The sequence below is a fragment of the Paralichthys olivaceus genome, chromosome 2 (assembly GCF_024713975.1).
Source record: "Paralichthys olivaceus isolate ysfri-2021 chromosome 2, ASM2471397v2, whole genome shotgun sequence".
NCBI lineage: Eukaryota > Metazoa > Chordata > Actinopteri > Pleuronectiformes > Paralichthyidae > Paralichthys > Paralichthys olivaceus.
In genome coordinates this window covers 26,733,945-26,806,033 of record NC_091094.1, presented here as the reverse complement: position 1 = coordinate 26,806,033, position 72,089 = coordinate 26,733,945, and the positions used below count along the sequence as shown (strand labels likewise).

The following is a 72,089-nucleotide window of genomic DNA, read 5'->3' as shown; positions in this document are numbered from 1 at the left end:
AACGCACACAGGCCTCAACTAAAGCAGATTGTATGTATGCTCACATGTGCATTCTTGCACTGAGCATACACACACACACACACACACAAACACATCGACAAACACTACACACAAAGGAGAGTGCAGGAAGATAAGTGGGGCATGAAATCTCCTTGTGTGAAAAATGAATACATTAATATTTCAAAATAAAAGCAGGTCAGTGCGAAATTGTGCACTGTACTCTGTCAAATACTAATGAACAAATTACCATTATCAGTAAATGCAAACAGTTTGTCAGTGGAAATCAGTTATTCGTTCTGCTTGGCTTTTTCTGAACATCCCTCTGCATCACACACTTGATTATTGTCAGTGCATAATGTCTCTGCCTGTGCAACTGGAGGTTTTCTAAATGGAATTAAAGTATTGTTTCTGTGACTGACTTTCCACTGTTGAGTGCATCCAGTCAGTGAGGTTGCAGCTCTGTCATAGCTGTGGCCTTGTGCAGTTCTGGTTTCATAGCATCTGACACTGACTTTGGGACAAAACAGAAAGAAGTTGGGACGTTTTCAAACATCACTCTGGCATTTAAATCACAAAAAATACATATACTGTAGGAGACGGTGTACCTTTACAACCCAGGCACTGTGGTTGATTTACAGACTTTCTTTTCTTTGGAAGTTCCTCTGAAGAAACAAACTGGACTGCAGGTCTTTTCCAAGATTAGAAGGTGCCAAGAAAAGTTATGTGTAGACGCAGTGTTACTCACTAAAGTGCAGTGTCCACAAGGTCATGTTGAAGCCAGTTCCTTCCTCATAACTCAACACATCTGCAAAGCAACTTTTTCAATATTGTAAATCCTGCTTATCAGTGTTTTCTGTCTGCAAGTCTTCTTTCTTACCACATTGGTAAATTGCCTACTGCCCCAACTTTTAATCCCAAGAATAAGTGGCTTTGTGCACATATGCAGCCTACTAGAGCTCAAAAACTCTACAGGAAAGTGTCGAACTTTAGACACTATTATAACTTCCTCAACGTCTTTAAATATGTGACCTCCCACTGACTGCTTGTGTTAGCCAAGTGATGTTGCTGTAAATCCTTTACATCTGGCAATAATCAGCAATATGTGCAGCAGTGTTTTTTCTGAAGGAAAAATATGACATGATTACAACTTAACTTTCCACATTATGCCTGTATGTTCCCTTAATAAAGCCAATCACCTATGATGCCATTATAGGCACAGGAATAGTCTTTACACATGCACACACACACACTTCTGATCTTGTATAGCCATGCTAATGCCCTGAGTAAAGTGAGGGGGTTTATTATTGTTGCTTTTGAATGTTTTCAGTTACTTCCTGTTTTATTTTGTTACCCATGCGTCTTGTATCAGATTGTTTTATTTCCAGTCTTTGTCTTACTCACTAACCACTCCCTGCTGATTGTTTGCTCCACCCACGTTAGTTTCACTTGGGTCTGTTCAGCTGTGTATTTAAGGCTTGTGTTTTCATCTCATCAGTTCAAGTGTATACCCACAACTCCTGGTGTGATGATTTGTGTGTTAATACAAGCTTTGTTTTTTGACGTGCTTCTACTCTCTGTGTTTATTGAATACCTTTGCCTGATTGTGTTTGATGCTGATGCCATCACCAGATTGTTCGAACAATGGTGTTGACATTTAACTAAATAAATTAGACTTTAAGCCCAGGTCAAACTACACGATTTTAAGCCCGATTTGCTAGTAGCTGATGAGTTTTGCAAGTCATAGACTAAAGCCCCCAGGCACCCATTGCTATGTGGGACTTTTTCAACAACGCAATCAGAGTTCCAATGTGCTGGAAATCTAGTCGGAGTCGGTGACAACTCCAGCCAACAGAGTGCAGGATGGAGTGAAGGTAATGAAGGTACAGGTAGTGGTGAGATGCCCCCTGATTTTTTACGCTATATATAGCCTCTAAGCAATGACCATGCTTGTAAGGAGACAGAGTAACACAAACTCAGAGCAGGCTATATTTACTGCATCAGGCTCAGAGAAAGAAGAGAGAATGCCAGTCGGGTTAAATAAATCTCCGACAGGTTTCGACAAAGAAATCCCCCCGAGCCGCACTGTGTTCTTTACAACTGAAGCAGGAGGGGCAGTGGGATGTGGGACCCCGCCTACGCACCAACCCCCCCCACCCCTTTACATTGGCATGTAAGCACTTGTGTCAGCAAAAGTTAATTTACTTTGCTGGAGTATTAATATGTAAATGTGTTTTTTTCTGATAATACCACTCAGATGAGTCAGATGAATCTACCCAGACATAAGATTGAATGGTCTCACTCGATATATCACTGGTCAAACTATCTATCATTATCATCATCATCATCAGATACACATGGCATGTGATGGCAGCTTCCTTTGAAAGTACAAGGTGTCATGGCTATAACGCAGAGGCAGTTTGGGGAGGTCACCTCTTCATCACATTTTCCATGTCAGTCCACACCAGGCCTGATAGCTGGGGTGGCACGTTGTTTATGTCAGAGCTCTGGATTCCTCTGGGTGCGGAACGAGAGAGTGAGCAATAGAGCACAGAGAGAGAAACAGCATGTGATGGTCATGTGCTTGTGTTTGCTATGTACTGTATGTAAGAGTATGTGAGTATTTTGAATATTGACACCCATGTGTGTGTGTGTGTGTGTGTGTGTGTGTGTGTGTGTGTGTGTGTGTGTGTGTGTGTGTGTGTTATTATTACTTAGCTGCCACTAAGAGTGAGACACCTGAATGTGTCCAAGGTGAGATTCCTCTCTCGGGGGTGTAATGACTGATGGCTGACTCACCTGTCACACGATGGAATCAACTTTTTTTAGAGCTCAAGCAAGAACAGATGTATTCCTAGACATGCCTCTTATTTTGTAACTTGTAAGGTGAATAGAAGCAGAGTTGAAGGATTTCAGAGAGTGCTGAACACACACACACACACACACACACACACACACACACACACCAATGCTGCACACTGACACAAATATTGGACTAATAATATGGGGTATTGTGATACTTTTCTAGTGTGGGTATTCCCATCAGTCACACCAAGTGCACATCAGATATTAAACACTTGGTTTAGGGGCCTCATAGGACTCAGTTTACTCACTCTGAAGGCTGTGACTTCACCAGCTTGTGTCGCCCTTACAATGCTTTGATAGCTACTTAGCACCTATCATGGGATAGGTTGGCCTCAGATGGATCCACCCATTTAATCCTTTTTTGCTCACAAACGCAATGATGTTTTTTTTGGCCACATTTGAAGAAGGCAGTTGTAGTTGTGTCGCTGTGGTGCTACGCAGGATGCTCCCTCTGACTTTGGCCACAGTATTAAACTTCAACTAAACAAACTTGTGTGACAGAATGATGTATTAATGGATGTCTTGTATATATGACAACATATGTAATTCTGCTTATGGCCAATCAACCAGTTCATTTTAAGCATTTGAGTCATTGAGTGTGAAACTATTCTGTGGGGCAGTAACACATGGACTGATAGGAACATCCACCAAAGAAAAAAGGCCCAGGTTCCAAATCGGTTTTGAACTAATTGGCAAGCTATAGATAGCCAATTAGTTAGTCAACCTCTGCACTGAACAGCTCATAAATGTATCTGCAAGATGAGTCATTTAATATGCCAAAGATTTAGCCTTTTCAGTGTCAGGATCTTAACTATCTTGTCGTAGCCTGTAAGCTACAATCAGCAACAGTGATTCAATTCTTGCACACTGAAAGCACATATAGCCATCCACCAAATAAGTAGGTGTGATATACCTATATGAGTACTCTCATTCTTTCTTTGAATTCACTGTAAAAATCCACAATAAATTGAATCCAATTCAATTGTATTTGTATAGCACCAAATCAGACATCATTTCAAGGCCCTTTATATTGTACGGTTAAGACAAAATCATATAGAAACCCAACAGTTCCACAATGAGCAAACACTTGGTGGAAGAAAACCAAACACACTGGGAGAAACCTCCGGCAGAATCAGACTCAATGTGGACGACCATCTGCCTTGACCTGTGATAAATAATTTATTGACTTTAAATAGAGAGTTCTGTAATTTGAGTTGGACTTGAACAAAATGTCAGATTTAAACATTTTAATATGAACTGTTTAAGTTAAAGGGTCATTTTTGAGAAATATGACATAAGATGTAAATTCTTATTAATGTATGAAGAAATGTTAACAGGTATGAATTGACTTTGGTAAGTTCTAGATATCAGGTGTTGTTTGACATGTGTTCGTGACACACACGGTGATATGATGTGTGACTTTCACAATCCTGGGGCTCAAAATATGTTTGCAGCTCATATAAATGACCAAAATAGAGGTTGTCACGCTTTGTGTGTGTGTGTGTGTGTGTGTGTGTGTGTGTGTGTGTGAGAGAGAGAGAGAGAGAGAGAGTGTGTGTGAGTGTGTGAGTGACTTGTCATTGTTGTCGTTCCCTACACTTCACGCTCACAAGGGCATTGAGAGTGCAAAACAACCCCAACATGTGACATTAGGAAATCCAGGTCATTGAAATACAACAGAAGGAAAGAGTGGGGGAGAGTAGGAGAGAACGGTGGAGGAGGGAGAGAAAGAGGGACTCTCGTACAGCACATTTACTATATGCTACTTTACAAACGTGGGGGTTTTGTGCTGTGTGTGACCTCATGAGTGTAATGAAAACACAAAATCCTGTGTCTTCCTTCCAGGAAGACAAGCAAGACAGTTTTCACACACACACACACACACACACACACACACACACACACACACACACTCATTCTCCTCTCTTTCTCCATGGTACATGTGCGGTGCATGCTTAGGTATGTGAGTTACGGTGCTGCTGGGAAAGGGGACCCCCTTGCTTTAAACCAAGTGTGTGATAATGGGACACTGGTTATGTAAGAGAAAGGAAAGCAGTGTGTGTGTGTGTGTGGTGGGGTGGGGTGTTGGGGGCTCAGGGGGAACAAGTAGGGGTTTATTCACCGCAATGCATGAAGGAATGCCCATAAGTCCAAAGACATTAGATCTGGGTCCAGCCCAACAAGCAATCTTTCACACTCTTGCTTTTAATTACATTTAAATGTTTCTTTACACTGCACAACTCTACCCCGACCGAATCTACAGTTGTTAATAGAGATCCCTGCAGGTGGAGGCAACAGACTATCATTTTATTTTTAAAATGTGCATGGACACATTTCTGAGGAACACATTGACAGTTGCAACCAAACAATTTGTGCCTGACCATCTCCAGAGGTGGTTCGGCCAATCAAATCATAAACTGTCCACAATGTGTCTCAGGTGCATTTACATTTGTAATTTGATGTGGTCAATCCTTATCTGATTGCAGTCTGATCACCTAAAATGCATTTTAATATCTGCTGTGATGTATATTAAAGGTACAGTTTGTAGAATTTAGTGATATCTAGTGTTGAAGTTTCATGTTGCAGCTGAACACCTCTCACCTCACCCTCTCCTTCCAAACATGAAAAAGAAACTGTGGTAGCTTCAGTTGTTATAAAAACTCAAAAGGTGTTTAGTTTGTCCAGTCTGGGCTACTATAAAAAATCATGGCGGCCTCCGTAGAAAGGGTCTCCTCAATGTTAATATAAATATAAATATTAAATATAAAGGACCTTTTCTGGGGTAAAGAAAACTACAATTCATATAATTTAGATGAAATGAACTACTGAAAACATCATGAGAATTATTCTCCATGAAATTTCTGCCAATAGATCCTTTTCACCTAAATCTTTAAAAATGTAGGTCTCAAATTGTTTTAAAAACTAGCTTTGCTAATGTTTCATAAAGACGATGTTCACGTTTGTTAGGGCTCAAGGGTATGCACGAGACATTTTAGGGAGACACTGTGAATGTAAACACAAAAATTACCTTTAAATCAAATTAGATCTTGAAAAGCATCAGCTGGAATTATTTTGGAATCATTTTGTTACCTGTTATTTGTTAGTGCCGCCCATAATTTATGTTTACACAGACTACATACAGTTTGTCGACACCCCCTAAAAAAGAAACCTTTATTGTCAAACTGTATTTTACACACACACCTTGCTTAACCATGCTTAACACGAGGAGCACTGAGCACATATGGAGCAGTGACCAGCTGTACCTTCAGTCAGTGGGGTTAGGTGCTGCTTTTATAAAACCCATGGGGGTAGGCTATGTTGTTTCAGGTATTTGTGAGAACATGATCCAGGAACTCCAGTTTGAATAATGGGTCAATGAGTTTGAAAAGACAATAAAACACCCCACAGCTTCACTAATAACGCAACTTATTGCATACTGACTTGATCTCATGCCCCCCCTTACCCTGGGTGTCCCCCAGGGCTCAGTTCTTAGACCATTAGGCTACTGTTCACTATTCACATTCTACCTCTTGGACATCATTTGTCAACTCCTCAATATTCACAACCCTCTGTTTTGACTTCTATATCAAAATATCAACTAAACAGCCTTTTTCCATCTGAAGAACAGATCACACCCTCTCTCTCCCAAGCTGCTGCAGACACTCTCCCCTCCTATCCACCCTTTATCATGTCACGTCTTGAATTATACAATGCTCCTCTCCTTAGTGTACCCCCCGGGAATTGAATAGACTTCATGTACAGAATTAAGAGGAGTCCTCTGCCACGCATGGTTCATACCTTTCAACAACTACACTGGTGACAGGTTAAATACCACATTCATTTTAAAGTTCTCCTTTTGTACAAATCCCTCCATGGCTTGGTTCCTCTTTACTATTCTAGTTTCCTCCATTTCTACGCACCCACACAATCACTATGCACATCTGATGCATATCAACTCCTTACTCCGCAGCATGGCAGGGCCTTCAGTGTAGCTGGCCCTGACCTATAGGAAACTATCCCCAGGTTTTGTGCCATTGTTGCATCTTTAAATACTCACTGAAACCTGTTTCTATTGGTCTGTTCTTCATGAAGGGTACACCTCTTTGTTAATTTCTTTTAACAATGCATTTTTTTGGTTTTTCTATTTTTCTTTATGTATAATAAAGTGTGTGGTGTCATGTAAGGCAAGTAAATCAAATGAATGTGTAAATAAATCAAATAAGTTGTTATTATGACGATAGAGTCCAGCTGCTCATTTTAGAAAATGGATCTAACATGAATGGACACTTGCATGTGATTTGCCACACAATGTGTCATCAGATGTATTAGAGTAAAGTTCAGCTTATTTGAAAAATGAAACCTAAATAAAATTGCTGCCAATGTCTGTCATTTATCTTAAGACTGTAAAATTGAGAGGGACAAAATATTGTTTTTATTGTATTTATTCATGTTTAGAGTTTTCAAAAAGTGTGTGTGAAAAGTAGAATAATGTAATAAAATCAAATCAGTAAGAGTAGTTTGTCTAGAGGAGAAACTTGTGATTGCTGAACCCTAATTATGTAATTAAAGAGACACAATGATATTGTTTAGGCTGCTGTCATATGTTTTCCATTGTCTTGTGAAGATTTACTGTCTCAAAGGGCTCTTCTGTCGATATCCAGCTCTTGCACTGCATATAGCTCAAGTGCCCTTGGGAGCTGAGGTTAGAAGCAGAGAGGGGAATTATAGGTCTTTGGAGCCAGATCTTACGGCTCTATTCTTTCAGAGGAACAGCTCATTGTGCTTTTTAATCTGTCCAAGACTGACTGACTCTCAAGAATAACTCAGTGCCATCTTGACACAAAATGTGAAACCAAAGCTGGTGACAGTATCGGTGATAAGCCCTGCCTCCTCTGTGTTAACTGATGGGAGATGGACCAATCTAAGAAGTCCAAGTACATATTAAATGCATTTTTCTGAAAGATGATTTCTGTTATTTTAGGTAGTTTTTTAATTTTTCCAATAAGTTTGATGATAATTAGTTTTTGACGCTATAAAAACAGGGTGATACATCATGATTGACAGCTAAGTCTGGCTTGTCATATTGACTGGGCATCACTACCCCGGCCTCATCCCTCAGTCACTTCTGTGGCTACATATGTGCAAGATGGCGGCATTTATATCCAGGGTAACCTCATTTCTGGAAAGTGAAAGAGAAAGGAAAAAGGACATTCAATGTGGACTCATGGCGATTGTTCTGTTTAAGACATCTCTCTCTCTCTCTCTCTGTCTCTTTCTCTCTTAGCTTGGGTTCAAAGTTCAATCAGCTCACACTTCCTGCACAGTTTTTCTATTGTAGCACATGGTCGTCAATAGTGAAAAAACATACCACATACACAATAATGATTTAAGTGTTTTTCTACAACCATGAAAGCCACTGTATACCTGCCAACCAGATGCTATGGCTGAATCCATGATGGGTGGTGTACTCTGAACATCTGTCAGTGGAGGTTAGAGCACTGCTTTGTTCAGCCAGGAAGATTGTGTGTGTGTGTGTGTGTGTGTGTGTGTGTGTGTGTAGAGAATAGGTGAGCCCCCACCGTCCTAATACTAACCAGCTGTGGTCAGACAGTGTACTGTCTCATCACAACTATTCAAAGTGTAGTAGTGAGTTATGTATAGGTATTTATGGTGCATAATAAAATAGAACAGAGTAAATAAACTTAACCTGACAAATGAATAAGTCTTGTAAGAAACAGAGTCAGTGTTCACCACAGCCCACAGAAAATGAAAGGCTAACTCAATAAACAGTGATAGTAATTGTATTTGTATATATATCGCAATTTGTGTTATTGGGATATATGCTCCTGTTTTTTGTACTACGAACTAAAATGAGTGAACCGTAACTGTGTTGTATATGATCATTCTTACCTACAATGTGGCTTTAATCTCTTGTCATATTCATAGCTCCCGTAATCAAAAACATCAGTTAGCTCCATTGCAAACACTTGTGCTATGTCCTTGGCTCAAGTGCTCACTGTTGTGCTCACATCTGCAGAGGAAACGATGGCTCTGTTTATACCTGGTAATAACCCGCAAAGACCAAAGGCATCCTCCAAACCTAAGCACCGTGTAAAAACAACCTCCTAAAACCTGAGAGTTTTCTAAAAAACACTATGTTCTATAAAACCTTTATTTCTCTAAGACTGAAGCAGAAAGAAACATGAAATGAAAACCACCTGAGAGCTAAGACTACAACTGTTTACCTTTTCCTAGGCTGGAAACAACAAGCACATTCTTAAATTCATTTCTTTACTGTAGATTTTTTTATAATCTGTAATCCGTCATGTTGCTCCACTTGCTCAGGTTGTTAGCTGCCATTTGAACTGTGATTAACTGAACTGTGAACTAAAACTTCATCAGTTTTGAAGTAGAACTCTTTAGGTGCATCTCATGATGCCATACCTCCGCCTGCCATAGGGGCACTCTTTCAGGAAACATTAGTAATATTAGTGCATAGGGGTGTACAACATATGTGGTCACTAACTCTGACTCTAAAATTTGCATTGTGTTCTGTCTGAGCTTGTTTTTAATTTTATGGCTAATCTGATCCAAGACAATCCATCTGCTTTCACTTCAGTGTGATAAAAGTCCAAATATTCCCTTTTTCTGTTGCCTGATTGTACATATGAAGCAACTTTGAGGAGCTGGAAACATACAGTATAAACAAATGATTCTGTTTAGTTGATTCACCTTTCTTCCATTTTATCAGCACAAAACCTTGATACTGTCTTTTAGTCTTAAACATGAACAACAAGCAATTTGACACATAAAGATGGAGAGTGAACTTTATAAATGGTACACTCTAAAGAAAAGGTACACTGGCTCAACCTTAAAAAATCTCTTTTAAGCGGTTCCAACTTGGCCATTATTTAGTAAATCCCACAATAGCCTTATAGTTAGACGAACATAATTACTTCAGTGGGACAAATATGATATGATTTTTCCTGTGAAAGCTTAATTATTATGAGTGAACCTAATTTTCATGAAAAAGGTTTGAGAATATTAAGTGGTCAAATTGTATTTTTAATTATTCTACCTTTATTACCTTTATTTTTAGTAAAACAGACTAATTCCCTTTTATGATCAGACCATTTCTTTTACAACCAATGGAAACATCTTTTGAAACACTTAAAGACATTTGGGTAGCTGAGATTGAGGGTGTATATCAGCCCCATTAACCAAACAAAGGCTCTGAATGCCATCCTTTCATTTGTGATGTGGTGGCTGAGTCCGCTGTCTCAGCTTCCAGGGAAGCTACATAGCATGTGTCTCCTCTCTCATTCTGGAGGCTGGTTATACATCCACAGTCAGGCTGGATCTGTAAAAATGCTGCGGAAAGCACACACCCACATACACTGAACACAAAACTGTGGTTTGAGACATGAGACTGTAAAAGTTCACTGGGTGCAGATCCAGTCATGGCCAAGGTTAAGTTCAGTTTTCAGTCATTTCTGTTTTATTTAAAACTGAAAATCTGAATTATATTATGCTTTGTTGAGTGAAAGAGACAGAAACACTGACTGTTTCCGAAGAACACAAGAAACCGGCTGCCGAAGCTGAATCCTGATTCACTGTCCGTGTGCACAACTGACTTGAAGTGATTCACGATTAAGCATAATTGTACTTGTGTGTCCTCAAAAGCAATTTGGAAACATTCTTTACATAACTGTCAGCCCTCGATCACACTAAAAAGGTCTTTTGCATTTCAACTTCCTTTTTTATCCACATATTCTTCTTTAACATCAACCTATATATATATATATATATATATATATACATACACACTTCAGTTGTGATTGTACTTTGATTGCTTGTTTTTAATTACACATCTACATACTATTATCACAAGCGTCTGTCTGTATGTGAAACACATATCTCACAAACCATTTATCTTATTAGCTTCACACTTGGCATGTGTATTGTGAATTGCCTGAGTATAATGTCAGATTTGGTGCGATTTGGATACTAATTGTGATATTGATAAAAATGTATTAAATAGGTGACCAGTCTGTAGCATCACTGGGGGCGAGTTGAACATGTCTTCTTTACATCCTTTGATAAAATACAGCAGAGGACGGCAACTGGGTTAAACCTCTGCCAGATCATTTTGATAATTTCATTATTTTTATTTCACCATATTGGACTGACGCAGAAATTCACAGGTGCTGATCTCCGCCATGCCAGCAACATTCAATCAATCAATCAATCAAATTTCATTTGTATAGCCCATATTCACAAATCACAATCACATGTCTCATAGGATTCATAGAATCATTTTGTATTTAAAAATGTGTCTTGTAAAGGCACAACATTCATTGAGTTTTCAACTTTGGTCTGACCATTGCGATGATTGTTAAACAGACCTCTGAAATATGTCATAAAATATAATATGAAATATAATAAATCATTCAAACTTACATATAAGCCAAACGTGAACAGTAATGACAAACATGGATTACAAAATGCAGGTACAATGACCACAAAGTTTTTTTAATTCACCCTGCACCATAGACTGTTTTTAAGAAGCTCTGCATGTCCTGCACAAATACAAGTGTCACTATATTATAGAAGTGTTTGAGGAGGAATCACCAATGTCAAGGAATAATTCTGAACAGGCCAAGAGAACAGTCCATTTCAAACAGGCAGGTTTAGAACGGGTGCTGCATTCAGATTAAATACAAGACGAGTAAGTGTCTCTGACTTGGCTGTCAGAAAATCTTTGGATGTGTGTCACCGATTGATCAGACTGTAGGAACATCTACTATTGGTGTCAAAGGGGGAAGGCCATCGCTTACAAAAAGACATGAAACTGAAAGTTTGACAAAGAAATGAAAAGAAGCTTGATGGCAGCACATTCTCTGGTCAGATGAAACCAAAATAATTAGTTTGGATGAGATTGGGGGGGTCCAGCATGTTTGACCACCATAGTGACTACACAGGGCTAAACATGTGATGGAGGAGGATATCTAAGTTGTTAAAATAGAGCTTTGAGTTCAATGGCCAAATTCATTTATTCTGAAATCTGGAGCATTTTAGTCTGATATTGTGGCTCATTTCAGACTACTCCTCAGCAGTGCCCATCACCATTTACACTTTTAAAAAGCTACAGTATTCAGCTACAATCCATCACCTGTGCTTGGCCTCGCTGTGCGTCACTCATGAAACAGTCAATCCCAAGTCAGGCCCACAGACTGACACAAAAAATGCCCTGTTCTTGCTAGAACTCTAGAAAGAAGCTGACAGGATTTTGGGTTCTTACAGCCAGACAGATATATTTTTTATGGATGTCAAGACTTCTAATATATAATAAGTATCAAGTATGGGACCTTTAACCCAAATTAGATGCTTGCTCAACTAACTTGAAGTAACGCGAAAATAATTTAAGAAATTTCTCACCATATTCCTAAAAGCAATTTTATTTTGTCCCACTCTATTCTGGACACGTACAACAACCATCTGGTAGAAAGATGGAACTGCTGTTAAAACAGCATCACTGGGTTGAATCACTAGAAAATACTTGTGAAAAGTTTGACCGCTCTCTGCTTTACTCATCCTCAAGTAAGGCAGAGAGTGGTCACATACTCTGATGATGCAGACGATGCCCAAAATGAACTTTAGAATAAATGTATTTCAGGGAGCAAACTTTAAAGTTTACGAAAGGTTGAGAATTCTTGTAACATTACATCGCTTTTAAAATCTTAAAAACCTTGGACCAGCACAGTTCTACTTGATCCTTGTTCTCACTGTATCCGGTTATATTTTTATTTTCTTTGTGAAAAGTTTCCAAGGGTTTTGAATAGTGTTGGCCTACTTTATTTAAAAAGCTTCATATTTAACACATAAAATCGATTAAATGAAGAAAATGTTTTTTAATCACAGTATTACTTTATATACATATTGTAGATTGATGTTAATGGTTGTGTGTGTATAAATATTTAGCGTATTAACAAACTGATAAAATATAGACAGACGTGTAGAACCTGTGCCATAAGACTCAGTTCCTGTAAGTGTGTACAGTAATCAGTGAGCGAGTGTGTGTGTGTGTGTGTGTGTGTGTGTGTGTCTCTTTGTAATATTTGGGTCAAAACTTCCACAAACAGAGACACCTGATACCTGCTTGATGATTGTTTTGTGTTTTCAATGTGACAAGGATTGACCTTGGACTCATATAATATATTTACAGTAAAGTTAAGGATTCATGAATCTGTGTAACTGTTTCAAAACCCAAATATGTTAATTCATCCTAATTCTCTTCCCACCTACTAAATCAAACTAGACAGCAGTCAGAGAGAGCCCACCACATTCAAAGCAACACAACGGTCTCATAGAAACCATAAAGTTATTTCATCTACATCTGGCGGTCTGACTGGCCTGGATCATGATTTCAGAGAATACCTCACTCCTGTCTGGGTATTTGAGCTTTGTACAGTGATGAAGAAAAAAGACATAACTGAGTCGCTGCAGTTCCACCCATAGGTCAAATACTGTCAAGTCTGATCACTGTGATTTGATATGAGCATCTCATATTGTAGATTTGGTTCCAATTGCATTGTGGAGTCAAGACAAATGACATACTAGAGCAATACCCATTCTAATCTGGTTTGGAATGGGATATTCTGTCGTTAATGTTCCTGTTTGAGTCCATCTCAAGCAGTTCCACAATATAATGTCATTTTTTATTGTTTATGTGTTGGACATTGTGTATAAAGGTGAACAGTGTGAAGTTAGAAAACTTTGTGTTCATCCTACCTGGTTTTCAGGTCATATTAAGCAACACTGCTAATTGTTAAAAACCCAACAATATGTTCAAATTTTTTTGAAGTCACGCGGCCCAGCAGGCCCTCAGGGTGATCTGTGTTGAACAGTCTGTGTTTCCCTGGCTTCCAGGTGCTACATCTTTAAATGTCCCTGCAGACTAATCAGCCACTGACAAGAAAGAAGTTCTTTTTCTTTAAGGTTCACATCAGGACTTGGACCACATTGGTAACAATGTTTGTGTTTTCCTCTCTGGGCCCCAGACTGACTCCCTGGAGAAAGCCACAGGTCATGTGAGGGAGAAATGCACCAGTGAAAGTGAGTGCAAGGACAATCTCCAGATAATACGCAGCTTTGAGGCAAAGTGCACGGACGGATGGAATAAGAATGAAACACCACATACAACTGAAATGTGTTGGTTCAGTACCTTGTAAGTCTTGTTTGAGGAGTGTGTCTCTAATTTATGAGTCTCTAACTTGTCTAACCTGTTTTCTTCTGCACTTTCACCATGTCCACTCTGTGTTTGTATGCATCCACAAAAGGGTGCACAATTGGAGGAGAATCTGGTCCAGATATTCAAGCATTACAAACCACATGTTATCTGCATAAAGGAAATCAGGAGGAGAAAAGTGCTGCAAGCCATTCAATTCTGCTGCGTTCCTCCACGTCCCAGGCCCAGGGAGAACCCTGAGAGAAGAATCTTTTTTCCTGACAGGGAGGTTTTTGCTCAGCTCGTTATTTGTAGCAGCGAATTAAAACTGTACCAGAGACCTTTTCAATCTCCCACTAGACATTATACAGACATGCTGTGGTTTCAAGACTATAAAGTAGAGGGAGGGTGAGGAAGTAAGGCAAACATCCCACATGTTTTATGCAAAGTTCTCCCTCTCTACTTAACTGGAGAGGAAAGCTTTGTAATGGAATGGTATTTCAGGAATATCCAGAAGCAGTTGGATGAACACTAGTGTCTAAATATGACCTTTGCACACATACACACACACACACACACACACACACACACACACACACACACACACACACACACACACACACACACACATGTGCATGTAAACACTCACAAACACATCACAAATGTCTTGAGACTTCTACAAAAGGACTTTCAGAGGTATCATAGTAACATAATTCCTGGATGTAGACTGGACCCGATCCGTTCACAGCACGGTATGCAAGTACTAGTGTTTTGAAACAGATGCGGGCAGCCAGTGGTAACCAGTGAAGGGAGCGGAGGATCGGAGTAGTGTGAGTGAATTTAGGTAAGTTAAAGACCAGTCGAGCTGCTGCATTCTGGATGAGCTGCAGCGGTCGGATAGCACTAGCAGGTAGACCAGCCAGGAGGGAGTTGCAGTAGCCTGGGTGTGAGATGACCAGAGCCTGGACCAGAGGCTCTTTTCTGGATTTCCTATGTATTGTGTAAGATTATTACTAACTTTATTGTACTGTGTTGTATGACCACTGTAATTTTATCTTGTCCCATTTCAGGTCTTGATGTTTTAGCCATGAAGAAAAATCATGGTTTGTTAGAACTTGGATCTCATAGTTTCAGGCTATTATTTAAATATATATATATATATATATATATATATATATATATATATATATATATATATTCCAATTTTTCCTTAGCAATGTAAATATTAATGTCTACTTTTATGGATTTATGTCATGAACTTACTAAGAACAATGTATTTATTATAAGATACATTCGTTCAAGCCTTTACTCCAAAAATCTGAGCCTTCAGGTTAAAACAAGAGACCAAGTGGAAATTGGTGTTTTTCCTTCAATGTGTTTCTTCAAACTTGGCAGAACTCTTCCACTTGCACTCAAAGATAAGCTGATCAGAATGTAGCCTATTGTAGACTCTGTGGGTTTGTCTCAGTTCACCAACTCATAGCGGATGACGTTAGACAGCAGATAAACATGGTTCTTCAAAAAGAAACCATAATATCCACACACAAAAGAGGGAATTTTTTTCTGTGGTCTTCTTTCTTTCATGTTGGCTTGACTCTGTTATAGGATATGTGTTCTGAGATCGTCCTTCCTGTCCAAACTTTGATATGGAAACACATATTCAGGTAAAAACAAGAGGATTATCTGAAAACAACAGATGAAACATTTTGGTGTGAGGTAAAACATCATCTCAGTCCAGTTATTCAGTCGACTGCAGATTACAGACCAAGAGGGCAAAAGAAGCCAGAGCTTTGATTTAAGATAGTTCTACTTAGTAATTTTATGCCTCATTGATAATTACAATGCTGCCTTGGCTGCACATTATTAGCTGTTGAACCACTAATCTTTTTTTCTTTCCTGGGTTTTTATATAGAAACAACTACAAAACACATCTTAAGTTTCAGCTTGATAAAACCAAATCATTCAGCTATATATTTTAGATGACTGCTTTGTTAATGATTAGTGTGACGACCCTCTCAAAGTGTAGTCTCCTGCTCCCCCATGGCGTCCACAGCATTTGGTTTCTGTTTGATTTGTTTTCTACATTTTGATTTCCTGTTCAATTCTTTAGCTAATTTATTCAATTTCCCTACTTTGTACAGCCTTGAGCCGGGTTGTGACATGAGGATACACATTTGAGTTGAGATTTTACATCGGACAGGAGGTTCAGTCATTAATAATTACAGCACGTGGTGAGGAAACCATGTCAATCTTCTATGAATCTGTGAATCATTTGTGTCTTTTGCATACATTCAGGCTGTGGGCTAAAGGACGGAACAGTGTCTCACTATCATTAAGTGACGAGATGGGCCGGGGGGGCATCTCTTTACATCGTGATGTGGATTTGTCATTTTGACATCAAATTCTTGTGAGCAGTATGCCTAAAAAGGCCTTTTACATGAAACTATACACACAATGTGCACACTACTATATATACTGCATCAAGTCAGGATCCCATGAAATTTACACACTTTAATTCAATTGATTAAATGTACTCTACCTCTTATTTCCTGTTTTATGTTGACTAATACAGGGCCTGTTCTAAACCTGCCTGTGTGGAAAAGGCTGTTTGCTTGTCCAGCGTTAATACTCCAGAGCTGCTTTAGAATTATTCCTTGTGATAGGATGAACAGTTCATGAAATATGCATCACACAGACAGATTTTTGTGGAAGTAGTGGGTAGATATTTGTATCAGTTCACACTTAGAGCTGTCCACTTGTGACCACATCACAAGAGACAGAGAAGGTCTGAAGAGGTCCTCTGTGCTCCCAGTCTTCCTTCTACTGCTGTTCTGCTCCCTGCAGTTTGGTTGTGTCTCTGCTCTGTCTTTCTTACGTTTCAGTTTGGATCTTCTATTTGTGTTCATGTCTTCTACCTGCCAACCTGAGCATCTTTAAGCCTTTTAAATCATATTTTCTACACTGCACTCACCTGCCTTTGCCGCATGTCTAGATTTTGGGTCCTGAAATCCTTGAATACATACCAATGGTGTTTTTTTTCCTCACTGTTTCTTGAAGGGCCTATATGCCCTGCGCACAGTGCTTCTTACCACTTGATGTGTGTAGTGTTTCATGGAAAGCCAAGTGAGAGCCTGAAGCTGAGAGATGGTCAATACTGAGCAGGGTTTTCTCCATCACATGGAAACAGCCAGTCCTTTCTTCACCTCTGTAAAGTTAGGGAAAGTTTGAAGTTGCTGCTCTGTTTTCTCTGCTTTTAATTAGATAGTGGCATTAGCTAATGCCATTAGTTAAGCTAGCTTTGTGACCGTCAGTGGTCTTTTCGGTCACCGGGCAACAGCAAACCGATGCTTTGGAGTGGAGTTAAAAAGAAGTGAGTGTACCAGACCTCTGCAGCCTGCTCCTCATCTCAAGGCTGGATTAAGTGCTTCAAGCATGTGGAGCCCAAACCTCTGAACAGAAGTGTCACTGACAAAGTTGCATTGCCGGTAATGAAGGTGACAGATTGGACAAGGAAGAAAATGCATGGAATTAAAAAGATGACATATTGTAGTTCTGTCGCATTGATTTTGGTCTAACTTTTTCAACATGTGTCTGCTAAATTAGAGAAGGAATGCTTTTCTCTTTCAGAGCTTTCCCTGCAGAAGTTTACTGTAAAGCCAACCATACAATGTATGAGTGAAGCCGGCGTTTTCCCTTCATCCTCTCACACAGTTGAGTCCCAAGTCGATTCCTCAAATTCTGTGCTTTTTTTTCCCAACTGCGCCTGTGCCAAGTGGCCAACACAGAGCCCCCTGGATGAGAGATGAAACATTTCACTTTATCACATGAAGAGGGTTTTCAGAGATGTGGAAATATGGTCCCATCACTCTCCACAGATTGTGTTACGGCTCTAATGGAGCTCAAAGAAAATCAGCGTTTAACCCTTTACATTGTTGGCAAAGTTTTTCCTCCCAGTAATGGTTATCAGCAGTCTGTGGATAAAAAGAATGCTCCCTGCTGATTTATAATATACTGCATATACCTGCTGTATACATATAGACAGACCTGTGGTTTTCCCCAAGATAAACTTAACAGTGACCTATTTGTTTTAAATGTACAGATGCCATTTCAGGAAACAGGTGGAGGTTTGTTATGCAACTCCAAGATCAGCCTGATGTTTGTCTGAGCCTGAGCGGTGGGCTCTTCCCCGCTACCACTGATATCAAACCCTGTGGTTTGTCCTCCACCTGACTGGGCTCTCTATCCCCTTCAGAGAACCACTCTGCTGTTTCCCTTTATTCACAGACCTGCAACTGGGGACAACTTACCCAACATGACCCGTGGCCACGATGAATCGTTGCTTTAAAAGCTGCGACTAAACTGGGTTTATGTTGGTCTGCGGTGACGCTGCACTGGAGACTGGACAGACCAGCTTGTCTGTTTGGTAAAAAACAGTGTGTGTATGGTCTGCTGCATGTATGGAATAGTGCGTCACCTTGTGTGTTTCACCATGGAAACCTTGTGATGTCATGTTGTGGCACCAGACCTTTGTGACTTAGATTGAGCTACGTTCACACAGCAAGCCTTAGTACTCAAATCAGATTTTTTTGATGTAGCAGTTCATATTATCTTTTCAAATGTGGCCAGTGTCAGACTCTAATGTGAACTGGTCATAGCCCGGATGTGATCCACATGTGCAGAAGAACAGGTCGGAACACGCAGCACGCTGTGTACGGAAGAATGCAAGGAGAAGAAGTCGGTAATAAACATGGAGGCCACAGATGTGAACGTTTATGGTTTAATTTTTCTCTTGATATGCTTTTCAAACACAAACCGGTTACGATACGACCCCTCAAGTTTTGCTCGTACAGACGTTTTACCCCAAGTACTGATGAGGTTTCAAACCTCACTGTCCCTCCACTTACTACCGTCACAGCTGTCTTCCATGTTTGTTTTCGCCTCCAGCCGGCCCCTTCTCCTGCGCAAAAGTATGAGGAATGTTGATCTAGAGTGACGTAAAAGTCGCATTGAATTCTAATGCAGGTCTCATGCCTTTTCAGACTCAGGTCACTTTTCAAAATGTTTTATCTGTATCTGATTTAGAACCACATAGGAAAGTGGCCCAAATCTGATTTGATTCCATGTGATTTGTGCTGTTCACACTGTCATTAAACAATCTGATCACATCGGGGGAAAAATCAGATTCAGGCCAGTTGGGCCTGCTGTGTGAACCCAGTGTTAGTTTCCACTTTACACAATTTTAAGGGTAACAGCTTTTATTTAAGTTAAATAAATTCCAGGGTTGCTCACTTGCCATTTCTTTCCTCACCTCTCTTTCCAGTCTTTGTTCTTGTCTTGTAGTTTCTAATATTCAGCAGAAACTATTTGCTTTCACTCTTTTATGAAACATAACTCATCAACCAGTAATCCAATGCTTTATAGGTTTGTTTTTCCAGGTGCCCCCACTAGACCAGCCAGTTCACGACAATTTAAGAGATTAAATCTTCTCTTGAAAAGCTTTTGAGCATTTATTATTTTCTCTCTTTCTTTTTGTGCTCTCTTGTAATTATTGAAGGTGTAAATTGAGAAGGGCCTGTGATCTTCTAAAGTTGAGGTCATGTTTGATCTATTTTACACTGTCAAAGCCTTTTGGCTGCTCTGGTGTTCATTGTTCATTTTACTCTTTGTGCACCAACCTGGGTGATATATTCTACAGCATATGTCACATTTTCTGAGACTGTTTCACAGTAAGAGTCACCTTGTTTTTGGCAGATTGGATGCCTTCAACTCTTTGTGATGGAAATGATCCAGTGCAAACCATAATAATGAATAAAATGCTGTAATTGTGCTATACATTAAAAAAATAAAATGCTGTTTACATTTTGCTAATTAAACGTAAAACATATTGATCTAAAATACTGCTAAACATGTTCAAAATATTTCTTCAACACCCCATAAGTTATTCCAACTATGTAAGTTTTGTATTGTTTTTGAGATATAACCAATTGTCTCTGTTCTTCTACCACCTTGAAACTTTTGTGAAAAATATTTACATATATATAAATATATTAAATCTTCTTTAGACCTTTAGTCTTTAGACCTTAATGGAAGTACAATCTCCACTTCTAGTAAATACAGTGACCTGTTGTTACTTCTGAAATGCTGACCAGCATCAGTGTAATATATTTTCTCTGTGGAGTGACAAGATCAACATTATGTGCAGAGCTCACACTCAATTTACATTTGATATTAACTTGTCTACAAGAGGATGACAAACATGACAACAAACTGTGCTATGCTACATAATCTACATAAATCCTCGAATCAGACCAAATGGTCATGAGTTGGCAGAGGCCAACATCACATATGGCAGAGGCCAACATCACATATGTTTGTGATACATGCATGTATCACAAACATATGTGATACATGCATGTTGGTGCACCACACGTGTGTGTGTGTGTGTGTGAGGATATTTTGACTGATCCTGATTTTTCCAATGCGTTAAGACTTGGTTTTAGGGTTAACGTTAACATAATGTTTGGGTTAAGTATTTAGTTTGAATGGTTAAGGTTAGGGTAAGTACAAGTGTATGTGTGTGTGTGTGTGTGTGTGTGTGTACAATAGGGAAGTGGAAGGACACAGCATTAGTGATAGTTCTGGAGTTTGGTGAACTACTCACAGCACAGATTGTTACTTTGGAATTCATTGTACTGCGGCTGCTGCTTGTGAGCGATTACCGGCCTGACTGAAATGAACATTGGCCGCTGGCTCCAGCTCGGCTCAAGGACCGCTGACATCTGAGTGCTGGCTGGTTTAAACATTCACATAAAGCTCCCACTGTACTGAAAATGCATGAGTCATTATCCCAAACGCAGCTGACACATTTAACATAGGAGATGGTCAACAGATACAGCAGATCTGTGGTACTAAAATCCACACATAAGCATGCCTGCTCACAGCACTGCATAATCAGATTACACAATCCTATGAGTTTTCAAATCAATCTATGGATTATTTATGGATTATTGTGAGAGCTCCAAAGTTTGTAAAGGGAGATAAAAGCATAAATTGTGTTTTCTGACTGATGAATAATACTTTGTCTTGTTCAGGTCACATCCAGTTTTAAATCTTCAATGTGCGCTTACATGACAAAAATGCTTTGGGAGTGAAATCTACTATGGATAATTGAATTAACTGCTTTTTTTTTAGTTTTATGGTGTGTCTCGATTATATACTAAGTCAATGCAAAAATATGATGAGATGAGATGGGTTCTAACGCTCAAGTTGATATACTTAAACTTAAAACTGGCACCGACACGAGCTGAGAGAGAAACCAGTCACTGATCAGCCTCAGGTAGAGCTGTAAATGACAGTCATCCAGACACAGCTCTCGGAGGAGCCGGTGAAAGTCCCCGAGCTGTGTGCTCTTCTGGATGGGCTTGTTAACCCACACACGGCTACGCTGAATTCTCTGTCTTTTCAAAAACACCTACACCGCAGCAGTTGTAGTCACTTCAGCCATACTTGACATTAATCCAATTTGCATGATGTTGTCATGCAAGCAAACATGCTTGTCAAAATAACTGGTGACAGATCCTTTTAGGACTCCACGGTGCAAAATAAATGGAAAAAAGATTGAAACAGTTACGTGGTGTCATTATGTTGGGTCCAACAGTCATCAGTCATTTCTCAATCATTTGTCCAATGAGACAAGTTTTCCACAAAATAATACAATACGTGTGTATTGCAATGTTTTCTGCTTGCATCATTTAAATTCAGTACTTCTATAAGGTCTGAGCTCTCTGGTGTGTCCTCTGGAGGTATCCTAGGGTATTAAGTACATCTACTTTTACATTTGTGACACCACCTCTTGGGTAGAAAACCGGCTCTACATATATAGCCAGTGTAGTTTCAGCACTGGGCTTCTTATTAATTTACACACAGCATTGATAGAGATCAGAAAATACCAGATAGAAAAAAATTATGACGTTTCAAAGTCATAATTGGCATTTATCTTTGATCACTTAATTTGAATGAACAAGAAAACTGTATTGGTTACACTGTGAATATTAATATATGACACGTGCATGTATGTAGTGTGGATAAATGATCTTCTCTACTTTGTCTGATTTTGTTTTAGCTCAGACTGAATTTACTTAAATGCTGTTTCAAGGTTACTGGTAAAAGTGAACTGGATCTGTGTCAAAACAGGAGATTTAATCTTAGATCTGTATCAGAGTCCCCCGACATTTTCCTAGAACACAATAAATCTTAAATGTCACCTGCATAGTTTTCAGCTGTGGTGTCATATATAAATGGGTTTGCAGACTTTGAATTCTCCCAAATGACACACCAGACTGGGTGAGGCAGGTGGGTCAGTGTGCGTGGAGGGCAGGTCACTCATTGCGCAGCTCAGCTGTGTAAAATAGGAATCCAAGGCAGTGGACGCTGCTCAGTATTCACATCCACATGATGCAGCATACCTCCAGCACATGGCTGCCTGTAGTGAGGTGCCATAAATCCACCGCGCTGCTTTCATGTGAGCGCAGAGCTAAATTAACAACAAATGTCCCTCTTCTCCTGTGCCTCCTCAAGGTTCTGACAAAGTGCTTCCAGAGGAAGCCTGCGAAAGTGTTCCTGGAGCTCATATTATGTGCAGAGATGTTAATGAACTCCGGACTCTGCAGGTGGTTGAGGGTTTGAATCCCTGCCCAGCAACTAATGTAATGTTGTTGATTTATAGCCTGGCCGTGCAAACTTTCCTCAAACAATCACACAGGTAGTCCACAGCTTGCACAAGGTACTGTGTTCTTTCTCACTTCAAACCATATTCTTCATCATCCGAGAGCCATCATGAATCCACAAACAGACTGGACTCATGATACGTTACGTCTCAATAATAAACACGCGCTAAGAGTGCGGTGCAGTCCTAGTTCAGAAAACAAGCCCCAGGTGAGTTGGAAAAACATCTGGTCAGTTCTGGAGCGTGGAAATCGAGGTTGGTTTCATGGGCTCTGCCAAGAAAATAAGCAGAAAGAACACATCACAGCGAGGCTAGAATCAGAGTTTTTTTTAGACCAGTTTCCAGTCCAAAAACTGCTTTAAGCAAAGCCTCTGTCCACAGATATGTGCACTGAAATCATCCAGCAGCTGACCGCAGTCCAACGGTGTTATTTAAGGCTTCGCAAACTCACAGCTTCCAACCAGGAATGTGCTACATCATTTATTAAGCTGTTTTCTCACTGTGTGTGGACACCAACACAAGATGGATATTTGTGATAACATGATGGATGACACAGCGTTTGAATCACATAAAAGAACACACCAGTCCAGTCAGAATATACAGGGCCCCTATTTAAAGGGATACAGAGACGGGCATATATGGAGTCTCACATATAAAGATACAAACCAGGCTTGGCTAAGTTAAGCTTTGATTAGATGAAGGAAGATGGAATAAGATGAAATGAAATCAGCTGAGAAGATAAGACAATATATAAATCATCTAAATATCTTCAGGTGGTAATATACAATTTTAGAAATGTTGTTAAAATCCAACTCATACTGGATGAGTAAATCATCTGCAGTGTAAAGCCAAAGCCCACAATTTATGTGCTCACACTTCTTACGTGAATCCTGTGTGTGTGTGTGTGTGTGTGTGTGTGTCTAAATAGGCCCATTAGTTTTCTGTGGAATGTTTGTTTAGGCCACCAAAGAAACCAAGTTCAAATACTAACAAGACAGAGACATGCTGGAAAAAATGGATAAAGACAGAGGTGTTATGTATATGGACTCACATCTAACCAGGAAGACATGGGCAGTGTGGTTTGTTCACTTGGCCATTTTTCAATGTTTTGATGAGATATTGTTACATTTGTAGAAACACAATTGCTGAATGACGGTTCATATTTTTATACTTTATAAAAGAATACTTTTGAGTCTCTTTCAAACCTTCATAACAGCTTTTATAGCTTGGATGGCACATGCTGGTGAATGTGTGTATTTGCCCACTCACACAATGGCTTTTTTCAGTTTGTAAATAGAAACTAATAATTCGTACAGTAAATTTAGCCCCATGAACTGATGTAATAGTTTGAACCTTGCTGTCTGATGGATCCCTCTGATGGAACTTAAATCTCATTTCAGCGATGGCTCCAGTTTCAGTCTGTAGCAAAGTAAAATTTGAGGAAGTAATGATGTGACAGTATTTTCAACACGCTTCTTAAGCAGCGCAAAGGCCGAGTGTTTCATCAGGGGTTATCATGCAAGCCAGGAATGTCTGGCTGCTGTTTCTTCAACAGGCCTCTGGTGAGCCACGAATGGCTCAATGTCCCTTGCTCAGTCCCAGCAGACAGCGCACACATTCCCCTCCTGTAAGGAAACTCTCAACAGGTTTGTAGATTGCTCCTATGTGGGGGTCAGTTTGGATTCATGGCAGCTACAGTAGAGTAGCAATGCATGTTCAGTTGGTTCCACAATTTTAAAGGCCCTGAAATCTTAATCTTTTAATCTTAATACAATACATCAAATGCTAATATAAAGAAAAAAAAATTACTTGTAATTATGCTATTAGAATGATTAAATGATTCTTAAACAGCTTACTGTTAGGCTGTCACACTCACTTCATTAGGATCATGCACACATGAAACACGATACGTTTATCCGTAACTGCTGGATGTGTTTCCTCACCATTAACCATATGCACCAGCTTATTCATGCAAACATCTAATCATGCACCACCAGTGTAATTTTTAGAACCATGCAGATGCAGGTCACAAGCTTCAGCTGATTTTCCCATCGTACATCAGTATCAGTGACTTTGACTGAGGTGTGATGTTGGTGCCAGACGGGCCGGGAGAACGGTCAGAGTAGCTGGAGCTGCCAGATTGAAGCTGCGGTAACTTTAAAAACTCTATACAACACATCCAACCTTTTAGGTGGATGGTCTATACCAGCAGAGACCACGTCAGGTTCCACTCCTGTCAGCAAAGAACAGAAACGTGAGGCTGCAGTGACACAGACTCACCAACACTGGAAAGTTCAACAGTGAAAATGTTGCCTGGTCTGATGAATCTGGATTTCTGCTGAGGCTGCAGATGACAGAGTCACAATCTGGAGTCAACAGCATGAATCCATGGAGCCAACCTGCCCTGTGTTAACAGTCCCAGTGTTTGATGCTTCTGTTGGTCCCCGTCACATCACTCGGTCGAGGCAGATGAGTCTGGTTCTTGAGGTTTCCCTGAGTTAATGACGGAGTTTTTCTCTCCACAGTTGCCAAAGTATTTGCTCATTGTGGGAACTGTTGGGTTTCTCTATGATGTCTCAACAATATTCAATATTCATAATTAATGTTTGGCACTATACAAATACAATTGAATTGAATCACTACATCCACCTCCTTACTTATAAGATGTTGTGCCCCAGACTTACTCAAGAGTTTCTCCAGCCAGCCCCCTAGTAAATACTCCGGATGAGAACATGTAAGAACACAGCAGGAGCTCCTCCGCAGGATTCACAGTGAGCAAGTGGGCACGTTGATGACGTTTCTAACAGGCGACAGACGCAAAACTGAAAAATAGAAAAGAATATGAATGTTGCTTTTGGTGATAAGAGCAGATGGTGGTGTCAAGGTGCTGTTAACAAATACAAAACAAAATTAAACAAAATCCTGCTGCACCACCCCTCACCTGAACACTCCAGAGATTTCTGTGTTGTTGTGAAAGGCAAACTCTGGGTAAGTCCGGACCCAATTGTGTAGATATTCTCCAGAGTTCATGTCTGAAAACGGCTATGAAGGGGTTTGAGATGTCATGTAACTTTGGTCTGTAAATAATCTGTAATTTATAGTGTTTCTCTTTACAGTTCAATGTTGTTCACACAGTGCTGTTTGGAGCAATGTGGGGTTCAGTGCCCAAGAATACCAAGGCATGTGGAATGGAGGAGCTGAGGATCAAACCACAAACCTTCTGGTAAGTGCTCCACCTTCTCTATCTCCTTTGCTGCAGCAGACTTGAACTTGTTTCAAAAACTTTGGCTTTAACAGCATTGTAAAAAATAATCACAACATGGGGAGTTTCTAATCATACTGTTTTGTTATGATAGACAGATAGTAAAGTTCACGCTTACCAGATCTCCCTCTCACAAAAAAAGACGCTAACAACATATGTACAATGCTCAACTTCTTACTGCATCTTAGAGATATTTTGCATTCAGATGTTCATCACATACATTTTTCTTTATTACATTCTCTAATGGTTTGCCTTGGCTCAGTCTTCTAGCAATAAGTGAATGGTCCCTGGCATGACTATCCTTTCCCTCAAAAAAAAGAGCCAGAGCAGCCGACACTAGATGTTTGTGATTGATGCTGCACTCTAAGATAAGTACTATGTCTCATAGTCTTTGGGTAACCTTGCTTTCTCTGAATGTCTTTCAACAAACTTATAGCTTCACATTATGTAACAGCTGCTTTTCACTGGGTAAGTGTGTGGTAATATGTGGTCATCAGAGCGTCTGAATACAACACGTGTACAAATCATTTCTTTGGTCGTAACCTTCTGCATGGTATGACGGAGGAGATTTAGAGTGTGGAGGAGACGGACAGAAACCGTCCAGAGAGCAAACAGCTGGGACGGCTTTTCACTGTGACACAGTGGGAGCGCTGGAGAGGAAACACCTGCTCTGTAATGAAGGGGAGACTGAGGGTCAGCCGTGTAAATCCATGCTGCCATAAAGGTGGCGGACGCTTGTTTGATGTGTCTGAGCCTCACGCCCTCTGTAAGAAGTTTAAGCTAAATGTGGTAATGAGTGTGTGAAAGACAGAAATCTGTGGGCAGGGAATACGTAAAATGAAAAACTGAAGTACTCTGTTTGGTGTTTTGACATCTCTGTTATTATTTCATCTAGTCTACCTTCTAAGTCCACAAGCGTCTATCCGCCTCTATCTGGAACGTATATCTCACAAGCTGTTACACTTAACACACGTATTCTTAATGTCCAGAGAAAGTGCAGTGTAGATTTAGACACAGCATACTGTACATTCAACATAATAAAATGTGAATAAACAGGAAAATAGCATCTTTCAGTCAGTGGGGGCGGAGCTTGACAGCTATTCTGCAGACTGAGTTGAATATATATATATACTTCTACATCCAGATCCACCACCAATAATATCTGGCCTGCTTGCTCATTTTAATAATTGTATTAATTGTATTTCACAATATCAGACTAACTTGCATATGCAGGTAATCGAGGGTTAACTTAAAGGTGCAGTGTGTAAGATTTAGGTGAATGGGATCTATTGGCAGAAATTGAATAAAATGAATCCTACTGATGTTTTCACTATGTGTAATCATCTAAATTGTTGGGTTTTTTTACCCTAAAATGGGCCGTTTATATTTAAATACTTTATATTTGCATGGCGAGCAGATCCTCTCTATGGAGGCCGCCATGTTTTTTACAGTAGTCCAGACTGAACAAATTAAACACCTTTAGTTTTTATGACAACTGAAGGCTCCCACAGGTTCTCGGTCATGTTTGGAAGGAGAGGGTGAGGTGAAAATACACATTTTACCTGTGTGCATTCACATACAGAGCAAACTAATTCATTCTATATGTAGTTTGTTAAAGACTGTGTCAGGTTTGAAAGAGACCAGGCTGTTTGCAGATGGTGGTTGTGATGGAATTAAAAATCCTCAACCCATCCTCAACATCAGTACACCACTGTATAGATTTACAGGCTGGGATTCACAGTAGGCCGACACAGTGGCTGTGAATAACATCCAGACAGGGTGGGACCAGACTGAGGACAGGTCTACATCTTTAATGTCAACACCCAGAGACATTTTCGAGCTCTACTCCCGTCTCCGCTACTTTACTCTGTGCTCAGAGATCTCTCAGCCACCACAAGAGGGCAGAAGCTCTGCAAGAGAAATGTCAATGGCAGACAGTGGTCACAGACACTAGCAGGGACTTTTTTTAAAGGTGAAAAGCACACGCTATAACTCAAGGTCCACACCCTCAGCGTCTGTACTGTCACATCAGTATTCTGCACTCAGTTGTTTGTTTATGTGATTTTTTTACAGTCAAACCAAAGAAAATCTAAGGGAGCAGAAATATCCAACCTTGAAGACTCCCATGTGAATTCCACTCTTACACTGAGACTCTGTAACTGAAACCACAAGTAACAGCTACTATAGTAATGATGGCAAGTCTGGACAGTAAATAGTGGAGAAGAGTCACAAAGTCAGAATGTGACTCAGTAATTTCAGTAATATCTGTTTATCACATCTGCTAACATAGGTTAAGCTTGACCTTAACTTATTGGTTAGACCATGTAAAGTTGTAGCAGCAAAATCCCTGAGTGTATTAGAGTGTATAAAAATACTTCTTAAGAGATTAATATTATGTTAATTTTAAAAGTTACAATATGCTTATTGGTCTTTTTGTCAAGCAGATTTTAATAAGATTAAAATATTATATGAATATTAAATTGTTTTAATTTAATTTATTATTATGTATTTCATTAGGTATTATTTTTGTTATTATTTATTTACATCTACATCTTTTTAATCACAAATTGTTTCTAATTTATTGCCTATTTTATTTTAAACCCTCACATATGCCTCACTCTTATAATCTGATGCTAGGAAAAGTAAATTTCCCCAGCAGGGGATCAATACAGTTTATCTTATCTTATCTTAACCTAATACAACGTCTGTATGCTGAATATGAAGCAGTCAGACAGTAGAGGAAAGTATCAGCTCTAAAGCTGACTAACATGTATTTTGTTTGGATAATTCGTACAATAAGCATAAAGACTTCTCAGAGTCACTTTAGGTTTTCTTTATAAACCTTTTGGAAAGACTAAGGCTAACTGCTTCCAGGTTTTTTAATCATAGGCTAAATACCAGCTGGATATATTTAGCTTACACATATACAACTAAACCAGATTTAGCAGACGTTAAAGCTAAATTTACACATGATATCTTTTGACATGCAAATTCTTACAAACTACTATAACTAATAAATTAGTTTTTCTCCCTCAGCTGATTGTATCATATTTAGTACGGAATAAGAACAAGTGTCGTCTTTGAGTCCCTAATATTTGTCCAGCACCCAAAACACTGCACACTATATTTCCCATAATGCAACTAAAAAGCTTCTTACATTACATACTCCAATAACTCCACAAACCGTAATGACATCACCAGCAGTGTTTTCTCAGATATGTCAAAGCTTCATTAGAGCCACAAGACATCAAACACCTGTTTTCCCATCAGGCTGAACTGACCTTCATGTGTAAAATTGATGGCGTGCACCTTTAAGCTGCAGCTCACAGACACATTGGCTCAGCAGTTTTACTTTCGGAAGTTCCCACTTTCTCATCTCATTTCAGTAAAAGTTTTCAGGCCTTGTACCCCTTCAGCACTCAGCGCTGCCTCTGTTCCCCTTGGCTCTGTGAGTGGATGGGCTTACGTAAGCGGTTGGTCTGAACCCCTTGGCACTGTCCTGGATTTTTTATTAACTAGGCTGTATATTATTTTTATACCTCGTGGTGCTTTCAGTGACTGCCAGCCGTGCCAGTCCAGCAGCCAAGGTGAAAATGGCCGGCGTGGACCAGGTCTTAGACACAGAGTCATGCAATGCCAACATAAACATGCATTCTTTGTTGTTTAGCGCACACACATAGTGCATTGTACCAAAATAGTGCCTTCTTTTACTCATGGACAGTAACTCACTGCAGTATGATGTCCCCTTTGTTACTTAATTTTGCAGTTTAGCTGTGAGAGAGTTGTTCAAATGCAGCAATTAGCATCTGGCCAGGGTCTGTTCCGCTGGAGTGGAAGAGGATGTGAGTTGTGTTATTAGAGACAATTTCCTCTTTTGCCAAATTCAAATTAGACAGAATGTTGACTAAACTAAAGGGAAGCACAGCCTAATTATGCTTCTATTTATATCTGTTGACTTTTCCTGTAAAGCTGCTGCTAGTTCGTTACTCTCAAGATTGTGTGTGCAAGTGAAGTGTGAGAAGGAGAGAGAGAGAGAGAGAGAGAGTGTGTGTGTGTGTGTGTGTGTGTGTGTGTTCCTGTACCATTTTAAGAATAGACCCTACAGAATGATGATATTTTTGGAAAGCGAGGACAATTTGACCGATCCTGACTTTTCCAATGGGTTAAGACTTGGTTTTAGGGTTAACTTTAACATAAGGTTTATGTTAGGGTTAAGCAATGGTTAAGGTTGGTAAGTGCAAGAGCATGTGTGTTTGTGTGTGTGTGTGTGTGTGTGTGTGTGTGTGTGTGTGTGTAGAGGGGGCAGGTGATTTAAGTTTATTCCAGGAAAGCTGATGGAGAACACGCTCTGCACAGTGTGTATTTATAGCCAGTGACTGTCAGTGTGGTGCCTGAGTTCAGTGTGAAAATACACTCAGTCTGCAGGACACACAACAGAGACTCCACCAGAGAGCCAATCAGGACCCCCACACACACACACACATTCACACACACGCTCACAGTTATAATTATCATCTGTATGATGGATCTGTGGAGCTGCTGGCCGCACTGCAGTGTGCACAGCATTTTCTTCATTGCCATCATGTTGGGTACAAAGTCAACAGTGAGCAATAGTCTGGTTGTTATTATAATTTAAGGTATGTTCAAGTTGTAAAAACCTGATGACATTTCTACCCATGTCCTCAAAAGATTAGTAGACCACATATGATTTAGTCAAATAAGTTGACTATTTAATTTTAAACTTGTAAAGTTGCTTTCCTACTTGAAGGTGACCTGCCGTGATTTAATACTGCATTCCAAATATGTTTCGGGGACGTGCAAGAGATAGATTTTGTTTAAAAGAAAGCAAAGCAGAAGGGGGCTTTAAGTCCTTATGGATAGAGCTCCTGGATGCTATATTCCCTATATGCAGCCAAAAGGATTGTTTAATTACACACGTCCAGGCTAATAGACAGTCAAACCCTTCAAGCTCAGGCATCCATAATGAATTTGTCTCCCGTCTAAAACTCTGATCAGAACATCAGAGCTGACTCTTCAGAGGATACGGTGTTACAAATCAATCTTAAGATACATGGAACATAGTCATCAGCTGTTTGTTCTCTTGTCATGTGAATGTGAGTCTGGTAAAACTGTTTGATGAGACCTGCAGCAGTGAATGTGGCTCTGATTGTTCCTGCTACTTTCTCTACAATATTACAGACTCTATTATTCGTTGAGATAAAGTTGTTCTAGATTTATGTGGATCAATTCATCATATTAGACATAGTTGTATCCAAAATTCACTTTTTAACTAGTTCAGGGACAATAACACTCAGTTTTCAGTTTATTAGGAACACGGAGCTACAACTTGAGCAGTCTAGCACAAGTACAGCAGTTATTTAATGAATACTCATCAGTTGTAGTATTCTATTATAAGGACAGGTGTTTCCATTATTTTGACAACCCTGAATGACAGGAACACTTCCTGGTACAATACAGCTCAACAGCCACAAACCACATCCTCCAACATGATCAAGTAAAAGAGTTTAAATGAAAACGGAACAATATCAACTGGTTGATACAGGATCTGCAGCCTGTTTCATGTTTCATGGTAGAGTGCGACCTCTTGTGTATAAAAGCAAGAATTACAATAGCACAAGTATATATATATACAGAATACATCCACATAATACTGGTGGGTACAACAGCGAGTTTGTAGGTAATAAATATTCTCAATCTCAACCAAAATCATGATAGCAAACACACACGCACACACACACACACTCCGAGACCATCCAATCACTGTGTCAGCAGTGCTGGTCTGATAGTCAGGTCAGTGAGTGGATCATTGACTTGTGTGATAACTGAGGACACACAAACACAAGGAAACAGCAGCAGCTGAATCTTTTTCTTCTTGTCTAGATGATGTTTGATACTTGATCACCGCCTCAAAATGAAAGTTTTAAAAGCATCGGTGATGAAGAGCAGAGAGCAAATCACTAACAACCTACTGATCAACAAACCATCAATCAATCAATCCACATTATTTATATAGAACCTTTCAAACAAATCAAGTGCTTTACAAGCGATAATCAATGTTTAAAGAAAGGATTCATATGCACTACCACCAAAAATAGAGTATATTAAAAAATAATAGTAATATATCATAAAACCAGTGTAAAAAAAGTCATAAAAATGATAAGACACTACATGAAAGCCAGGCTGATAAGTTGGGTTTTTGATTTACTTTTAAAAATATCTATATGTTGAAAGCAGCATCACCAGATGTTTATTGTTCTGCGTTGGGGAACAGCTAAAAGACAAGAACCAAAGGAGAGGGGCCTTCCTGCATGATTCATCTCTGACGGTCAGGTACAGGAACAGGCAGCCAATGTAGGAACATTAAAACAGACGTGATGTGTGCTCTCTTTTTGGTCTTAGTCAGCACTACTCTTGCAGAATTTTGAATTAACTGTCACTGAGTTGTTGTGTTTTATGGTAGACCAGCTTTGCAGCAGTCCAACCTGATGGATATGAATGCGAACATTTCTCTCTCTGAGTTTCTCACTTTGGAAATGTTCTTCAGATGATACAATGTTTGTGTGGCACCTCCCACAGGAGCCTTTAAATTAAAATCAATCAATCAAATTTTATTTACATTCACAAATCACAATTTTTCTCAAAAGGGCTTTAACAAGGTGTGACATCCTCTGCCCTTAAACCTCAACAAGAGTAAGAACAAACTACCAAAAAACCCTTTTAACAGGGAAAAAATAACTTAGAAACCTCAGAGAGAACCACAAGTGAGGGATCCCTCTCCCAGGATGGACAGAAGTGCAGTAGATGCCATGTGTAATAGTGAATCTCAGAAAAATAGGTAATTACAGCATTGGCTAGAATAAATAGTTGTAGCATGAAGGAAGGTAAATGAATTGAGGGATTATTGTCAGTAATGGTCGAGTGTCTGAGCAGTTTCATATGACTCATCATAATCTTATAATATACCTGACAGGGTCCACTGTGGATTTTTCTTCACTGTATTGTGAAAAATGAGTCAGGGACAAAGAAACACCAACAAGTTCCTCTAAGACGTGTGTGCTTCTCAAGAACATACTGTGGCAATAAACTATCTACCTCGAAAAAGTGGTGTTTTATAAAACCACACATCTTGTATTCTCCTTCCTCCTAACACGTGGCTGTAACAAAATGTGGCCTGTGTTTTAAAAGCCTTTAATATTCCTCCTGGAACAATGGAGGAGAGGACTTAAAATGTCCGAGATGATGGTGAATTTCAGTCTGTTTTAAAGTTATGTGTCATTTTGTTTAGTCTTGTAGCTTTTAAATGTATTATTCATACATACTGTATTTAAAACATGTCAGAGGTTGCAGACCCTTTCCTCGTGATATCAGATATTCAGATCATTTTTTTAGAATTGTGCCATTTTCTGCCTCTTAAATGTGTGTTGTCTTGTCATTTATTTCACCATAACTGAATATTTAAATAGTCTTATCACATTGCCCCTGTATATTCATGTGGTGGGTGACAGTGGTATTTGTCTGTATCGGCTATTGTAACAATGTTCCCTCTTGGTCAGGTCTGCTTTGAGAAAGTGATTTCAATGTCTAAATAAAGAAAAATAAATCAATCCTATTCACTGAATTCTTTGGAAATGGCTAAAAATTGCAGTTAGTCAAAAGCGAGCAGACCTCATTAAAGTTGAAAGACAATGAAACTGTCAACTAGCACATAACAGTAAGTATAAACGCGTCAGTGTCATGACAATGCTAAAAATAATCAGAAGATCTGGTATCACAGGGAGATGGTTTGTGTGTGTGTGTGTTGCCGGGAAGTTTCAGCTAAAAACAGGTTGTGCAACAGTTGTCATGGACCAGGAAGTTTGGACACAGTTTTCCCATCAGGCTGAGTGTGTGGCTGTGAAATGACCTTCTTCTGTTTCTACACTTTATTTTACACATCTGAAAATTCTGAATCATTTCCTCAAACATTTTTTTTACACAGAACAATGTAATTTGACAGAATGCTGATAATAGAGAAAACGGAGACAGTGTTGGGTGATTGATACACATCTCTGGACTGCTTGAAACTAATGAGCAACCTCTTACAGTCAGTGTACAGAAGGATAGTAATCAGTCAGCAAACAGGAGAAACAGACCCTTTAAAGACTCTGGGTCAAGGAAAACCAACTTAGCATCTCACACCTTAGGCAACTTTATTTGTGAAACATTATTTCAGCAGAAAGGTAATTCAACGTGCATTACGGAAAATATAAAAGGAAACATTGTAAAAGTGATAAAAGAAAAGGCATAAAAACAGAGAAGAATCATTAAACAAATGAAATGAAATAACTGTAAAAGTTACTACGAGTGTGGGAAATGAGTCATGATTGTATTTAATAAAAGCCTGTGGCAAACACAAAGTCTTCAGCATTGATCCAAAAGAAGAAGCAGACCTGCTGTGTATTGTATTACTTCAACTAGAACAATGTATATTTTCAATCAACAAAGGTTTTTATTGTGTGCAGAGGTTGAACTGTGTCAGATTATCTGTGGGATCATAAAGTTACTGTGAGTCAACTTATCTCACTCTTATTCTCACTTCACTTGTCCTTTATCAGTCCCACATTAGGGAAATGTAATGTCATGTGACAGTATGTCATAAGCTAAGAAGACGAAATTGAGTCAAGTTAATAAGTTAAGGTTACATACAATTCTTAGAAATATAGGGACATCTAAAAATCATAAAGAAATATAAATGGAATAGAAAATAATATTTACAGTGCAACAAAATACACAGTGTGAAATGTATAATGTAATATAATATATAATATACATTTACAAGGCATTGAATTGCACAGGCAGAAATTAATATTGCACAGTTAAAAGTGTTAATATGGAATAATCAAAGTCTTTAAGCAGTAGGACTGGCGTCTTTCAAACTAATGGATAAATATATTTTACAAAAATGAAAAAAATTCAAATACATTTATAAAATACGATAAGGATATAATAGAAAGTCGAATCTTTTGTTGGAATGAGGGGTGTCAGTATCTTGCGGGCTGTAATGAAATAGTGATTTATCACTGTTGACATTTTCATGTGTGATTGCTCTCATTCAGGAACAGAGACAGCAGCTGATTGGTCGGCCCCTGCTGCCTCGCGGCCCGCCCTTACCAATCAGCCTGCTGCGTTTGCACATTACGTAATTGGGCCGCGTGCATGTGGGTGCAAATGAAAGAGCAACGGTGCGCGTCCACTGGCTCTTTTGAAGCGAGCACAGGAGCAGGAGGGTAAGGACACATGATGCTGCATCATTATTATTCATGTTGGTGTTGTTGTTATTAGTGCCGTTGTTGTTGTTGTTGTTGTTGTTGTTGTTGTTGTTGTTGTTGTTATCATTAGTTTTATTATCTGTTTGATATATGCATGTTTGCAAGGTGCATTGCTCGTGCATGTGATTGCAGTCTGCAGATTGCTCCTCTCACACACACTCACACACACACACACATTGTTGGTTTGCAGCTGCAGTGATTTTACCGTGACTGTTTGTCATGTATAATCAGTGAGAATGAACATGAGCAGGAGTGAACTCTAACTTCAGAGCAGGAGTTTGAGAGCTGTCAATGGGCTCTCGTGTGTTTCCTACGTGTCTCTGCGTCTGATTGGTCAACAACGGAGGCATGAGCAGCACCGAGAGATGTGACTGGTCAGAGCAGGTTGCTCCCGCCCCCTCACTGGCCAGGTTCAACAAACTGTCAGTCATGGTTCCTGAGCACTTTAACTTCACTCTGATTTATCAATACGCTGCATGGTGGCTGGAGGATGATATTAGTATGATTGTGTGAGTTTGTAATCATATTACAGAAGAGAGAACATGACAGAAACCATATATGTCCCTCCGCTGGCGTAAAGGTTTAAAACATATTCAGTTTAAATGCTGTCAGACTGTTGCACATGTGCATGCATCTAAGAATAATTACATCCATAAAATACTTTTTAGCCTCCTCTAATAAAATAGATCTGCAGTACTTAACATGCACAACTATACTCGCTTTATTATAGGTACACCTGGCTAAAACTATTACACCCATTTCTATCGATGGGACAGAAACACTCTGTATAGTGTGATATAGTTTATCATCACTTAAAACTGTATCTTCCATTTTGATATCTACATATTTGATTGAGTCATTCAAAGATCATTCCCTCAATCTTTGTCATTATTACTCTCGTGCTATAATCAGAATAGGAAACTTAAGTTAATAACAAAACAATACCTGAAATAAGGATCAATTAGTAATCAATAATGAAAACAATAATATGTTATATATAATTCATTACAGGCCTGTTGTATTAGACTGCATTAGTTTTAGCCAGGTGTACCTAATAAACTGACAGGTTTACTTCACACATGTGATGAAAGCAACACAGAGCTGCTCAGGCTGCTCTTTGGACCTGGTCACACAATGAAGACTTGGACATGGTTGCATAAAGTGTGACTGAGGATCGTCTCATGTAACTGCTCAGAGTTTCTGTCCACACACACCAAACTCATGGAGCTTCATGGGGAGACACGTGTGCAACATGTATCCTGTGTGCACATACTGAGCTGACAGGAGCACGAGATACATGTGGATACATGTCTGTCGACTGAACGAACATCATGATCTCTCAGAGCTTCAAGTGTAGTAATAGTGATAAGAAAGACAGCAACACATTGATACTGCTTACAAATGCAAATGAGTTTATTAACATTCATGCTCACAGAAGAAACTGAATATAAGAAGAATTTATTTTCATTCAAATAGAAAAATGCCTGCATCATGAAAATATATTTAAAATATATTAGTATACATGTATCTATACACATACATACACATTTACAGATACAACCATACACTTAAATGTACAACCATGCCTACATTTAAAAATATAAGAGAACCTCACATTTTTTATGTTTCTCTCATATGTCAACCTAATCTATAGACATATTTAATATTTAATTTCATAATATTGTCTGGTTAACTTGTTGTGTGTTAATGCTCCACAGTGAGGAGTGAGGATGAAGATTGCAGTGATTGGGCAGAGCCTGTTCGGCCAGGAGGTGTACAAGGAGCTGAGGAAGAATGGTCACACCATCGTAGGAGTGTTCACCATCCCTGACAAGGACGGCAAGGCTGACCCACTGGGTGAGAACCTCACTGACTGGGACCTCCAAAACTGCCTTTGCCTCTAAAACATGGCATAGACGATAAGAACATAAATGTCAATGTTTACTCCACTGAGTACAAATAAGCAGTATATTATATACAGCAGCATGTCGTGCTGTCAACAGCAACAAAACTCTAAATTTGTATTTTCAACGTTGTCAAAGAATAGAGAAGAGCTAGACAACTCCAACAAACGTATGCTCCGCAAAGCTTCATTTAAACTGCGGTAAGGGGTTATGACATTTCCATTGTGCCTGCATAAGCTCTGTATTTCTTGCACACTGCAGCTGTTGCATGACTCATAATTGTAACTGCATGTCGGGGCTGCAGCAACTACAGAGATGGTTCATGGGGACTGCAAGAACTGTGATTGGTCAACAAATTGGTAAAATAAAGAATAATGTGATAACAATATCCTATTTAAATTCAGAGGTTGTGGTGTAGCCTCTTGACGAAACCCATTTGTGGCACAGTTTAAGAGTTTGATCACATTATTTCTTCATAGCCACTGAGGCAGAGAAGGATGGTGTAGCTGTTTTCAAGTTCCCTCGCTGGCGTGTGAAGGGCCAGGCCATCCCAGAGGTGGTGGCTCAGTACAAGGCCACCGGCGCTGAGCTCAACGTCCTGCCCTTCTGCTCCCAGTTCATCCCTATGGAGGTCATCGACCACCCCAAACACGGCTCCATCATCTACCACCCCTCCCTGCTGCCTCTCCACAGGGGGGCCTCTGCTATCAACTGGTGAGTGTGACTCATGTTTATCAGGTTGGTGCTGGGGGTCATGGTGTGACGTGTTTTTTATCTGTCATCTCTGGCCACACAGGACCCTGATCCACGGGGACAAAAAGGGCGGGTTCACAGTGTTCTGGGCTGATGATGGACTGGATACCGGACCAATCCTGCTGCAGAGGGAGTGCGATGTTGAGCCCAATGACACTGTCAACACAATCTACAAGAGGTTCCTCTTTCCAGAGGGAGTCAAGGGCACAGTAAGTGTGGTGAGGGGACAAAGCATTGTGGGTAGAAAGAGCAAAAGCTAAGTTAATGTAGTGCTGAGGTTGTGGAGGTTGAGCTAGCTGCTTAAATGAAGTAGAAGATGTCAGCAGGGGCATCAGACACAGGGGTATGCAGAGAAAATTATAAATGCATCACCAGAAATTACACATTCACAACAACAAGTCCAAACTAAATCACAACTCAAATGTGAACACACAGCAAAGGTTTCAAGAGTCTTTCTTTGCAAACCAGTCTCTCTTCTGCCAGTTACATTTTAACAAGCTTCTGTTTTTCCAGCAAGGTTAAAGTCGGTCAGCTGATAAACACTATGCTGCAGCATATTTTATATTTTAAAAAGTGTCTTCTGTCTAAACTTTGCCGTCATCAACAGTTTAGTCTGCGTTCAGCCACTGAGCATGGACATCTTAACTTATTTAACATACTTTAAAAGTTGTATTAATCTTTTTCACACAGTAAAATGCAAAACACACTTGTGACTCATTGGGATATCTCATGAATATGGATGTGATATAGCTGACATATTAACCAACTGTTGCCTATTTACGCAGCCGGCATGCAGCAACATTAGCATTCATCTTGGATTATGTTTCTGGCTAATCAGATTAAGTCGGTCTCTTCAGAAGCCACATGCTCCACTATGTTCTTTAGCTGAGTGCACAGTGGCTTTGTCACAGGTTTTTTCACTGAGAGCAGCTGCCTCCTGTCAAATATGATATTGGGGAAAGCAGGTCAACTCAATCAGAACAATAAAGCTGTGGGGGAAAAAACAGTGAGCTGAAAGACACTAAAACACTGAGCTGAGGAGAACTGCTGAGTCATGTGATATTTTTACCTGACATCTTTAAAAACTGCTCATTTGATCCATTGTGGCCATTAAAATATTGAGTGCAGCTTCAAAATATAAAGATGCAAGAAGTACTTCAAAATAAATCACCACATAGGTCACTTGGCTGTGGCTGAGGGGTAGAGTTGCAGTTCGATCCCCAGTCTTACCATCTGCATGCCGAAGAGTGGGGAGATGCTGAACCCTGAATTGCCCCTCAAACAAAAAAGTGCTGCTGATAGATGCACTGTAATGTGTGTGAATGGCAAACTGTACTTTAAAGCACTTTGAGTGGTCATCAAGACTAGAAAAGTACTATATCAATACAAACCATTTACTTGTTCTTACAATAGGAGCGGCAGGCTATTTGGACCTTTTTCATCCTGGTAACAATAATTAACATGCGGTCATGTTTGTGCAACCATCACTGTTTGGTTAGGTTTAAGAAAAAAATGTGGTTTAGTTTGAAGTAAGTCATTAATAAAGGAAACAATGTTGACTGTTGTTATCGAAGAGGAAACAGACAACAATCTCAGTCCATGTCAAAGTCCTGTGTTTTGTTGACCCATCCATCCACACCAGCCTCCTCCTAATGTGGACTTTGTCCCTCTGTGTCTCTCGAGTATATTCTCAGACTCCCTCACCCTTCCTCCCATGCTGTTGTCATTTTATTAACCTACTGTTTCAAGCAATCACTGGTTTCCATTCGTTAACAGCCTTTCAATGTGCAATTCATTACGGTAAACATGAAGTCTGCAGTCATTTGATTTATTTGTTTATTGATTGAAGTTTGTTCAACTTACAACTTACTCAAGCTAACTCAATCAGCATCATTTGATGGATCCTCCTGCTCGTCTATGTCCAGATACCTGCAGACAGTTTCCCAACATGACAAACACTGTGAGGACAAAGTCCACGTGATTGTGTTCATGTTTTTACCACTCTGCTCTGGTTCCAGGTGGAGGCAGTGAGGCTGATCGCAGAGGGGAAGGCCCCGAGGGTCACGCAGCCACAGGAGGGAGCCACATACGAGTGCATCCAGAAGAAAGACAATGCTAAGGTAATATTCAAGGGCAGGTCACTTCAGTCCAGTTTGCAGAGAGTCTGTGTAATCCATCAATGGCTGTGGAGTCCTGTGTGCTGGTGATGTTTGAGCAGACAATCGTTGATGTAAGGGAAACAAAATAAGATCTGATGAATCCAACCTTTTTTTTTTCAGCATTTTTGGCTTTGTTTTGAGAGGGTGGTAAATGGTCTGTATTTTTTTTTTAGCTCTTTTCTATAGATCACCACTCAAAGCACTTTAGAGTAGTTTTCACATTCAACCATTCACACACATTCATACAGTCCATCTACATGTGCAGTATTTTCTGTATCATCGCTCACGTAAAGTTGCCTGGGTTCAGTATCTTGCCCACGGATGCTGAATGGGGGAGACTGGAATCAAACCTCTGACCTTCCGGATAGTGGACAAACCACTCCACCTACTGAGCCACAGCGGCCAATGATATGAGATAAGAGAGGGATGAGAGAGATGGAGGCAGTAAATGGTAGAACAGGGGATCTGCTGCTCAAAGCATACATGCCCTAACCATTGGGTCCCCATGAATAGAGACTTTTAAAGGAAAGGTGATGCTCTCTCACCTGATTATAGTTTTAAGCATTAAGCTTAAAAGGTTACATTTGACATACAATCCTTCTGAAGAACTCTAAGGTGACGTAGGGTCTTTATATGTAATTTAATATTTAAGTAAGGTGATACAGTTCTTTTTCTTCAATAACATTTTGGAATAATAATAATGATAGAGGTATAGGAAGGTAGATATACATGTATTCTGACATAAAGCATCTTATCATATATACATGGCATCCTAATGACCTGAAATAGTCAGAACCGTCTACTTATGACAGAGGGATGTCATTTTGGTAAGTTATATTTATGTTGAATGAGTCTCTTTCTCTTCTGGAAAGCCCCATGAGACAAATTGTGATTTGTTAATATGGGCTGTAGAAATAAAATTTGATTGATTCTTGATTGATGGCGTGTGATTGTCAAATACAGCTCCGTTTCACTGAGACCAGAATTTTGTAACACTCATTGAAACATGAGGAGCAATCTCTGTGGTCATTCAAATGTTGGTGCTTTACGTCGGACGAGAGGAAATCATAATAGTCTGTTTGTTGACAGATTGACTGGAACCAGACGGCTGAGGCTATCCACAACTGGATCAGAGGAAACGACAAAGTGCCTGGTGCCTGGGCAGAGGTGGATGGACAGGTAACAGTCTCACACTGACTCTACAACTAACACTACTGGAATCAAGTTTTTGGATGCCTGATTGTAACAGCAGTTATATTAACTATTCTCTTATCCTGGACCATAAATAAATGTTTAAACATGAAAAGACATAGACTAGACTAGAGGTATGAGAGTATTAGCTTGTCATGGTACAATGACAATTAACACACTTTGAGCTGCTCCAACAGTATGTAATGCATATCATATTTAGGACTGACTCTGTGGGCTGAGAAAACAATGGTTTAAGCTTTAATATCAAAAAGAAAACTTTTTTCCGAACATCTTCTCATATTCCTGGACAATCACCAACACAGAGAAAACAGCAGGAGATCCTCTGCAGGATACACAGTGGGCATTGATAATTATGATGCTACAGATGCAAAACTGAAAATAACAAAAATATTACAAATATTTAAAAAAGAAAAAGCGGAAGATGTCAAGAGAGCTATTGGTGATAAGGACCAGTGTTGCTGTAAACAAAATCACATGATCTCTGCAGCAGAATACATACATTGATACATTACATCCTGCCTCTGCCGGCTGCACCCCCCTCCACCTGAACACTCTGGAGGTTTCTGTTTTGCTGTGAACATGTTTGAGTGGAGAATCTCTTGCGGCGTTGTTCATGTGGGAAAGGCAAACTCCGGAAAAAGTCCAGGCCCAATTCTGCGGACATCCTCTGGAGTTTATATCTGAAAATGGCTTTAGTTGCATTTGAGAACACAGCACCTGCTGAGTTCTGTTAAACATTGTCTCCTCTAAACTTGTGCTGTCCTGTGTCTCTGTTGCAGAAAGTGACCTTCTACGGCTCCTCTTTGATGGATACGGACGCCAAAGTGAACGGTCAGTCCCTGGAGATTCCCGGAGCCAGCCAACCTGGCGTCGTAACCAAAGCAGGCCTGGTGCTGTTTGGCAACGATGGCAAGGCAGTAAGTCAGCTTCTTAAACTTGTTTGCACATGCACGAGAGCTGCGTGAAACAGCAGAATGTTGTTTTTATCCCATGAATCTCTGGAGGGCTCAGGCACACAGTCTTACAGCACTTTTGTTACATGTATGCTCTCTATTCAAAAAGAGTATCTGATTTAATGAACATAAGATTATTTTGGGTGCAAATATAAGATGGCACTTTGAAGTACACCGGAATATTAGGGCCACTCAAAGGGGAAATAATATCAGAAAATTTGATAATGTCATAATATTGGAGTAAAAAGAGGTTGTAATATTAGAAGAGGATTAAGTTGTAAATTATGGTTTGTTAAACAAAGAATGGATTTATATTTGTAAGTCTAAAAGAAATGGTTTTTATTCTAAAGAAAGAACCACAGAGACTCAGTGTTTACATCTATTAATCAGTTCTTTTCAAAGGGATTTCATAGTTTCTTGAGAAACATGGTTTGATTCTAGATTTTGGATTGAAATTCCTGTGAGCACGACCGTTGCTGCATTGTTATTATCATAATATGACTTTTTCACCGTTGAATTACATTTAATTACCATTGTAATATTATGACTTTATTTTGTAAATGTACACCTTTTCTCTCATAATATTACAATTTAATTCTCGTAAATCTGCTTCTTTTTTCTAGTAACATTAAGTCTTTATTCTCCAAATCTCTGTATATATATATATATATATATTTGTATAATCTATTCTATATACACTAACAAACAGTTATTATTCTACAACAAGATTCCAAAAAGTCACAGTGGAAAATGTTAGCAGGACGGTTTTCTTGTTATTAGTGTACAAATTTAGTGCGCAAGGAGGAAAAGGTTTATTGTTGACCTTTAGAAATGTTGATAAGTGTATTCTTTTCTTTTAAAGCTCCAATGTGTAGGATTTAGGAGGATTTCCATCAGCAAAAATGTAATATAATATTAATATTTATCTTTTCATTACTTGAAATACTGGAAAAGAAAGAGGTGTTCATTTGATTGTAATCTGCAACCTCACCACTAGATTGAGTGTGTGGAATACACACCAAATCATTAACAGGGTAAGGCTAGCTTTTTCCCCTCTATTTGCAACCTTTATGCTAAACTAAGCTAATCAACTCCAGTTCCATACATAATGCAAAAACATGAGTGATCTCAATCTCTAACTCAAAAATAAATATACAATATTTATAATAACACTTTACTGGATCCATGTTCTTTGACAGGTCTGGCCTCATGTGAAATAAAACATTTTTTTACAATAATGTTATTGTTATGGAAACTCACTGATGCTAGCACTAAGCCCTATTCTCGGCTCAGAGTTTAGACCACATGCATCATAAATGATTTCTGATGGTCTTAGGCCGTACTTGTGGACAATTTGACACCATGAACTTTTCGCATGTGCGTCTTCATCAGCAGTCTTTCAGTAAATAACTCGTCACAATCCTCACATTTGTACGGCCTCTCCTCCTTGTGTTTGGCTAAAACGTGTTTTCTCAGAGTGGAGCCTCTGTTGAAGGATTTGCCACAGATGTGGCAGCTGAAAGGCTTCTCTCCCGTGTGAGTCCTTATGTGTTCTGTCATGTGTCCTTTCAGTTTGAAACACTTGCCACAGAAGTGGCAGCTGTAGGGTCTCTCCCCTGTGTGTACCCTCATGTGGTTCTGCAGATTGCTCTGGCAGGGGATTTGCTTGCCACATATGTGACAGTCAAAGTTTCCCTTGCCGTCAGGTGACTTGCTTTCGTGTGTCTTGAGGTGCCATGTGAGTACAGTCTTTTTGGTGAATATGTAGTTGCATATGTGGCAGCGGTATAAGGTAGTGCTGGTCTTCTCCTCAGAGGGCTCTGGATCCTCCTCAGTCCTTTGCACTAGCTCTTGGCTCTCCTCTGCAGCTCTGCAGTCCTCTAACTGCTGCACTGTTTTGATGAGTTCTTTTGTTAAGGAGTCCTCATCATCGCTGTCCTCAGCTGAAGGTTGCTCCTCGCACCCATTGATCCACAATTCCTCCCTGTGCTCCTCTTTGACATGGGAGGGTCCTGGCTCGTCCTGGTGCCCACTTGGACTCCGTATGGGGTGGATCTCCTCCGTGGTGGGCGGCGTAGTTTGCTGTTTGGCATCTGCAAGGATGGAAACAGAAATGCATTACTCGTGTGGTATGCAACAAAGACATCAGCGCTAAATAGTGCTCCATTAATCCACACCCATCAGGAGTTTTACCTTTGAGATTGTTTTGATCAGCAGCCTCTGTGTCACCCCATCTTCTTAAGGGACAAACCAGACAAATGACATTCGAGTGAATGTGTGAAACAAAAACATGACAGTGACGACTGAGTTTTTCGTGTTAAGGAGTGAATTTAAAGGATATGTGTATCTGTAACTGGATATATAAATGTGTTCTCTTGTGATGACCCTCAACATGTACAGAACATGAATCAGGCATTCAGACGTCTGAGACAATATGCTGGAATGCAGATTTTCTCCACATCGTATTTCAGCAAATTTGTCGACGGGAATGGTTTTGCAGTGTTTATTTAATTTGATGTTAGCTGATACGATGCACAACCTCAATCTCTTTTCAAATCATGTCTGAGAATGTCTGCAACGCCTCTCATCTTTCCATTAGGGCTGCAGTCAAAGAAAATCTTGTGCGACTGAAACTGTGCATGCTGTTCAACCATTCAATTGGTTTGGCTGGGGGACGCCCGCAAATGATCTCTGGATTTATTGTTTACTGCCCCTCTTACCCTTAAAAATAAATCATCAATCCTGGAAGGCTGTTGAGTAAAAGTGACATGGATGATTGTTCAACCGATGTGAGTTAGGACAGATTAGTTACTTCAGCCAAAAATCTATTTACTTTGTTTGAATCTCACCTCGAATAGCATATAGGCAATGTATTGTTAAGGTAACACAAGCGTTATCCAAGGGTAGTCAGAGTTGTCTTTATTGACATACACATGTTCAAAATGTCAAACCTTATTTGTAAAGAACGTTAGTGCAGTTCAAGCTCAAATCAGTACACTCGAGCACTGTAGGTTACTTTTACAGCAGAACTGGCATATTATTTGCAAATTTGAATACAGCACACACGCTAACTATTTTTTGAAATCGTCCAACACAAAAACACAATATAAAAATACAAATTATACAAAACACTAAAACACCAGTAATTATGTATAATTGTCAGAATTTAAGGAAAAACAAGTGAACTCAGTAAGTCTTGAAAAACTTTAAAAATTTTGTACAACAGGTAAAGCACTTGTAATGTTTTTTATTTGCATTTGCAGCTTTACATACTTCTCACCAGCTGCTGCTATTAAAATGAACTTACTTGAATGTCAACTGCAAAGATTTAAACAATCCTAAAAAGAATCAATTCTGCCCCATACGGAGGCTTGAGCCCTGCAGCTCATCTTCCCTGCTCACTCTCCCCATTTCACGCTTACCATCCTATTAATGAAGGCAAAATGCCCCAAAAATATATATTTTAAAAATAGAATAAAAGTGAGGATGGTTTTAGCTTTTTAGCTTCTGCGCTGTCAATCCAGCAGTTCTCCAGGGAGAGATGATGATGTTGTGGGCTATCCTCATGTGTTGTTTCAACTCGATGACCAGTTTGAAGCGTTGGCTGCACTGTGTGCACTTAAATGCCATGTCCTCCCTGTGCTTGTGCTTCACATGCTTAATCAGGCTGGAAGCGCGGTTGAAGCGTGTCCCACAGATCTCGCAGCTGTACGGCTTTTCCATGGTGTGAGTCTGCATGTGCTCCTTCATGTTTCTTTGGGATTTATATCTTTTGCCACAAATGGAACAGGCAAATGTTTTCGTGTCGGTGTGTACTCTCATGTGACGGATCATTAGACTATTGCTGTTAGTTTTTCTGCCACATTCAGTGCAGACAAGCACTGCACTGGTGGGATTCAGTAATCCATTTGCCGCATGAACTGCAAGGTGCAAATTTACTTTTGCCCTTTTCAGAAAAGACTGACTGCAGATATTACAATAAAACCTTCTTTTCTTTTTGGTATATCCTGAAGATGGTTGTTGCTCGTGTCTGGACAGTTTCTCATGTTCTGTGTGCTCTCCATCTGTGATGACTTGAGTTGGGTTGTGTGGTGCTTCATATTCACTGTGCTCTCCACCTGTCTCAACTTGAGTTGGCATCTGATTTTCCTCATTCACTCCAACTGTGACTACTGGATTCAGAATGTCTGTGTCATCTGGCTCCTCCTTGGGAATACATTCCGTCTGTATCTGCTTCTCCTCAACACAAACCTCTGGTTTCCGTGTGGACAAATCGATCTGCCTTGAATCTGTAACAGTGGATAGGAAAACGTTTTTTTCTTTGGGTTGTTTTTTTTTGGGTAAAGCATTTCTCTGATTACACATGAACTAGACGTTGGGACACTTGAATGAACCCCAGCGGTGAACTGTCATCCTAACAGCAGCAGAGAAATCAAATACAAGTTTTGGTTTGACTGTGACAGTACGTATCTTTTCTCACCGCTATAATAAAGCAACATATTACCGCAACTTGGCGGTTTACTTAGCTCCTGTACGATAGTGTCAGAACTTGAGGGAAAGGTAATGGCACATACACACTGACTCCGCTGCCCCCAACTAAAGACAACCGAATTTGTAAACATAGACAATGTAGGGAGAGCCAGAGGAGATGGCAGTGCGCTTGATTCAGTTGGCAGTGCGCAGCCAGAATGCTATACACAGAGAACAGCATTCATTTACTGATAGAGCCGGAAAAACCTTTAAAAAAACTTTTTTACCTGTCCAAAAATGTATGAAAAAACCAAAATGAACACTGTAAGCAGACTTAGTGGAGTTGTGCAAGGCTCCTTCGGTGGTAGCTGTGCCACACTGGCATTAGTTCCAAAGAGATTGAAGTTACACACATGCAGGCCAAGTTTGTAGAATTAGTAAAATGGCAAAAAACAAAGTGTTGTTTGTGACGCTGAGGCAGTGCAACATTTTCCTTACAGATAGAGACGATAAAGGCCACATTTCATTTACCTTGTTTATACCATGTCATAGTAGAATTGTGTTTCAGACAAAACTTCTCCTTAACCGAAAACAAAGCTTCAGAAATGCATCGAAGTGTACACTGAGGGCTAACACAGCAAGACGTCACTGCTGGTGAGTCAACAACATCCAGTGCAAAGAGGGTGTGGTTAAACTGATTTTAAGTTGGGAAGTGATAAATTCAAGAAGTTTATTCTATAAACTTGCGTACTGGATCAAATAAACAATGACAACACACAGACAGGTGACTAGTTCAAGGAATAACCAACATAAAATAGGTGCTTGGAGTTAGAGCGGGTCGTCCACTAAGCACAAGGTCCTCTTGGACAAGACACGGAACCTATTGCCGCTGACTGCTGTGCCGGCAGTGTGTGATGTAATACGTGGTAGAGAACGTGCTGCATGTAGAGGCTCTGTTTGAATGAACGTGTGAATGGCAAACACTGTACTGTGAAGGGCTTTGAGTGGTCATCAACACTAGAAGGGTGCTACATAAATACTGACCCCTTGTCCTCTATAGAGGAGGACATTGAATGGGTCAAGGAGCAAAATAGTTTTCAAAAGAAGTGCTTCCATTTTACGAATAAAACATGAAACTCTTAAAAACAACGTTATATTTTGAAATTTGACCGGAAGTGAAGTTCTGCTGTAAATGAGTGGCTTACATTACTAATTAACGCGACTACGTTCAGAAGAAATAAAAAGAAGTTGCTGAATTTATAAATAAACCATTTACTTTATGTTGGTGCGGAACTGTATGACTCCCCTTCCATTTGAAATGGAATTTAAAAGCTTTAGAATTATTTTTGAAAGTTTACCGGAAGAAGAACAGGCTTACTTCCCTTCTGGACACGCCCACTGGCACCAGCTGGAACACTCTGCATTGTAACTTGTGTACTGTAACGTGTGATGTAACGTGCGATGTAACGTGCGATGTAACGTGCGATGTAACGTGCGATGTGCTGCTTTACGGAAGGTGCCATGAAAGTCAGACACATACCCGCCCTGTGCAGTCTTATCTCCGGCTTGTAGAGGAGGTCGAGCAGCCGCTGCAGCCTCCGGTTCTCCTGTCTGGTCCGGTTCACCTCCTCCTGGTAGTCCGTCAGAGTCTTCTCCACGAAGCCGTAGATGTCCAGCGCAGCAGCGGACAGCCGCTCCGTGAGAAACACGTTGAAGGACTGCAGCGTGGGGTCAGCCATCCTGAGCGGTCGAACCTCCGCTTGGTCGAGAAGTGCAGGATGCCGTGTTCCGCTGTGTCTTTCTCTGTTGTGTGTGATGGCGGTTGGCAAACAACGTATCGGTGCTACACCGCCACCGTCTGTCCCGGAGTGTGTGGCGCCAGTCAATCCAGTCTGCCTAATAAACTTTAAGAAGACTCTACGGTCGTGTCCAGTCATCAGTGTCATCAACACAATAATGATCCCAGAGCAGGGGGCATCAGCCTTCTTCTCTGGAGTCGTCTGCTGGACGGACTGGCCAGCTCGGTGCTGGGACACCACTTTAATCCAGTGGAGTTGGTGGGACAGAGGAGAATGATGACAGCTGTCATCCTGATGAGTCCCAGTCCTTCAGTGACAGACTGATTCACCTTTAGTGTCTGTTAGACTGTTCCAACACTTACGATGCCAGTAGGCAACATGTACCTGATTTGTATACAGAGTAAGAAATACATGGTTACGTCATAACTGCAATACTCATTTTTGTCTGTGTATTTTCAGTATCTTATATGTGCAGTTTTGTTTACTTCATATTTATTTTACAAATATGTGTCATTTCTACATCTATACCTATTTTTTTTCAACTATCCCCATTGCTGCTGTATCATGGCACATTTCCCCATCGTCAAACTAATTAAGGATTGTCTTATTTTATCTTATCGTGTTTTAACTGAAAAACTGTCACATGACTTGAGACGGTTTCTCCTGCTGACACACAAAATACACAGACTGTCAGTATAACCCTTCTGATCTGATGGTTGTTAACATAGGTTTGGGGGGGAACTGGTGTCACATTCACCCAGCTGTTAATCTAATAATCTAAAAATGCCCTCCTTCTCTGTGTCTCTGCAGCTGTTGGTGAAGAATCTGCAGTTTGAGGATGGGAAGATGATCGCTGCAGCACAGTACTTCAGCTCAGGGAGCAGCGCTGCTGTGGAGCTCACCGAGGAGGAGAAGACCTTTGCTGAACAGATGAGGGTGGGTCACGTTCGATCAGTAATGAAATGTGGATTTGTCCTCAAAAAAAGAAAAAAGAAAACCTTCATGTTGACTTTTGACCATGTTTCCTCACAGGCAGTGTGGCAGGGCATTCTGAGCAATGTCAGTCAAATTGAAGAGTCCACTGATTTCTTCAAGTCTGGTGCTACTTCCATGGATGTGGTCAGGTAATGAAATGATGTCACATGGTGTGTTGCTCTTGTTAATTTCTTATTTTTGTTTATTTATATGTTAAACTGTACTAGAAATGAAATGTTATATGAACATGAATCCCCAGATTACCAGAATTACAAATTACAAACATTCAAAAGTAATGGATGCAGAGGTTAGAATGTTAGTGCTAACAACTCCAAATAAACAGTTATGGGTTGCTCTATGTACAGAACTTTAACAATTACATCTGCAAGAGAAAAACAAAGCTAGTTGGAGAGGTTCGTTGTGGAAAATCTGCAGATCAACCTTATCAGTGAAGAAAGTGTTCAGGAGTCCCCTGATTTCTTATGCTGAAATATTTATTGAAGCTTGGCCAAGGAGAAGTCCATCAATATCACAACTGTGCACTATGTCCTCTCATATCTGAAGTCTGATCTCATGTGGTCACACTTTAAAGCCCTACAGATACTTTAGTCTATTGGTTTGCTAGTTTCTAAACAAGTAAATGTGTTTTCTAGTTCAGGAGGCAGTATTACCTGACTACGCAGTTTCATATCCGTGGTGTCTAGTGAGTGAAGCAGCCCTGACCTTTTACCTTGGCCATGGCTCCTGCACTTCCCCGAACACGACAGAGCTGCACTACGTCTCAAGGACAGGAGACAGTGTCTGTACAAATTCTATAACAAGATGGTGTCTTTGTGAACAAAGAACTGCAGCTGTACTTTGATTTCTTGTTATGTGTTTCTATGTGGTTGAGTTTTCACAGTAGAAAATAAGTATCAACCCATGAACTGTATATCAAGATCGACATAGACTCGAGGTCTGAAAAGGAAAGCCAATGCATAACTTCCTTCAAGTGCAATACCACTGAAGGCTCCAAAAGGCTCTGGCTACAATCAGATCAAAGCAGAATAACTCTCTCCTCTTCTGTCTCTTGTTTCTGTGGTTTTCTTCAGGCTCGTAGAAGAGGTGAAGCTCCGGACCAGCAGCTGCCAGCTGCAGAATGAAGACATCTACATGAACACCACCTTCCATGATTTCATCCAGATGTGCGTCAGGAAGCTCAGAGGGGAGGACGGTGAAGAGGAGCTGGTCGTTGATCATGTATGTTCAATTAAAATTCAGACAGCACTGCGCTGATACTAATCACTGGTTGGCCAAGGGAAGACAGCATGTTGATCATGTACAATGTTTACTTCCTCAGGTAGAGAAGGACATAAACCATATGACCATAAAAATGCCTCATCAGCTGTTCATCAATGGAGAGTTTGTTGATGCTGAGGGAGGAAAGACCTACAAGACCATCAACCCGACTGACGGCACAGTAAGAGACAGACAAACCCGTCATATTATGTTCATACATCTCCCTCTATGTGATACAGTCACAAGTGGACCACTCTCAGTTCACACCTGGCATTAGAAGGTGTCTCCACTCGCTCACTGACCACTGGGAACAGATCACACTTCCCCGCTCTACGTATCTGCAAATAAACAAAGAGCTTCATCTTTCACAAAGAAGTGACAAAGTTCACAAAGACCAAATTATGTTTTTATGAAGCCATTTGACTGAAGCCGTTTTGACTGTGCAGATAACAGAGTACCTGTTATGTGTTTGTGTGTGTATGTGACGTAGAGAATAGAATAGTTCAAAGCTTACTCTTACTTATATTTGCAGTTGGTGCTTTTACTTTGGGATACATTTAAGTAATACAACTTTCAGAGTTGTACTCATAATAAATATTTGTACTCTGTGGTAGTAGTAGAAGAGCTGAATACCTCCCCCACAACTGTAATCTATTTGTAACAATTGTTTCAAATTGTGTAAGTATGTAAATACTACTCATAATATGTAGCAATAGAGATTGCAAATATATATATATATATATATATATATATATATTGAGCATTTTGCTCAGTAAAAAGGTCAAATCTACAGGTGCAGCTGACTGAATCAACGCACTGTGCGCAGCTCTACTGTGAAATGGTTAATTATTTGACTCTTCTTCTCTTTAGAAATAATACAAAAAATATAAAATCCATATGTGGGGATCAGTGGCAGCATTTGCCAGACGTAATATACTCTTGGTTCATAATGCAGGTCAGAGAACGTCAGTGTGGTGTGTTCACAGCTAAAAGAATGTGGCGACATGTGTCCTGGACCACTAATGTGGTCTGAGTCATCAGATTTCAGACTTCACCAGGATTCAAATAAAAAAATGAAAAATATTACGCATAATATCCTCTACCAAACTGATCCCACAGAGAGGGAAGGTTTGGAGTGCAACTGATCACTCATGTATATTCAACCTGTCTCTGTCCCACAGGTCATCTGTGATGTGTCGCTGGCCCAGATAAGTGATGTGGACAAGGCCGTGACTGCTGCTAAAGAGGCATTTGAGGAGGGAGAGTGGGGCAAAATGAACCCAAGAGACAGAGGCAGACTCATTTACAAGTCAGTAACATATGAACACAAAGGTTTTCTGCCAGAGATACAATTTTTGTTATGTCATATAAATAATTTATACAGTTTATTTCACTGAGCTCCTCTCACTGGTTTTAATTGTACAGGGCTCAGTTTAGGGAAAATGTCATGTCATGTCAATAAACATGGCGATCACATTTGGCTACATTTGAACCAGAAGCTGATGACAGTCAAAGCATGGGCACTGTGGTGCAGTGGTTAATACTCTCACAGCAAAAGGGTTTGTTGTTCGAATCCTGGTATGGTTTGGGTCCTTCTGTGTGGACTTTGCATGTTCTCCCTGTGTGTGAGTGGGTTTTCTCCAGGCCCGCAGTCCAAAGACATGCCATCTATTTGCTTTGTGTTTATATTATGCTGTCACTTTCAATGTGATCGGCTGCAGGCGGCATATTTTGTCTTTCCGTGGCCACTGAGAAGAAAAACAAATTGCAGTTTTATTCATTTCATGGTGTGAGTGACTCTTCCTCCTTGTCTGCAGGCTGGCTGACCTCATGGAGCAGCACCAGGAGGAACTGGCCACCATTGAAGCCATCGACTCCGGAGCTGTTTACACGCTGGCCCTCAAGACTCACGTGGGCATGTCCATCCAGACCTTCCGCTACTTCGCTGGCTGGTGTGACAAGATCCAAGTACGAAATCAGCTTTCAAAACGTCACAGTGGTGTCACTCATAATATGAGTTGGACATTCGATAAATGCTGCCACTGAATAATACTACTATATGGCTTATAAGCAGCAGAAAGCATGTTGGAAATACATGGAAATAAATGGTGTCCTCTTCCCACAGGGCAGCACCATCCCCATCAACCAGGCCAGACCCAATCGTAACCTCACCTTTACCAAGAAGGAGCCAATAGGGTGAGATTGACATACAAAATATTTACATTAGATATGTTACTTGAGATTATAGCTTACATGTTTATATTTCATAAATAGACACAACTTTTAGTTTGCTGTAAACTGGTAAATTCTTACCATATGTTAGGAGTGGCTGCTGCTATGTGGTTATCCAGTGTTCCTATGCACAGGATGGGTTCTTCCAGATTAGTATAATTGGTATCCCTCCACCAGTGAGTAAATAAATAACTTTATGTAAATAAATGCTGATCAGAAGCAAGAAATATTATATAACACCTTAAACTTGAATCATACCAGCATCCTTTCCTCTTAGTATATAAATAAATGAAGAGAGACAGACAGTGAAGTCCTCCCTGTGTCTCCTGTCAGAGTGTGTGCCATCGTGATTCCCTGGAACTACCCTCTGATGATGTTGGCCTGGAAGACGGCCGCCTGCCTGGCAGCTGGAAACACAATCGTCCTCAAACCTGCTCAGGTCAGTCAGGCCCTGTCTATACAGGCCTAAATGAAAATGGCTGTGTAGCCTGCAGTAAATACTGTCGAGTAGATTGAAAAACACATTTCCAAACATGTATGTGTGTTTGCAGGTGACTCCGCTCACAGCTCTGAAGTTTGTTGAGTTGGCAGCAAGGGCAGGACTGCCCAAGGGTGTCATTAACATTCTGCCTGGTTCAGGTGGGAGCCCACACACTCAACAGCAAATACCTTCATGTTTTTTCTGTTTTAAAGTCTTTTCTCACATTAATCTCAAATGCGAGCAGCTCAGCAAAGTATGAAAGCCACCTGTTTCCTTACCCAGCATCACTATGAGCTGCGGGCTGACCGCTGAAGCTGTGGGAGCTGTTATTAAACATGTGCATTTCTTCAAGGCGCTCTGGTGGGTCAGCGTCTGTCGGACCATCCTGACGTCCGCAAACTGGGCTTCACGGGTTCCACTGAGATCGGTAAACACATCATGAAGAGGTGAGAGGTCACGTGTATTTGCAAGCCTGATCCAAACTGAATTTATCATTGCAGCTAACTTGTATTGTTATCCATTTAAAGTTGTGCAGTCAGTAATGTGAAGAAAGTCTCTCTGGAGCTCGGAGGAAAATCCCCGCTCATCATCTTCAGTGACTGTGACATGGACAAGGCTGTGCGCATGGTAAGTTCTTTTGTGGAGTTTTGTCATATATTTTAAGATCTTGTGAAACAGATGTCAGAGGGCTGTTTGGTTCTTATATTTACGTCTCCATTGAGCCATGGAGGGAACTGTTGTGGATACTGATCAGCGTTTACAGTAGCTCATAGCGCTGAATGTGTAACGCCCCCTGTGGCAGAGTTGACAGTAACTAGCAGCTCAACATGTCACGTCACTTAACGACAGTCTGCTCTCTGTTGATGAGGGTTTGTCACCACCACCCTCACACACATTCAGATTCAACAGATGAATGTAGGTGTGACAGTGTAGGTCCATGTGCTCCAGAAGCTGACTTGTAGAATTCATAGTCACAATGAGGGAGTTCAATAAATTCAATAAAGCTACTGGACACAAAATGAGTACAGAATGAGATGGATAATGATTATATTGTTTTTTGACATATTTGGAGATTAACAAGAGAGAATGAATGGTCAAAAGAGACACAGGATTAAAACTGGGAACATGTATTTTTCACATCACGGAGCCTTTAAAACCACAGTATTTATTTATTATCTAATATTTTTTGTATTAATATATGTATAATATTTGTTACTGTAATATAGAGATGTGCTTTCAGGGACCCAGACTCGTTGAGCAGTCTGGCAGCAGTGTAGATATATATTGTATTCTACAGTTGTGAGTGAGCCTCAATCCTCTCCACAATGTGCACACATTCGCTATGGATAGAAAATAGGTGTGAGTCTCATGCTAATGTGTGTGTGCGTGTGTGTGTGTGTGCGTGTGTGTGTGTGTGTGTGTGTGTGTGTGTGTGTGTGTGTTTCAGGGCATGAGCTCCGTATTCTTCAACAAGGGAGAGAACTGCATCGCAGCCGGCAGACTGTTTGTGGAAGACACCATTCATGACCAGTTTGTGAAAAAAGTGGTACGTGTCTTCTGCTGACGTTTTTCCTTTCAGATTTCACCGCCACAAAAAGCACGAGACTGCTTCTCCTCTGAATCTCATTGCAAATGAATACTGGAAGTACATTGTTTCAGTCAGTAAATCCTCTGAGGTTGTTCTCATGTGGTAGAGCCACAGCAGCTCAGCACATACACGACTCACACTTCATCATACACGTGGTTTACCAGAGCAAACTGAGGGTTAGAAGGTGGAGACAACACCATGAGGTAAGAAACAGGATTCATAAATAAAGTATTGGTCATTTAGCTTGTTCACCAATGTTCCTGTTTTAATGTTTTAAAGTGTCAATCTGAAGCACATGTACAGTACACACTTGCAAATTATCTTTTGTACTCATAGTTTATCTAAAAGAGCTGGCATCATTTTATTTCCCTGTTTTCTTATGATCTTTTCATTTTCTGCTATTGATGTGAAGATTGTTGTAAAGTCTTTTTAGAGATGAGCTGAAACTGAATGATGGTATAAGTGGTTCAGGTACATAAATGAATGAATGAATGAATGAAGTCCAACTGAAATGAAACTGGATGTTTTCTCTCTCTGCAGCCACATCAAACCCATGGCCTGCCCTCTCTTGTTTTTCTTTTATCTTATTTTTTCTTTTCTTATCATTGCATTTGTGTGGATACTCTCAGTCCTGCATATACTTTCTATAAAGCCAATCAAAGGGCTTCATTTTAAGCCACAATCACCTCTATCACAGGATGATGATCACTTTATAGCTGCTGCCACACAACACATTAACAACAACAACCCTCATTAGCTTCCCTGCTGGAGTGTTTGCTTATAAACCTGAACACACATCTTAGCTTGTTGCTGATCAGCTATGTAAATAATTAGCTGCTCAGCTGCAGCCCATTTAAAAGCATGTTAACATGCCTGCAAACGTCACTTTGGTCCATTTAGATGCTGGTGGGATCATTACTACAGTTCTGCTGAGTGACCTTTGGAAAACCCTCCATCATCTGACATGAATTAATTTCAGATGATGAGAGAGACCTGACCCTGGGAGAACACACACAGCCACAGTGAACCCAAACAGAGCTGTGGATAATTAGACCTGAATGCAGTCCGCTTGAAAAGACGTTAACAAAGAAAGAATACAAACATGGGAAGCAGCATGATGTGTTATCAGTCGATTCATTCAGATAACAGTCAGCCAGAGTGGAAAAGAGGAATATAATAATAATAATAATCTCTCACAGTTAATAAGAAGTCAGAGGAAGAATCTTGAATTTCTTTATATAGTGCAGATAAAATATCCAGACCCTTCACTTTTTGCACACTTTGGGTTGTAGGTTTAATTGTAAATGAATAAAATTGACATATTTGTCCATCAATCTTCACCAGATACTAAAATAGTACAGTGGAAACATGAGATTTTAGCATATTTATTCAAATTCAACAACTGAAATCTCTCATTTACAAATGTGTTGTAGAAATGTCTTTAGCAGCATTTAAAGTGTCCAGTCTTCCTGATTAAATCTAAAAGCTCCTGGATTTGGACTTTTTATCTCTTTCTTCCTTTATGATTTTCTCCAGCATGTCAGTGAGCTGAACTATGATCTTCAGTTGTCTTCACAGATGTTCTATGGGGTTTACCTGGGGGCTTTGACTGGGTCACAGAAGGACAGTGAGAGCCTTGTCCTAAAGTCCCTCCACTGTTATCTTGGCTGCATGTGCTGTGTCTCGGGTCGTCTGCACTCTGGTTTTCTTCAAGAACCAAATATTTGGCTGAGCTCACCACTCCCTCGGTTTCCCTGAATACTTTCTGAAGCCTCTGTAAATAATTTCCAACTCGCTGCACCAATACAATAAACCATTCTGCAGCCAAGGGGCTGACAGAGGTATTCAACATCTCTGAATGAAATTCCCAAACTGTCATTTAACAGCATACATATTACAGATTGCTGATTTCCCTAAAACAAGCTCAGCTTCAGTTCCTTTGCCAGATGATTTCTGCAGGACACACGATACCCTTTTCTAATTTGGTTTATTTGTTTGACACAAGCTCTGATGATCACCTGTGAAGTGATGATGGTCCTCTGTCTCCCTCTTGCCTCACAACAGTGATGATGTACCACAAGGTCAGAGAGCCTGAACCACTTACACTTGGGTCATATTGCATTCATACTCTGGTGTTGGATGCATTTACACACAGGCCTGAGTACCAGTGGCAACACACTGGCAGTCCACCATGTCATTCACACACCAGCTGCAGGAAAAGGAACCATTTCACCTTCTTTTTATACTTTCTGATGACTGAAAGTAAAAGGGAGGACTAAAAAGTCTGTTGGACTTTAGAGTTTGGATGTTCTTGCTTTCAGGTTGAGGAGGTGAACAAGATGAAGATTGGTGATCCGCTGGACCGATCCACCGACCACGGCCCTCAGAACCACAAAGCCCACCTGGACAAACTGGTGGAGTACTGTCAGACCGGTGTGAAGGAGGGAGCCACCCTGATCTGTGGCAGCAAGCAGATAGAGCGACCAGGTGAGACAACAGAAGGTTGATAGTGTAGTGAGATGCAGTCTCCATGTTTCTGGATGATGTGCGCTCATTATTTTATGTTTCCTTCCTAAAGGTTTCTTCTTCGAACCCACGGTGTTCACTGATGTTCAGGACCACATGTACATCGCAAAAGAGGAGTCGTTTGGCCCTGTCATGATCATTTCCAAGTTCAAGGGCGAGTAAGGACAACTCAAGTTCACTTTGAATCATTAAGACAAGCCCTGAGTCTTTCTTCTCTGCTCTGATTCTTCCACCGTGACCCCTCCTCTCTGTCCCCTTGTCTCAGTGAGGTGGACGATGTCCTGAGAAGGGCCAACGCCTCAGAGTACGGCCTGGCGTCAGGTGTTTTCACACGAGACATCAGCAAAGCTCTGTACGTCAGTGACAGGCTCAATGCCGGCACAGTCTTTGTCAACACCTACAACAAGACTGATGTGGCCTCGCCTTTCGGAGGCTTCAAACAGTCTGGATTTGGCAAAGACCTGGGTAAGAAAAACTGCTGCTGTTTCTCTGTAGCAGTAGTTACTTCATTTATATTCAGTATTGTAATAGTATTTGCAATTCAAACCAGGTCAAGGAAATACAAAGACATTGAGGTCATGGTTTTACTGTCACTGTTAATTTGTGTTACTCGTTATTTTGAGTGAATTGAAATATCTGTGTGAGAATGCTGGGCTATAGTACAGTATATGATTTAAAATTCATAAACGCAGAAGGTTGACAGAGATGTCAGGAGAGTTTGTGGTCTTTCTATTTCTGCAGCAGATTTAATACCTTACTTCCTGCCTCTGTCTGCCGAACCTCCCCTCACCTGAATCCTGCAGAGAATTTGTTCCTGAGCAGAAAACCCTCCGCTGCATTTTGCATGTGTGAAACATAAACTCTAAGTCCAATGAACCACAACAAGGGAACATAAGCCAGGAAAGAAGGAAATTGTGTTTGGAAAATGCTTACTCTCCTCCCCACTATGCTGATGGAGGGGTGGGTGAAGTGTTTGAGTCCACAAAACACTTTTGGAGTCTCAGGGGTAAACAGTGTTGCAGCCAAATACAATCCAAGTAACTGATTAATTATTGATCAATTATTCAAATGTAAAAAAAAGAGCCAGAAAAGGTACCTTCATACTAATCCTGTGGTGTCATTCAAGTGTCCACAAGCCCAGACATTCATATTCGCCTTGAAACGGCGTCATTTACACTTCTGCTTTGCTTTAGAGGTTCATGCCTCTAAAGCAGAGCAGAAGTGTAAATGACGCCGTGTCCCCCTTTACAATGTTAAAATCTCAAATGATAAATGCTAATTCCCTTTTCACACCAAGTGTACACTGTTTTTTTAAAATGTGGCTCGGCTCGCCAAAAAAAGCTGATTGACTTCTTTCCCATTGCCAGTGGAGGAGTTTGCCTTTCTGTTTTTCCATGTCACAAACACAGGAAACTGAGAAGCTCTCTCACCTTGCTGTCTTGCCAGTGTTGCATCTTGCCACGATGCGAAGACAGAAATCTCTGTTGCATGTTGTTGTCAAGAAAACAACAAGTTCATAAACGTTCATAGCGATTTAAGCGGCAACGTCTACTGTGTCTACTGCAGAGTCATTTGTCTGAGGAGTGAATCTGAATCAGTGAAGCTTTATTTTTTTTTGGACCCAACAAATAAGCCCCTAATTTCTTTGTATCTTATTGTTGACATGTTGAAAGCTGCTGTGGGGTGTTGCGTTAGGACAGTGAACACCAGCCTTTCTTAAATCATATCCATACTTACTGTCAGTCTCTGTTTCTCCAACAGGACAAGAGGCTCTGAATGAATACCTGAAGACAAAGGCAGTGACCATTGAGTATTAAACCACATTACAGAGGACACCAGCTCCATGTGTGCACTGATGTGTGTGGACACTAACAGAAGAGACGTGGAGGGAGTTCTCTCTCCAGTGCTGACCCGTAGTCATGTATCCAGACTCATTCCCTCACTACTGACGACTGACTGTTTGAGTTAAAGCCTTAACGTGCTAATTGTTCACATTAACACCTGAATGAATACACACCTGAGCCATGTTGTAATATGCAAATGAAGCATGTCTCTAAGTAGATCCCGTAAGTCATCATCAGTGTGTCTGAGATACGAGGTGGGATTTTAAACAGATTGTATTCATTTCTAATATGGCTTACATTAGGTCAGAAGAGTTTGAAGAAATGTAACATTTCTAATCATGTTTGCTTATCAATGAAAACTGCTGAGCACACTGCTGCTGTGGACCTCTTCATTACTGTTGTGTCATCTCATTTTAAAGGAGTAGTTCTTCCCAAGAAGTATAAAAAGGTGCAGTTAGGAGACAGTATATACTGTATATGTGTGTGTGTGTGTGTGTGTGTATATATACACCGCACACATACTCATATACATGTTTACTCATGAGGTTAGTCTATGGCTTGTTTTCTACACGAACCTTATGTGTATGAGTCTGATTTTATGTTCTTGTGCTACTATTTCCCCTTTTCACCATTCCTCATCTTTTTTTGATGAATGCAACATGGTTGTCAAACAAAACAAGTCACCCTTCCCTCAGTGTCTATTGCCTTAAAGAATATATGAATTGACTTTGTAAAATACATTACAGAACGATTATTTAAATCAATATCATCAAAATTCAAACCATACAGAATATTTCACCAGGCTCTCAGGACCAACTTCCATTTTCCCACATACACGTAATTCAATCATAGGCTACAAAATATATACAATTTTTTGAATGATTCATTCTGAATAATTATTACTTAAATGATTAATATGCTACTTTGATTACATGTTGATGTTGATGCTCTTCTGTTTATCCTTTTTAATCTGAATGCTTCTTAATATGCAAGAATTCTATTTGTTACAAAGTAATTTTGTGTTTATACTTTGACCAAGACCGGAGTAGTCGTCCTCGGGCTGCAGGGAGGTATGGCCGAAATGATATCTGTCCTTCCTGGGTGAGGGATCCCTCACATGTGGCTCTCTCTGAGGTTTCATTTTTTTCTCTGTTAAATGTTTTCCCCTACTCTTGCTGAGGGTTATGGGCAGAGGATGTGGCACTCTTGTTAAGCCCAATGAGGCAAATTGTGATTTGTAAATATGGGCTATGAAAATATAATTTGATTGATAGATTGATATCAAGATGAACATTTTAATACCAACCAATATCAATAATGATTACATTGTTTATTTTAAGTTTAAAGACAGATTTCTGCTCCTGAGTAAAGATTGTGTTTATAAACTCTTTACAAATCTGCAGTAGATTGATTTATGTTATCATTGTGCTTGAACAATGCATAAGCATTACATCAAAATATATTGGACTTTGGTTGTCAGGCCAATGTAGAAAAGTATAGTGTGATAATTAATTGTTCTGTCACCCAGCCATAAGTTGCACATCACTGAAAGTAACAATAGACTTGAGTTCCAGGTCTAAGAATGAAGGTTTATTTATTAATTCATCTATTTATTTATTTATCATCTGCTGTCACAAGCACACATACAGTGCTTGGTTACACTAAAACAGCTGGTTTCAAAATACTTGATCTTTTAAAGATCCCTCCCTCTCTGTGTATTGTCCCCCCCCCCCAAACAATGAGATGAAACATCCGCCCCTGCCTGCACACACACCCGAGGCGCCCTCTGCTGGACGGCTGCAGATTCTTTTTTTTTCTTACAATTAAAACAGCCCCCACCTCACACACACACACACACACACACACACACACACACACACGCTAGCAGCATCATCACAGACGTGTTTGTGGTGAACCGCCGAGCTGATGGGCGCAGTGCTGCAGGAGCGGGTCCCACAGCCTCGGCTCTGTGTGGAGAGCAGGGTGCTGATCGGGGAGAAGGAGGAGAGCTGCCGGAGGAAGAAGAGCAACAACAGGCCTCCCGATCCCAGGTAGAGCATCACACCAGCATACATGTTGTCATCGTCAGTGATGGAGACAGACCGGGGGGGGGGGAATCTCACCCTGAGTGTCATTACAGAGCATCACCGTCATGTCGGCTCTGATTACACCTTCGTGTTTGTGGATTTCATTCCTATCGTTCCTATTCCGGTCTTGTGTTTTCTTTATTGTCTCCCATCGCTCGTGTTCGATGTTTTATATATGAGGGGTGTTTTGTTCCCACAGCAACAAAATGGGAAGACGGCATCAGTCGCAAAGGAAGTCAGTGCAGCCACAGTACATGGTCCCAAGTCAAGAGAATGACAACGAGAAAGTAAGTTAATGATGTCTCCATTATTCATTAGTCATGAATAAATGAATGAGCAGTGGTTGTAGCTGGATAATTCCTCATTAGGCAGAAATGCCAATGACTCTCTAATACCAGCTTTTCCAATGTGAAGATCAGCTGGTTCACTTTAAAGACTGGATTTATAGAGAAGACATTTTCAGACATGAGCCCTGGAGAACAGAACTGGGTCCGGACTTTCTCCAAAGTTTGCTTTTCACACACAAACGACGCAGCAGGAGATTCTCCGGTCAGACCTCTTTATATACAGTCTATGGTTCAGACACATTCACAACAACGAGTGTTCAGGTGCACCAGGCAGAGGCAGGATGTGATGTATTAATTCTGCTGCAGAGATCATGTGTTTTTGTTTAAAGCACATCAACACCAGCGTCGGCCATTATCACCAAAAGCTCTCTTACTTTGTGGTGTCTTCAACATGTACGGCACCTCTTTTTCATCTTAGGAATTTGTATTCGTTTCGTGGTTTTTCTTTTTTACTTCTGTCACGTGTTTGAAACGTCATCAGCACATCCGCTCGCTCGCAGTGAATCCTCTGGAGGATCTCCTTCTGTTTTCTCTCATTCTGACATTCTGGCAGGTGCTGGGAGGAGAAACTCTAGATGAAGTCGGGAGTCTCTCACTGGAACATCTGTGTTCTCAGATACAGCCCTTCTGGAGAATATCCCCAGATTTCTTAATTTGTGATTAATCTTCAAAGAAAACAAGAATGATACTCAAGACAGCTCATACCTCTAGTCCAACAGTCCCCTCATGAATCAACATCTAAATTTCCTAGATCAGGATTTATATTTTGATCTACACCAAATTGCACACACTCATGAATACCATTCCCTTAAAATGTAAGATTTTTTTTCAAGAAGCATGAATAATTCCCTGAGAAATCAGCGGAAACCCCCCCCCCAAAAAAACTGCATCCTTCCACAAAACTTAATGGAAATGGGTTGAGTAGTTTTTGCGTAACCCTTCTAACAAACAAATGCAGAGGAAAGCATGACCCCTTGATCTCACATTAAACCAGCCTTAGTTTGAACTTGTGTTGAATGAAATGTTCAAATGTGTGCAGGGTTAAAAGTGTCTCTCTGTAATCACAGAGAATGCAGCAAAGAAGAAAGCACAAGCCCCACCCCCCCCAGACTAAACGCAATACCTGTCAACACAGGTGAGATTATTGTGTTTTTTAAATGTGATGTCGTTCTTTGTTTCCTGAGAGTTGGGTTACAATAATCTTTTTTTTTCCAGTGCTCAGGGAACCTTGGAGTCAAAGTCCCATCCACCTACCTCTGCAGAAGACAGGTTGGAGCCAAAGGTGCAGCCAGCTGCTCAGCGCTCCGGCCACAGGGAGAAGAAGCACACAGGATTCAGAGGGAGCCGACACACACCAGCCTTTCCCTGCCACCGCCTGTCTGACTCCAGCCCCGATCTGCTGGAGGGACTCTCACCAAAACCAGAGGTAGGACATCTGAGCGGCCACAGAGACAGTGACAGTGACACCGACTTGTCTGAGTCAGAGAGACTTCCTGTGTTGTCCTCTGGTCGGGTTCCTCCACAGCTGGAGCTGAGGCCAGATTTCCCTGAGGCTGAAGACTGCTCTGCCCGCAGCCACAGGCCCACACGACAAGGCAGCAGAGGCTTTGACTTCCCAGACTTCCTTCCTCCACCTTTTAACTCATGGAGTCTCAGTCAGCTGGCTCTCTTCTACAACATGGAGGGCCTGGGGGCTTCTCGGCCCAGGCCAGTGGGAAGTTTGGAAAGGTACCTGGAGAGGCTGCTGCAGCTGGAGTGGCGTCAGCTCCAGACTGTTCAGGATGAGAGCGGGAGGTCAACTGTTTCAGATGCAACGTCCAGCTGCCACAGGTCACCCGCTGCTGCCTCGTCACGCCTCAGCTCTCCAAAGTGTATCCTCCAGTGTCAGCGTGCCTTCCCCCTCACCTTTCTCTCTTCCCTGGCCACTCACTTTACCCTGCTCTCCGGCTGTGCCTGCTCTCTGTGCCGCATAAGCATCTCCACCTGTAACACTTCGTGCTGCCGCTCCACCCACTGCCACACCCGTCCCTCTAGACTGAGCCCCACGCTGGAGTGCAGAGGGGCTGCATCGCTCCCAAAAAGGAGCTACAGTGAGAGCCGGGTGCACTCCTCGGACAGGAACATGGTATCTCGAGCTCAGAGGTTAAGCAGCCCTGTGAGGGCCAACAGCCACCTAAGGAGAATGCAAGCCTCTGGCAACATCCGCAACCCGGCTCAAGGTGCTAACACGAAGCCTCAATCCACCGTCAGGGACTCAGGTGTTGGAGCACAAGGGGATGCACTGTATTACAGGACAGGGGGGTTTAGGAGAAGGAGTGACTCTGAGCAAAGGAGAGGTGGAGGAGTAGAGAGACGACACAATGGATGGGAGAAAAGCCGGAGTGGTTCCGAGTGTAGAAGAGGAGAAACCGAGCGAAGGGGAGCAGCTGAGTTGAAGGAACAAGAAATTAAACCAGATGCTGTCACTGCAATAATGGACAATTTACCTGGGTCCAAATATCCTCCTGTTCACAGGCCAAACAGACCAAAACAGGTGGAATTTGTTACTTAACAACCTGAGTTCTGTATTTTCAAACGGTACACTACAACTGCAGTCCTCACTTTTAGGATTTGATTGTAAGTCTGGATTTTCACTCTACAAATGTTTACAATTTTCATTATTCGAAAGCATTGACAGAAAGAGTAGAAGATGTTTTTCCTCTTTTTCTTCGAGAATGTGATGTTTTGCCATATTTCTCTGTTCTCAGGATATTATAAATACATAATAATGTTTAATCCAGTGCTGTGCAGCACTTTTTGTTGTTACATAACTCTTATGCGCATGTGGGTATTGATATCAAGACTATTTTAGTTTCTTCTTGATTTAACCCAGTAAGCCCTCGTCAGCACAATACATTATGTTTGTACGAACGTTTTTACAGTTTTACTTGTGATGTGAATGAAGAAGCTGCCACTCTACAAACAGAAAAGCATCACAACCATTATTAAACATTACTGAAAAATTATGATTGACTGGTGCAATTTCTCAAGGTGACTGACAAAATGGTGTCGGCCCTGTTGTTCCCTTTTCACAGGCTTCCTGATTGGTTTATGAAATGATTTATCACCGGCATTTGTGGATCAATCAAGGAATTAACCGCTGTATTTCTGTCTCCTTTACTTTAATTGTGTCTGGTGGATCTATTCACTAAAGTCTCTTCTGTGGCTGTCCTGCAGAGGAGAGAAGAGTTAAACAAATTCTATTTTCATCTCAGTCCCCTTCAGTTGTTGACAGCCTCACACAGCCAGTAGTGTAACAAGCAGGAGCCAGTGGTGAGAAGAGCACTCTTTATTTCACCTCTCGCGCTAGAGTCTGTTGTGAAGTTTTACTATTGAATGAAATTTAGATCAGTCTACTATGAAAAACTTCAAACGTGTTTTGGAAAATGTACCTCCTGTGTGGAATGCAAATCTCTTTGCAAATCGTTCAGCTAATCGACTTGTCATGTGTATTGTAAATACATATATATATTCTTCAATATTGATAGAATTGTAATAATCAGGCAACCAGCGCTATGTAGCAGTCAGTGTCCCAACATGTCATTTTGATGATTTGATTATTTTTATTTAACCATATTGGGCTGGGACACAGATGGACTGACCTACGACGGGTGCAGATCTCCGTCATGGCAACGGCCTTCTCATAATCTTTTCCTTTTTGGCAGAAAAAGGTAAAGCACAATGTTTGTTTATATTGAGCTGAATTACATTTTGAAAAGTTTTGAAATTGGGTCTGAAGATTGTGTGGATTACTTAACAGACCTCTGAAATAGGCAATGTATTCAAAACATAACAGCATTTCAGTAAATCATTCAATATAAGCCACACAAGTGAAAAGTAATCAAACAAATGCAGTCTCATTTTATGAAAAACATTGACTGTAAAATATTCATTGTAAATAAACCAGGTAGGATGAACACAACGTTTTCTAACTTCGTTCTGCATCATAGACCTTTTATGAAAAGCTCAGCACACAAACATTAAAAAGTGACAGTATATTGTAGAACTGTTTGAGGAGGACTCAATAAAGATAAGGAGTAATTCTGACAGACCAAGTGAACAGGCAGGTTTGGAAAAATCTACACACACCTCTAACTCAATAGTTTGGAAAAAACCCTTTGGCAGAAGTTACAGCTTTGATTCATCGTATAGGTAAAGTCTCTACAAGTACAGGCAGTTTGTCCCATTCTTACTGTCCGTTTCTCTAAGGCTCTGTCAGATTGAATGGGAAGTGTCTGTGAACTGTTGTCTTCAGGTCTCTCCATAGAGGTTCTGTGTTGTAAATCTGGTCTTTGACCTGGTCACTCAATGACAGTCAGATGCTCGTCCAGTAGACACTCCAGCATTGTTTTGGTTCTTTTTTGTCTCATCAGACGAGAGAATCATTTTTTCCACACTCTCAGAATCCATAAAATACTGTTTGGTAAACAACAAACAGGCTGTCATATGATTTTTACTCAAAGTGGCTTCTATCTACTCACCAAATCGTAATGGTCCTATTGATTGAGTGCTCTTGAGATGGTTGTTCTGAGAGTAGGTTCTTCCATCTCTGCAGAGGACTTCTGAAGCCGTCAGAGTGACTGCTGAGTTCTTGCTCTTTTCCCTGACCACACCTCTTCAAATGCAGTTATTCAGTTTGGCCATCATGGCCAAGCCCCATAAGAGTCCTGGTTCCAAACATTGAGCTCCCGGGAGTGCTCAAAGCTTTAGAAATGTTTGTATAACCTTTCCCTGTTCTGTGTGTCAACAGAATATTATCGCAGTGGTCTACAGAGAGTACTTTGGACTTCATAGTTTGGTTTGGTCTCCATATGCAGTGTGAACTAGAACACATTCCACAAATTTAGTGTCAGGTTCAATCACAATCAACGTTCAGCTTCACAGATCCTGAGCAGTTTTCTAAAGAAAGCAATGTCTTGTTTTGAGGTATCAAAACATCTGATATGTAATGCAGTGTAAGACATAACAAAAGTCATGTGGAATGAATCTTTTCAAACATATTTCTACAAACCACATGTGGCAAAATGTGACATAGTGTTTCCTCTGCAGTGTTACATATATGATGTTATTTTCCCACATGCTATTTATTACAATTCACAATTACAATCTCTACAGATTATATAAGCAGATGCAAAAAGAAATCTGTTTTGAAATGTTTGAAAACTATTTTGCACATGCAGACTACATTTCCCACACATTTGAAACCTGCTCGAGGTGTGTAAGATTCACTTTTGAAGGGGAATCAGAAGTGTGGAAGGGAATGTCTATAATGTGTGTTACACATCAGAGACCAAGAATGCTGGTTACAGATAGTTTGTAAGTGCTTTGTGTACAACTTAATTAACTACAAACAAAATGCATTAGAAAAGAGTAAATAGCCGTTAACATCCTCATGTTAGTCTAAGTGTTTTGGAGAGGATATATAGACTTAGAGACACAGACAGTACACTTCATCCATTTTAAAGTACACAGTGAAATCAGAATGAGTTTTACCAATAAGACAGTTATGTATTACTGACTCAACAACACAGAAAAAAAGAATTGTTTAACTTTTCAACAAACATTTTGGTAATAAATTGTTTTAATAATAATAATAATAATAATTGAAACTTTATTGATCCCTCAATGAGAAATTCTTTTTACACTAATTTTCATTATATATACATGCAGTTAAACCCACAATCCCACACACACACAAAGGGCTCATAGACATGCACATTTGGAGAGAGATGGTAGAGTGATTTTTGTACATTGATAGTGAATAGTGGTCACTTCCTTCGACATTATTTCACCAACGTGATACACTAACAACCATCGATTCATGCGGAAGAGGTTTGTGTTTTACTGTTTACTGGGGAATTATTACAGTGCAGCTCTTTTACAGCTGGTACCTCTCTGTGATTGGCTAACCCTGATCTCCTTCAATAATCCTAACCAATCATCAGTCTTCTTGCCCAAACCTAAGCCAGTCAGAGACAGGGCAGGGCGGGTCCTCACACACCCAGCGTGAGAGAAGCGAAGCGTAGTTGTTTCACACCGGACGTATTTTGGTAGCGACACAGCCAACATGGACGCTGTTATAGAGTATATGACCGAAGTGGAGGAAGCGGCGGAGGATGTCCTCACTACTAAACAGCAGGTAGCTCGACACGTCCACAGCAAGGTGTCCTGAGAGGACAGCTACCAGAACCGCACCTCAGACTGTTAGCAGCTAAGCTAACTAGCTTGGTTCACAGCCTGTTCATAAGAGCTGCGATCCCAGTTACAATGTCTCTGTTTGTCGCGTGATATGAATTGAGTCCCGTACTGGTCTTGTTAGCTCTGTGGCATGTCTCAGTGGGAGAAGCACTGGTGATCAACTAGGAGACACCTGGGTCTTTACTGTGACCTGTCCAAATGTCTGCTGGAGACAAAGGACTGAGGGAATGCATTCGCACTGACCACATGGAAGTGCAATGGCTCCAACAAATACAACACAGCGCAACATTAACGCAAATACTGTCAACATTACTGACTCATGCTAACTCTTATCCCTCCACCTATTCCTCATTGATTTGAGGCTGAAGGCCAGTGTTTCTCTCTTAGGTAAATACAACTTCTCCTGGAGGGCTTGGACAGTGAATAATCATTTAATTCCACGACACCTTCCCTAACAAAAAAAGAACGCTCTACTATATATCATAAGACAACACATGAATGGTGAAAGTACAATCAAGCTTTGAAATAAGATCAGGATGATCACAACACTGATAATTGAGCGATGTGAAGAATTACTCAGTTTGTACTGCTATTAACAGCACATGAGCCGAGAGAGTAATTCCTGTTGAAAAAGATGGAATTGGAAATATCACCCTTTCACGGTTCACAAGTGAGAAAACAAACATATCAATGATCGAAATTGTAATAAAAAGTATTCTTTTTTTTAACAAGATACGAGGTGTAGTTTATTTACACAGGAAAAAAAATGGAAGGCAAAAATAATAAAGGCAAATGCAAATTAACAATGAGATCATAAAGAAATTAAACAGTATAATCCTGTCTAATCCCAAATGTTGTTATATCTGTACAAAAAGTAGCAAAGTGCAAAATACTTGCAGGTGCTATTAATATATCATAAACCCACATATGCTGGTGTGGAGACAGTGTGTGATTGAAGAAGTAAAGGATGTAGTAGCACTGTATGAATATGTGTATGAGTGGTTGAATGTGGCTTGTACTGAAGTGCTTTGAGTGATCTATAAGGCTAGAAAACTGCTATAAGAATACAGTAAATGTAAACACATGTCAATTACAGCGATGTACTGAACTGTCTTCCTTTAAAGGTTCAGTGTGTAAGATTTAGGTGAAGGTGATTTTTGGCAGAAATTTAATATAAAATAATCCTACCAATGTTTTTTACTGGGGTGTTACGTCTAAATTGTATGAATTGTTGTTTTTTTAATCATAGAATGAGCTCTTTATATTTAAAAACTGTGTATTTACATGGAGGGGGGTCCTCTCTGTGGAGGCCGCCATGTTTTTTACTGTCGTTCAAACTGGACAACCTGAAGCCTTTTGCATTTTCATGACAACTGAAGTTCACCACAGGTTCTCTTTCATGTTGGGAAGGGGAGGAGAAAATGAGGAGTGTTCAGCTGCAACAAGCAACTTCACCAATAGATGTCACTAAATTCTGAACACTGAACCTTTAAAACATACATTTATTTCACAGCTTTACTGTACACTCATTCACAGCTTGGATTTCATTACACCAGAGCTCTGACCAGATTACTGAAAAGTGGTTTTAGAGTTTTCCCACTAATTGCATGTATTGTTTTTCAGCACAAAAACCGTGTTGGAGGTTGTAAGATGTCAGCCATTTCGGGATGTTTTCTGTCCCCTGCCCGTGCTTGTGTCCTGCTGATGGGGATGCTCAGAGATCCATCTGAGTGATTTGTAGACATTTGTAAAATAACTCTCTGTACATTAAAACTCCTCAGCAAAGAGTTTGCTGAGCTGTCTTATGCACAACCTAGTGGTTGCCACAGAATCTGATTCAGAAGCTAACCTGGACTTTATTCAACTTTGTCTAACTTTATTATATTAGATTGTATCAAATAATTGTCCCACCTCAATATGAAGGAGCACAAATACCAGAACCGCCAAATGAGAAAACAGTTAGACCACAGATACGCTGCTGTGTCAGAGATGAAACTGTTGTATAGAGATTATATTTTATAAAGCAACACCAGACAATGTGGCATATATATCTGTTTTACAGCATAACCAACTAACATGACTGTGATTTATGTTCTACTCATTAATCCATAAGCTTGATTTCATAATGAAAAGGCACAAGAACATCTCAGCATTAGCTTCTGTGTAATGTTGAGAAATAACATACTCTGTTATGATTCAGATTGTGGACCTGGACACAAAGAGAAACAAGAACAGAGAGGCACTGAACGCACTGAAAACTGAAATGTCCGATTCAGGTGAGTGACACGTCATCAACAGAAGATTTGGTAATGTTGATGTTGCAGCTTAGCCTCAATCAGATGTTTCTGTGTCTCCACTGCTCTCACAGAAAGAGAAGAGTTTTGCTCAGCTAATAGTATAGAAATAATAACTAATATGTGCCATGTTGGAATGTGAACTACAAAGCTATTGCGTCATGATGGAAAGAAACATTCATTATTTAAGCAGCACTACATTGATTTACACAATATTATCTTATGAGTTTTATTAACTTGATAGCAATAATTTTTTTTTTTTAAATTATGATCATTGTAATATTGGTTGTAGATGCACCAAACATTTAATGAACCACCACTCTCTTTTGCAGATAAAGTGAAGGTTTGCTTTGGAAACATGTTCATTAAATTCCCCAAATCAAAGACAAGAGAGATGATTCAGAAAGGTAAAAACCACCAGTTTATATCATTTTCACTACAAAGCATATTATAAGTTGAGTTTGGATACTCCTGGGTAAGTACTGTGTATTGATCATTTTTTGAAGTGAAAGAAGTAAAACAACCTGCAGTGGAAGAAAAAAAAAAGAGCCTTTCTTCATACAGTAATGCCCTTGCTACGTTTTAATTCATATCCTTCTCAGTCATGCTTCGTACCCCACATGTGCTGATGTGTCCTGCAAATGCTTATTTTAGTCTTTCTATTCATGAATACTGTCCTACATGCACAGCATGTTGAAGATCCAACCACAGGCTTTCAGTGGCAGCTGTTTATTGAAGTAAATCTTAGTGGATTTTGAGGTCTCCGTTGGATTTTTGTCCTCCAGTGGAAGCAAGCCTCTTTTCAGTTTCAATTTCTTGACTTTCCTCTCCCCAAAGCTCATGACCAGAGACCAGTAGTCCTTGACTACTTACTCAGCTGTCTCTTCACCGTGGTCCATTACAGTAACCCTTTTACTGCTGACGCCACACTAATCAGGGATCAGCTTTCCCAAGCCCTGACCTGGTATACTGCCCAGCTAACTATGTACCCAAACCCATGCCGACCTCTGCAGGTGGTGAACCTCCGTTGTGGTGGTTCCATGCCACTTCTTAGGGTTGTGCCCAACTGGGCCCAATGGGCCAGGGCCTAGTCAGCAGCAAGCTTCCCTTTTAGGTCTGTCTCCAGGATCTTGCCCCACTTTCCCTGATACAGCAAAGTGACACAGCACCAAAGATTGTACCTAAGAAAGTGGAAAAATGAGATTGTGCATACAAGTGTCTGAAATGAATTTGCTCTGCAGGGGGGCTGTACTCTGCCTCAAAGATATGGTGAAGAGTTACAAAATTTGGAGGATGCTTGTAGTGGACCTGCTGCTCCCTCCAACTAGACCTTCATCCTATTGTGGTTTTGCCTTGCCTTTCTAATCGGCAGACAGTTTTCTTATTCTTCCAGATCTTATCTTGACATCTTACTTGGCTTTTCTAAAATACATTAAAATACATTTCTAAGTATTTGTGTATCTTTTCATTTATTTCTTTGTGGGCATCAATTAGCTTACAGAAGTCTGTTGTCATGGATTGTTGCTACAACTGTGAAGAGTCAGA

General features: G+C 40.4%; 4 protein-coding genes across 6 annotated transcripts in view; 3 read left to right on the top strand and 1 right to left on the bottom strand.

The window, feature by feature from the left end:
• Positions 1-35,265: 35,265 nt before the first annotated feature.
• On the top strand, positions 35,266-59,950 carry aldh1l1 (aldehyde dehydrogenase 1 family, member L1). The gene is made up of 23 exons (XM_020086478.2): positions 35,266-35,363; positions 37,124-37,262; positions 37,789-38,023; positions 38,106-38,271; positions 40,081-40,182; positions 41,311-41,400; positions 42,213-42,350; positions 49,466-49,591; positions 49,688-49,779; positions 50,722-50,869; positions 50,970-51,089; positions 52,090-52,217; positions 52,726-52,876; positions 53,034-53,104; positions 53,474-53,579; positions 53,692-53,779; positions 53,974-54,067; positions 54,149-54,248; positions 55,069-55,167; positions 57,531-57,696; positions 57,788-57,893; positions 58,001-58,200; positions 59,497-59,950. The coding sequence occupies exons 2-23, from the start codon at positions 37,136-37,138 to the stop codon at positions 59,550-59,552; spliced, it is 2,709 nt and encodes a 902-aa protein (XP_019942037.2). The 5' UTR covers positions 35,266-35,363; positions 37,124-37,135; the 3' UTR covers positions 59,553-59,950.
• LOC109629013 (zinc finger protein 678-like) lies at positions 43,579-48,945 on the bottom strand. The gene is made up of 5 exons (XM_069517341.1): positions 48,397-48,945; positions 45,882-46,675; positions 45,694-45,704; positions 44,580-44,623; positions 43,579-44,479 (listed from the first exon to the last, which is right to left on the bottom strand). The coding sequence occupies exons 1-5, from the start codon at positions 48,800-48,802 to the stop codon at positions 43,719-43,721; spliced, it is 2,016 nt and encodes a 671-aa protein (XP_069373442.1). The 5' UTR covers positions 48,803-48,945; the 3' UTR covers positions 43,579-43,718.
• Positions 59,951-61,413: 1,463 nt separating the features above from the next.
• On the top strand, positions 61,414-65,876 carry LOC109629011 (uncharacterized). 3 transcript variants are annotated; one of them, XM_020086480.2, is made up of 4 exons: positions 61,414-61,630; positions 61,866-61,953; positions 63,081-63,148; positions 63,229-65,870. In XM_020086480.2, the coding sequence occupies exons 1-4, from the start codon at positions 61,506-61,508 to the stop codon at positions 64,562-64,564; spliced, it is 1,617 nt and encodes a 538-aa protein (XP_019942039.2). In that variant the 5' UTR covers positions 61,414-61,505; the 3' UTR covers positions 64,565-65,870. The 3 variants fall into 3 exon arrangements, with proteins under 3 accessions (XP_019942039.2, XP_069369732.1, XP_069369726.1); XM_069513625.1 differs by having other exon boundaries at positions 61,580-61,630; positions 63,053-63,148; positions 63,229-65,875; XM_069513631.1 differs by lacking the exon at positions 63,081-63,148 and having other exon boundaries at positions 61,492-61,630; positions 63,229-65,876.
• Positions 65,877-68,034: 2,158 nt separating this feature from the next.
• pdrg1 (p53 and DNA-damage regulated 1) overlaps positions 68,035-72,089 on the top strand; it is a 7,657-nt gene continuing 3,602 nt past the window's right edge. The window contains exons 1-3 of the mRNA XM_020086492.2: positions 68,035-68,191; positions 70,451-70,526; positions 70,877-70,951. Of these exons, the coding sequence (XP_019942051.1) occupies positions 68,120-68,191; positions 70,451-70,526; positions 70,877-70,951 (223 nt within the window). The 5' untranslated portion in view covers positions 68,035-68,119. The remainder of the gene's footprint in view (positions 68,192-70,450; positions 70,527-70,876; positions 70,952-72,089) is intronic.

Coding starts and splice junctions, on each gene's coding strand:
- aldh1l1 (XM_020086478.2), top strand. CDS start 37,136: ATGAAGATTGCAGTGATTGGGCAGAGCCTGTTCGGCCAGGAGGTGTAC. Junction 37,263..37,788: donor CGGCAAGGCTGACCCACTGG/GTGAGAACCTCA, acceptor ATTTCTTCATAG/CCACTGAGGCAGAGAAGGAT. Junction 49,780..50,721: donor ACTTCCATGGATGTGGTCAG/GTAATGAAATGA, acceptor GGTTTTCTTCAG/GCTCGTAGAAGAGGTGAAGC.
- LOC109629013 (XM_069517341.1), bottom strand. CDS start 48,802: ATGACACTGATGACTGGACACGACCGTAGAGTCTTCTTAAAGTTTATT. Junction 46,676..48,396: donor GATAAGACTGCACAGGGCGG/GTATGTGTCTGA, acceptor CCACTGTTACAG/ATTCAAGGCAGATCGATTTG. Junction 44,480..44,579: donor TGATCAAAACAATCTCAAAG/GTAAAACTCCTG, acceptor CCATCCTTGCAG/ATGCCAAACAGCAAACTACG.
- LOC109629011 (XM_020086480.2), top strand. CDS start 61,506: ATGGGCGCAGTGCTGCAGGAGCGGGTCCCACAGCCTCGGCTCTGTGTG. Junction 61,631..61,865: donor AACAGGCCTCCCGATCCCAG/GTAGAGCATCAC, acceptor TTGTTCCCACAG/CAACAAAATGGGAAGACGGC. Junction 63,149..63,228: donor CGCAATACCTGTCAACACAG/GTGAGATTATTG, acceptor TTTTTTTTCCAG/TGCTCAGGGAACCTTGGAGT.